The following is a 60,948-nucleotide window of genomic DNA, read 5'->3' on the forward strand; positions in this document are numbered from 1 at the left end:
CCCTGCCCCTTATTTCACTTGGCAACTCCTTTCACCAGGCATCCAACCAGCCAGGCAACTTCAAGCAAGCCAAGCTGGCACTCCCCTTGCCTGGGATTCCCTGGTGGGGCTTTCTATGCCAAGAGGCCTCCCTTTCAGCAGCAGATCTCCAAATTGCCAGGCAGACAGAGTTCGCCCATTCCCCCCCAAAACAAATCAAACCCCAGCTCCTCCTTTTGGCATACTCACCTTTTGCCAGCCAAGCAGCCAGCCTTGGCAACTCCTGGGTCTCCTTCTCCTCCTCCTTCCTCCTCCTCCTCCTTCCTATGCTCCTCCTTCTGGCTGTTTCATGTAAACAACATCCCAGGCTATATTTACAATCACTTGACTGGAGGGGACCAGTGCCAGGATTCTTAAGGAAAAGAAGAGTGCGCAACATTTGTTTTTGGTAAAGAAAAAAGGGAAAAACACAGAGCAGAAACCTCTTCCTTAGGGACCCCAACCAGCACCCCCCCTTCCCCAAAACCCAAAATATTCTCAACATCCATGGATTGGGGGAGGGAGGGAGGGAAGGAAAAGGACTGGGTGGCCAGGGGTTTGCTTCCCTGGGTTTGCTCCCCTAAACATCCTCTCCCCATCTTTTCCTTTCCTGGCCACCCAGAGCCCTACTTCCCCTCTTGGTGGGAGCACCTAGTGGTTAGAGCACCCTCCAGCAGCTGCTGCTGTTGCTGCCAGGAGCCTTGTCAACAAAACGCAGCTGCCTTGGGAAATCCCCTTTGGCCCAAGAGATCATCAACAAAAACACACTGGAGGGAATCAATTCATCAGAGAAATCAAATCAAATAAAGGAAGGGAAAGGTTGGGGGGATGAGGAGGGGAAGAACCCAAATCTCTACCCCCCCCCAGCTCCTTCCCCCACCCTTCCTCCTTTTGAGAGCATATTTTTAGAATAATAATTAATAATAACAATAATAATAGATGAGAAAGGCACCAACCTCTTTCTGTCCAAAGGGGAGAGGAAAGCTGGGGAGTTGGGGCTAGAGCCCATCACCCTGCAATAAACACACACACACACACACACTCGATGCTCCCTCCTCCTCTATTTTCCTCCTTCCCTCCTTCTCTCTCTTTTTTCCTCCTTCCCTCCTTCTCTCTCTCTTTTCCTCCGCCCTCTCCTCCCTCCTTTCCCCACCTCCCTTCCCAGCCCTGTTTACTAACCCCCCCTTTTCTCTCCCATACACACACACACACAGAGAGAGAGAGAGAGAGAGAGAGATATTGGCATCTTTTGTTCTTAGGGCTCTTTTTGCAGGCAGATTATCTAATGACGCAGCAGAGACTCGCCACAACGTGACTGTCGCCATTTTTCTGTTTTGGTTTTAGAATATATATATATATATATCACATGGCGGGGGGGAGAGATATATTGTACAGTATCTCTCCCTCCCCGCCATGTGATACTAAATTGGAGGAGGGGAAAAAACAACCACCACCACATCCCTACAGACTCCAGCACAGAGGAGGATTGGGAGAGGCACACAGACACAACCTTCTGGATGGCATGATCAGAAAAAAAGGAGCCAGATGTTTGGCATCCCAGAGAAAAGAGAGGGCATCCTGCCTTCTCACTCTGCATCCACACTGCAGGAATAATCCGGTTTGACACTGCTTTCACTGCCAGGGCTCAATCTAAAATTCTGCGACCTGCAGTTTGTTGTGCCACCAGAGCAAAGCTGCGATTCAGCAAAGCCCTGGTGCCACCACAAACTGCAGCTCCCAGAGTTCCCTAGCACTGAGCCATAGCCATTAAAGCGGTGTCAAACTGGATTACTCCTGCAGTGTGGATGCAGGTCAGCTGGATCCAAACCTAGCGGCAGGTGCTTTTTGGATTATGATGCTCAAAGGAAAGGTCAATTTGTCATTGCTGAACAGTCTTGTCAAGAAAACCTCATCATGATCAGAAATGACTTGAAGCCACACAACAACCACAACCAAGTGTTATTCCAAGAAGGTGTAACTGTGTGTGAGGTTTGTTGGAGCACCTTTGAGACTGAGGAAATTTCTAGCATAAGTTTTGGATTTGATTCTAGCATCTGAGGACATTTGATCCACTAAAACAGTGCAATAGCATCCACTAAACAGGGACATCTTTGTCCTATCAACCAAAATGTACAAAGTACACGATGCAAGCTTTCGAAGTTCCACCAGCTTCTTTGACTGGTAAAAGTGTTAAAAATCATATAAGAGAAAAAGAATTATAATGGCAATGTGGTTTTCAAATTTTTCGCCCCCCTCCCCTTTGCATCTACATGTAAAAGTTGCACACTCAACATTGTGAATAAAATATTTTGTTTAGTGTGCAAATTTTGGTTTACGCATTCATGGATATTCATATTTTAACATTTTATAAGGCGTAGTTTGAGCATTGGACTATGACTATAGAGACCAAGGTTCGAAACCCAGGTAGGCCGTGGAAACCCATTGGGTGACCTTGGGCAAGCCACACTCTCTCAGCCTCAGAGGATGGCAACAGCAAACCCCTTCTGAACAAATCTTGTCCAGAAAACCCTGTGAGGATCGCCATAAGTTGGAAATGACTTGAAGGCCCACAGCCAACAAGGAAATAATAACATTAAAATTATAATTTAAATGTATTTAAATAAATTCAGTACCGAACTCAACATGTGTACATTTTACACATACTGTATCGCACACAGCCAGACTCACGTACACCAATGCTCACATATATGTACAAGCTCAGTCATGCTCTTTCATTCTTGCTTTCACTCACAAACATATTCATTTACTCTCTCATGCACAGTCACACAGAAACATTCATTCTCTTGTGTGTATGCGAGTGTAGAGAAGTGCATATGCAAGCGTGCAAAAAAAAAAGAGATGAAGAATGTGTGTGTGAATGAATGTATCTGAGGAAAAGAGAATCTGAACAGCACCCTCCTCACCTTTGTCTTCCCCTCCAGGACAGAAAAAATTTGGGAAGAAGAGGAGGGGAGATTAAGGCCTCCAAGTCTCATGCCCCCCTTGAGCAACTTTTGTGCCATAATAATCAATCAACAATTGCGCACTGCCCCGGGAGAGCCGCCCACGGACTGTAGAGCCACCGCTGCGGGACTCTTTTTTTTTGGCTGCTTGGCGTTTGCGGTAGCCGGGAGTGGGCCCTTTAAGACTTCTGGGGGGAAGCCAGGGAGAGAGAGCTCGCCAGGTGAGAGCGGCGAGCTCAAAAGCCGGACGCCCGGACCTTCCTGACACGCCCCCCTCTGCCTCCACGCCGGACTCCGCAGCCAAGCCGCGCTTCTGCCGGGCGGTCTCCTCCCGGGGTGTCGGAGGTGCGCATCTGCGCACCGCCCCGGGAGAGCCGCCCACGGACTGTAGAGCCACCGCTGCAGGACTCCGCAGCTGCGCAGCTGCACAGTTTTTACTGGGCTAGGGAGGTTGTGGGTTAGCTTGGGCAGAGGATGCCTGCAGTGGCTAACCTCTGCCCCTTACTTGCTGGTGTAGGGTGGGTGGGGGGGAGGTCATGGACGCGGGGGATGCATGGGCTGGGGAGGAAGGGGACAACATCACTTTGAGCGGAGCTCCTATTGAGGTTGTGTGGGGCAGGGGGAAGTATGGCGGTGGGAGGAGGGACTTGCGTTCCAGGGGAAGGCGAGATCGATGCCTCATATCCATCTCTCCTTCCGGTCCCCCTCCCAACCTAAGGGACCTGAGGGTCGCTCCAACCGTGCCACAAACCCTGTCGCTGCTCCTGTGCAATGCCAGATCAATTAACAACAAGACCCACATCCTCCACGACCTGTTGGAGGACCGAAGTTGTGATCTGGCTTGCATTACCGAGACCTGGCTGGGGCCTGAAGGGGATGCTGTGTGGGCTCAGGCCCTGCCTGCCGGGTTCTCGGTGAAGGACCAGCCCAGGTTAGGTGGGCGGGGGTGTGTGTGGCCTTGATACATAGGAACACCGTGTCCCTCACTAGGAACCACATCAGACAGACGTCCTATATCGAGTGTATTTACCTGACCCTAAAAGCTAGGGACAGTCTAGGGATTCTGTTGGTGTACTAACGGACTCCCTTAACGAGCTGACACAGCTGGTCGCTGAACTGATGCTGGAGACGCCCAGGCTACTTGTCCTGGGCGACTTCAACATCTCCCTCACGGCCAGCTACGTTCCACCCGGTGCGGCTCGCGAATTCATGGATACCATGGCTGCCATGGGCCTGTCCCAGCTAATTCAGGGTCCTACGCATTGTGCGGGTAATACTCTTGATTTGGTCTTCTGTTCTGATGTGGAAAATCCGTGGGTGGAAATATTTGATATTTCCCCCTTGCCATGGACGGATCATTTCCTGGTTGAGGTGAAAATCAAGGTCTCTACCCAGATCCCTCCCGGGGGTGGTGGACCTATTAGGATGGTCCACCCTCGAAGGCTAATGGAACCTGACCGGTTCCAGGCAGCCCTAGAGGGACACATGGTTGGAAGTGACGGCGATTTTGTTTACACCCTGACTGGTATCTGGAATACCGGTCTCTCGAGGGCTATACACAGTATCGCTCCCAAGCGCCCTCTCAGACCCGCTTCCAAACGTAAGCCCTGGTATACGGAAGATCTCCGGGCAAGGAAGCGGGAGCTGCGACGGCTAGAGTACCATTGGCGGAAACACCTTCGCTTAGACGACAAGACTCTCCTAGCCCAACGGTTAGAGGACTACGGAGAGGCGATACGAGTAGCAAAGAATTCGTTCTATGGTGCTCGTATCGCGTCCGCGGAGTCGCGTCCAGCAGAGTTGTTCAGGGTGGTTAGGGAGCTTACTCAGCTCCCTCCTACCCTGAACCAGATCCTTGAACCTTCTAAGGCCTGCTGTGACTTATTTAATGACTTCTTCGTGGATAAAACTTCTCGGATAAGCGAAGGTCTAAACGCCGACATTCAGGCAGAACCTAGCGTAGAGGCGTCCAGGGCCTCCGTGGACTTAGTTAAGCTGGATCGGTTTGAGTTGGTTAGTACCGAGGATGTGGACAAGATCCTCGGAAGTGTTCGGAAGACAACCTGCTCTCTCGATCCCTGTCCCTCGTGGCTAGCAGCCCAGGGGGGACCGGCTGTAACTTCATTGTTACGCCGGATAATTAATACATCTCTGAGGGAAGGGCAATTTCCATCTGTTCTTAAATTGGCCCTAGTAAAACCTTTACTAAAAAAGCCCTCCCTCGACCCCCTGGTGTATAATAATTATCGGCCAGTTTCACTGCTGCCATTTTTGGGGAAGGTGATCGAGAGGGCGGTTGCAATCCAGCTTCAGGGGGTCTTGGATGAAACGGATTATCTGGACCCATTTCAAACTGGCTTTCGGGCAGGTTATGGGGTTGAGTCGGCCATGGTCGCCTTGGTCGATGATCTCCGTCTGGGCATCGACAGGGGAAGCGTGTCCCTGTTGGTGCTCTTGGACATCTCAGCGGCTTTCGATACCATAGACCATGGTATCCTTCTGGGGCGCCTGGCAGAGGTGGGAATCGGGGGCACTGCGCTCCAGTGGTTCCGGTCCTACCTCTCCGGGAGGTCCCAGATGGTGCAGCTGGGAGACGTGTGCTCCGATGAGAGGGCCCTTAAAACTGGGGTCCCTCAAGGAGCCATTCTGTCTCCCATGCTATTTAACATCTACATGAAACCGCTGGGAGAGATCATCCGGAGACATGGGGCGCGGGGTTATCAGTACGCTGATGACACCCAGATTATCTTCTCTATGTCTCCGACTGATGCAGTGACTGAGGATGGCGTCTCTCCTCTCGTGACCTGTCTGGAATCAGTAATGGGCTGGATGAGGGAAAACCAACTCAAGCTGAATCCAGAGAAAACGGAGGTACTCGTGATAGGTTCCCCTGGTCCAGGAATGACGGTGGTTCCACCTGTCCTAAACTGGGTCACGCTCTCTGTGAAGGACTCCGTGCGCAGTCTGGGGGTGCTTCTTGACTCGTCCCTTCACCTGACTGCTCAGGTGAATGCGACGGTCAAGAGCACCTGTTATCAGCTTCGGCTTATTCGCCAGCTGCGCCCATACCTGGCCCAGAGGGACCTTGAAACTGTGGTACATGCCCTGGTAACCTCGAGACTGGATTTCTGCAATGGACTCTACATGGGACAGCCCTTATACCAAACCCGGAAGCTTCAAATGGTGCAGAACATGGCAGCTAGGCTGGTCACTGGTACGTCCAGGGCCAGCCATATAACACCGGTTTTAAAAAACCTCCATTGGCTGCCCATTCGCTTCCGGGCGCAATATAAGGTGCTGGTGATGACCTATAAAGTCCTAAATGGCTTGGGCCCAGGATACCTGAAGGACCGCCTCTCCCCGTACATTCCGCCTCGCACCCTCAGAACATCTGGGCAGCAACTACTTAGGGTTTCCGGGGCGAGATTATCCTCCACCTCTAGGAGGTCCTTTTCCATCGCCGCCCCGGCCCTTTGGAATACGCTGCCCATAGAGCTCCGCTCAGCTACCTCCCTGGCCCAATTCAAACGGGATTTGAAAACCTACCTGTTTCAAATAGCATTCCCCGATTAAGTCCCTATAGGCCCCCCGCCGCACAGGCCGCACAGGCAATGGATTGGCTAACCCGGGGGCTTTTGCTTTTGTTTTTGTTTTTTGTTTTGTTTTGATTTTGTTTATTGTGTGATTTATGTAATTTTTGGTATGGTTTTAAATTGAATATTGTGTATTTTAACTGCTGTAAACCGCCCTGATCTTACGGAAGGGCGGTATACAAATAAAATGTTTATTATTTATTATTATTATTATTATTTAACAATAATCCCAAAGTCCTTTCCACAGATAGTACTGACAAGCTCACATTTGTAGTTGTTTTTTGTGTGGCCTAAATGTAGAATTTTGCATTTGTCTCTATCAAATTTCATTTTATTAATTTTTGCTCATTGTTTTCATTTATCAAGGTTCTTCTGCATTTTGTTCATGTCTCCTCTTGCTATGCGGCCAAAATAAAAGGGTTTGACACCACTACCTTCCACAGTGCAGTGCTATGGAATTCTGGGATGTGTAGTTTGATGGGTAGCAGATCTTGCTGACAGGGACAAAACTACAATCCGAGAATTCTATAGGATTGTGTCACGGCAGTTAAAGTAGTGTCCAACTGCTATATTTCTGCATTGTGGCCACAGAGCAAGTCTTTGATAAAAATGTTGAAGAGCTCAGCCTCAGGACAGAGTGTTAGATACCTCAACTTGAGACTTCCTTCTGAAGCACAGTCACCGATGGTGGCCCTCTGAGCATGGTTTTCCAACCAATTATTAATGCATCTGAAAGTGTTTCCATCTATTCCATATTCACTTCCTCTCAGCAGGGAAATAGGATTGTTGTGATGTCTGTGCATATATTCACTTACAGACACCTGAACAGCCTCTAAACCATCTCCCGAGTCATAAGGTTACATATGTCTGCAGGATTATGTACATCACAACATCATCTCTCCCTTACCTGTTTTGAGCTCCACATGCATTTTTGTCTTTTAAAAAATACCAGCAATAAGAACAATGGTGAGATACAACAAAATTAAAGTGGAAATCTGGAGCCGGATTCCAGTAATAATCCAAAACCATAAAAGACAAACAATGTTACTGACCTTTTCCCCCCCACCCTGCATCTAATATTTCAGTTACTAAAACCAAAGGGCTGTGCAAAGGCATCTGTATCACTAATAACACTGGAGCCCACAACTGAAAGGTTTCTAAATTTTTACCAACCTCCCTGAGACTGTGGGAAATAATTTGGTCTCTAGATGCTTTGGACTTTAGTTCAAATTATTCTACCATGCTAGCTAAGGCTGTCTTCCTAGATCTCTGGAGGGTATCAAGTTGTACAATGCCAGGTCACTTTTTTGCCCTCTGCACAACACCCTGACCTCTCAGCCCTACCTTGTATGATTTTTTGGGCTGTGGAGACATCCTAATTGGTTCTCCTTGGTCTCTGGAGTGGTAGGGAAATGCAAAACAGCCTTTCAAATGTCCTTTCTTTTATTTTGATGAAGCACCTTTTCCCTTTCCTTGCAATTAAAGATAATATTCTCTTTCAGTGCCCATTTGTCCTATGCAGTTATAGTGCTATATTCCACTTTAACTGCCATGAGTGCATTCCATCAAGTTTAGAGTGTTCTGGGGTCTCACCAAACTACAAACCTCAGGATTCTCAAGTACATAAAAATGGCAATTAAACTGAAATAAAAGTGCTATAACTTTGTAGTGTGAAACGACCCTCAACCCCCCCCCCTCTGATGAAGACCCAACAAACCAATAGAGAGAGAAAGCTCTTGGGAGTCAAACAATTGTTAAGGAAAAAGCAACATGGGATATACAGTGAATGAAATAAAACATGTATGTGAGAGTCAGGGTGACTCAGCAGAAGCAATTAGGAGCCACACAGGTGTAAAAGGTAATGGAATTAACAAGTCCTAAATGCCAAGGACAGAAATGTAAAGTGGATAATTGAACACACCTGAGAATTGTTAAGTGGTCAAGGCTGAGATGATGAAATCATTAATTGTGGGTAGTAGTAGTTGGTAGTATTGGAGTAGTGTTGGATAGTTTTGGAGCTGTATATAGTAGAATAAAGTAGATCTTTTATATAAGACTCCTGAGTTGTCTGGTGTCTTGTGTCAAGAGACAAGAGCCAGCTGGATCCTGAAGAAGTGGGAAGACTTCTGTGGAAGCAAGAGTGAGAAGGCTTGGAGAGTTTGTCAGGGTCTTCAGCCTATTCTCTGTAACTCTGCTGCTTTAGAGCAAAGCTTTAACCACTGGCCAAAACTGGTCAGCGCCGGTGCGTAACAAGGTGGTGAGTTCGAGCCAGAGGTGAAGAGCAACAACTCCCATCATCCCTGACAACAATATCTTTTTAATCTCTTTCTCTATGTGCATTTGCTAAACAGGTGTTATGCACTTGCAACAGAAACACTGTCGTGTCACATCAACACTAGGCTTCCAAAACCAAGGATGCACAGCAAAATCTAAACAGCTTCCTAACTCAGACTTTTAATTATTTCCCAGCCCTAATTTCTGTACATATCATCTGCATTTAAGCTTGCCAGCTCCTATGTCAGCCTCTATAGCTATGCCTTTCACAGCAGTTTGATCTTACAGGGATTCACAAATGAAGCTTGCCACAGATAGATATATGAATGTTATCACCTGCTAATTGTTGCCAATCAAAGGTCATCTGTAAAACTGGTAAACATACTTGTATATCAAATTATTTGCAGGTGGAGAGCCAGCGTGGTGTATTTGTTTGAGAGTTGGACTAAACTCTGTTGACAAGGGTTTGATTTTCAGCTCATCCATGAAATCCAGTGAGTGACTTTGGGCAAGTCGCATGATCTCAGCTCAGGAGAAGGCAATGACAAACCTCCTATGAACAAATCTTGCCAAGTAAACCTCATGATAGATTTGCCTTAGGGTTGCCATGAGTCAGAACAACTTGAAGGCACACAACACACAGTATCTACAATTTAGGTCACAATTTTTACCACACCAAGCCCTACTGAACTCTTGAGAATTTGATCTGGCTGCTTAGGTACTGATTCTGAACGGGAGTCATTCTTTGGTAGATAACAGAATAGCTCACTAAAGCTATGATGGAAGTAAATACTGTTAGCTCCCCATATCCATGGATTTTTTTACCCATGGATTCAAGGCTTCAAAATATTTAAAATATATATCAATTCCAGAAAGCAAAGCTTGATTTTATCATTTTATATAAGGGACACCATTTTACTAGCCACTGCATTTAATGGGACTTGAGCATCAATGGATTTTGGTATCCATGGGGGATCCTGGAACCAAACCCCAAAGCGGATACTGAGGGTCTACTTATATATGGTTCTTAGTTTGCACAAAACAAATATAACATCCTTTACATTTTTAATAACACAGATTATTTTTTAAAAATTAATATTTTACTTCTTAGATATATATGACCAGCATTTGAAATATGTGGATAAAACTGAAATATCCAAGAGGTAGGAAATGTCATAATTAAAAAGTCTACTATGAGAAAATAGGTTACAGTCTTATCCACATTTAGCTGGAAGTAATTTCCTCGGCACTTAATATAAACTTTACTTCAAAGCAGACATATATATGATTCCCTGCAAACAGTGGAGTGTATGTTGGTCCAGAATCCAAGGTGCATTCAAAACTGGGGAAAGGAAAATAATTAAAAAATTAATACTGGGACTTGACTAGATAAACCGATACTGTTCTTTACAGAATTACTTTTGTTTATACTTATAAACAATGACTTTCCTGGCAGTCAAAGAACAGGGAAGGAAATACAGTGTGATCACATCTTAAACTGAATACCCCTGGATATGTTTATTGAATCACCAGTTTAATTCTTCATCCCCTAGTGGGGAGATACTTTTTCCCCCAAAGTACAGATGAGATTTCACACATATATATTTACACATATGTATTAAGACTTAGTGTGTTATTTGTCAATTAAGGCTGTCATCCTATATTCTCTAACTTGGAAAAAAATTATTTTTCCTCTTTCTGATAGGCTTGTTGACCTGATGTTTCTAATAGGCTGAGACCTTTATTTTACATTCTGAGCAGTGACTTCTAGTTTTTGTCTCTATAGTGATGGGTCTGGCAGTACAGTGTTTAGTGATATGTATACTTGCTCATGATGACCCAGTGTGGTGTAGTGGTTTGAGCACAACTACAGCTCTGGAGAACAGGGTTCGGATCCCCACGCTACCATGGAAACCCGGTGATCTTGAATCACCCTCTCTGAGCCTTAGAAGAAGGCAGTGCCAAACCTCCTCTGAACAAATTGTTACAAGAAAAAACAGTGATACGTTGGCCTTAGGGCCCCCATAAGTCAGAAACAACTCAGGCACACAACAACAACACATACTTGCTCATACAAATCTAGCATAAGCAGGTGCTAGATTCATAGGTTTGGGATGATTTCAGGAATAGTAGTGAAACAGGAGTGTCATATCAGTGAAACAGATGTAAAGATGACAAAATATCTCCTCAGATTGGTGACTTGAATTTCATGCTTCCATTTAATAAAACACAGCTGTCAAATTTTTGCTTTATGCAGGAGATACAGTAGCAACTGAGGATAGAAGAAACATAACTTGCACTCTCTTTAAGAAGGATGCAGTTTATCTGAAATTTTGAAAGATACATACTGTATAACCCTATCATTATGCCTTATTTTCAGCCAGGGATGGGGTTAATTGGGCTTTTTTTTTTTTTTTTTTTAAAAGCACTTGGTGCTAAAATAACTTGGCTGGCTGTTGATAACTATCTACCTTCACCTAGTAAACATGCCTGTGGCTTGGAAAATCATTTTCTGCTCAGCCTTGGGGAGCAAAATGTCTTGGACCAGGCCTGCTGAAATAGAACACTGAATTTCAATTAAACAAATGCTGGCATTGCTTTAAAAATATGGCTGCAGAAATATAAAAATGTCTATTGAGTTAATTAACCTTATAAGGGGTTTTTAGCTCTCTGGGCAACATCCTACTTTTGCGGGAGTCAGATGGCATCTAAAAATGGCTAATTGCCACTAGTAGCCATTTCTTTAAAATTGTACTATGTTCCACTTATGTCCCCCCATCTATAATTGACAGCATTGTTAAAAGGATGTTTCTCAACTCTATCTGAGGGAGCAATGTGGAGGAGGGCATTAAGGCATTGCCTCCCCAATGAAATTTCCCTTTTATAACATTGCGGAGGCAAGACAATGATAATCATATTGTTGTTCTGTGCCTTCAAGTAATCTCTGACGTATGGTGACCCTAGGACAGGGTTTTCTTGGCAGAAGTCGTTCAAAGGGGGGTTTGCCCTTGCCTTCCTCTGAGGCTGAGAGAGTGCAACTTGCCCAAGGTGGGTTTCCATGGCCATGCACTGATTCAAATCCTGGTCTCCCAGTGTCCTAGTCCAACACCCAAACCACCACACCTTCCTGATTGCTAACCGCATATACCTAAAACTCTTCTATTTCACACTCCCTTAGTAACTTTGTCGCCATTTTTCTGCAGATGTCTAACCTGTGTTTCTTTGGGTGCCTACAAATACTCAACTGTACTTTGAAGTTACTGCAGTGCTGGGAATTTGGGGACTGAAGGAAACTGTCTTGGGGGTGTGTGGATTCTTTTTTGGGAGGGGTGCAATGCCACCATTTTGTCCCCTAGTCCCATCTACACCTTTGGACCATGAAGCTGGAGAAGGACCCCTGAAAACAAACACTACTCCCGGAGCCGCATGTTTATTTCTTATTCCTTCACATCAGGCACCACTAGGGGCCCCCACCTCCTATAGTACTGCATTTCCAACCCTTAAAAGAAGTCCAAAAAGGAGGGGGAAATCCATATCTGAGCAAGAAATCTACAGGTTTCACTTTTTAAAAAATGTTTTTAAAAAACCCATCCAACATGGTTTGGTCCATTTTGAGGCAGTGATCCAAAAGGGAATAATTCCATCACTTTCCTTCCATGAATAGTTCCCTGCAAATACTTGACAGCCACATGAAAACAGCACTGAAACTCCAGATTTCAAAAATGGCACATGTGCCCAGTGATGTGCCACCTACATGCCTGGAGCTCCAGGCGGCTGGAGGGAGGGAGGGGGAACACAGTCTCCCTTCCAAGGGCTTCTGGGATGTGTAGTCTGGCTGAGGCCCACAGTTTACCTTTTTTTCCTCCCAAAAGCATTTTGCATCACATATTTTGTGCATTTGGGATGGCCCAATCAAGGCATCACTATGGACTTTGGATGTTATTGTACTTTCCTTGTTTCCTTTGGTTGTCCTAAGAGGTGTCACTGTTTTGAGGATTATGGATGTTATTGCACTTTCCTTGTTTCCTTGTTTATCCTCATTTTGAGGATTTTAGATGTCATTGTACTTTCCTTATTTCCATGTTTAGCCACTGTATTGTGGATTTTGGATGTTATTGTACTTTCCTTGTTTCTTTTGGTTAGCCTCATAAAAGGTATCACTGGATCTGAGATGCCATTGTATTGTCTTTGTTTCCTTTGGTTCTCCTAAGAAAGGTTTCACTCTTATCGCGCTTTCCTTGTTTCCTTTGGTTATCCTAAATAGATATCACTCTTTTGAGGATTTGGGATGTTTTTGGACTTTCCTTGTTTCCTTTGATTGTCCTCAATCAAAGGGATACAATCAAAGGGATACAAAGGGATCAAAAGAGGGGCTGCATCCTGGAGAAAGCATCTGGTTTGACACTCAGACTGGTGTCAAACCAGATGCTTTCTCCACTGAAAAAGCAATCCTTGAATGCCACCCTGCAAAAAAGGTAGGGCCAAATTGTCCCTCTGAGACTACAAATCCCAGCATCCTTCGCTGCTGGGGAGGGAGGGAGGGAGGGAGGAGGAGGGAGTGTCCTATTTGTCTCCAGCTGAGATTCCTGGTTTCACTCCGGAGCGAGACTCGAAAGCAGCAGGAGTTGCTCATTGCAGCCATCGCAGTCCTTGCAAAGCCAGTTTTGCTTTGTTTTTTGGGGAACTTGCATGTAAAAAACAAACCCAAACACCCAGCGGCACAGTTTTCCAAAACGCCATTTTATACCCACATGTGTATATATATATTTTTCTTCTTCTTCTCTGCTTTCTTTTTTTAAGGGACTTCCCCTTCTCTTGTTGATCTCCCTTCCTTTCCCTTTTCTCCGGAATCCAAGCCTCCTCCTTGGTGGGAAGAAGAGTTGGTTGGAGCCAAGAGCCATTGCCTGGGAAGGAAAAGTTGTCCTACAGTTTTTCTTCTTTGTTTTGGGGATCACAACCAGCCTTTCTTTTTGATTTTGTTTTTCCTTCCTCACAATACTTTCGGAAGAGCCTGGGGATCTCTTTGATTATTACTAAGGTCCATGATCGCATGGTAAGTGAAATGCTCTCTTCTGCATAGTCAGTACAAATGGATCTGGAGGGGATCGGAGCCAAAGGGACGAGCTTCCAGGGCAAAACTTTGGCCACGAGTTTGAAAAAGATCGTTTCATTGCTTTATCTCCCGCGATCCTCCTCTTGCATTAAACTTAGTGCGTTTGTGTGTGGGATCAGAAAGTCAGAAACTTCCCCCAAAGGCTGAGTAACTTTCCTCTTCTCTGTGGAGGAATGGAGTTTGGCCAGATCTGGGCGATCGGAAAGAACCAAACCCAGGAGAAATAACCTAGTTTGGCACCGCATTAACTCTTTTCTGGCTCAAGGCTATGGCATTCTGCGAGTTGGAGTTTGCTGGGCTCCACAACAAAGTCCAACTCCCAGAATGCCATAGCCTTGAGCCAGGGCAGTTAAAGTGGTGCCAAACTGGGTTATTTCTCCAGTGTGGATGCAGCCCAAGCGAGCTTTCCCTCACTGAAAGAAAGAAGTTGGCAACAGGAGCTTTCCTAGACTTAATTCTACTTCCTCAGGTGCATTTGGTGGAGTGGATGCCAGAGACAGACAGACCAATGGCATTATACATGTCTGCCTTTTTGACGTGCATCGTGGCTTTGATCGTGCTTCTTCTTCTTCTTCTCTTCCCCTAGAGAGATCGCCATGGCTTCCAAGCTCCTCCGGGCTGTCGTCTTGGGACCCCCCGGCTCCGGCAAAGGGACGGTGTGCGAGAGGATCGCCAAGAGTTTTGGCCTCCAGCATCTCTCTAGTGGACAGTTCTTGAGGGAGAACATCAGGGACAAGAGTGGTGAGTCCGAGGAGAAGGGAGAGGAAGGGGGAAGGCACTGGAGGTGGAGTACGTGCTCCTTTGCATGTGCAGAGAGAAAATGTTTGGTGTGAGAAAAGAGGGAAAAGCCCTGGCGTGAAATGGACTCTGAGCGCCCATCCCAGGAAAGGCACCGGTGACACATCAGGGAGGATGAACAGCACCCTCCCTGATTTGGTGTCCTGCACAATCTGAGCCTTTGCTTCTCCTTCTGGGAGCTAAGCAAGTTTAGCTAAGAGCTCCCTGTGGGCATTGTGGCATCTTGGAGGCTGACTGTGTGAAACAAGGGGGCAGTATGAGCTTTCCGCTTCACCCGGCACATGCAGTGGGCAGACGCTTTTGTAGACTCAAGTCCGCTTCCTCAGACACATGAAATTGATGGTTCAGGGAGAGATGCTTTTGCAGACAAGTCTGCTTCCCTAGGCTCATGAAATTGGTGGTCTAGGGACAGATGTTTTCCTAGACTCAAGTCTGCATCCTGAGATACACAAAGTGGACGGTCCAGATGTTTTCATACACTTGAGTCTTCATCCTTACATACACAAAGTGGGTGGTTCAGGGACGGACACTTCTGTAAACTCAAGTCTGCTTCCTCAGATACATGAAGCAGATGGTCCCCCGGGCAGATACTTCCATAGACTTGAATCTACTTCCTCAGATATGTAAAATGTTCAACAGTGGAACACACTCCCTCAGAGAGTGGTGGAATCTCCCTCCTTGGAGATCTTTAAACAGAGGCTGGATGGCCATCTGTCGGTTATGCTTTGATTGCGAGTTCCTGCATGGCAGGGGGTTGGACTAGATGGCCCTTGTGGTCTCTTCCAACTCTACGATTCTAAGTCTATGGTCCAGGGACAGACACTTTTATAGGCTTGAATCTACTTCCTCAGATAAATGAAGTGGATGTCATGGTTAGACACTTTTGTAGATGTAGATGTACTTCCTCAGATATGTGACGTGGATGGTCCAGGGACAGACTATAGGAACATCCACTTCATGTATCTGGGGAAGCAGACTCCCAAGTCTACAAAAGCTCATGGTACCAGAATTTTTCACACTTCAAGCTCCCTTTGTGCTCTGGTTTTCCACATTCATGTGGTTATGTCTTTAAATTCTAATTTTGTGAGCTGGCATTGACTCAGGTGAGAGCATGGTAGACCATGGCGACTTGAACACCGCACTCTCAGATGGAGTCCTGCAAGTTTTGCAATGGTTCTGCCAGGCAAAAACCTATACTCTCTTGTGTGCTTACTGGAAATGGTGATAGTTTTAAATGTAGTGGGGCTTACTCCCAAGTAGTAGGGGGGAAAATAAGTCCCACTGAACTCAACAACCATATGACTGCACTACAAATGAAACACTACGGTGAAAAAATAAATTCGCCTCCATGCCCAAATTGGGCTTAGTAAGTGAGGGAGCTGGAAGCTGGAGCGGAATTGATCACATGGGTACTTACATATTAAAGTTCTCTTGTTGGTGTTTGTTAGCTGTCAATTAAGGCTGAAATGCATTTGTTGTTTGGTTTCTGTTGCCCTCTAGTCAACCCTGACTCATGGCAGCCTTGTGAATGAGACATCCCCAATCCTAACCATGCATTTACTTTCAGATAAATTCATTTACCTGGAAGTAAATTGCACTGAATTAAATGGGATTTACACTAAGTAGACAGGTTCAGGATTAAGTAGCATTTCTTCAAGGCTTCTAGTTCTGCATGTGCTTTCTATCCACCACCCCTTGTATTGAAACAATGTGGAATTAATCAGCCCTATAGTGTTCGTCATAAGGCAAACCAAATGCAAAGCGTCATGGGCTCAGTTCATTCACCTGATAGGGAGCTGTTATTATAGGGACTGCTGTGCAAAATTAAAGGGGTGCTACTGTTTCTTTTCTGTGTTCCTTTTCCATTTAAGCCATGACTTGTCTCCACGATAGCACTCTAGTGGCTGATGATGTGCGTTTCCAAAAATGTACTTTTTACAATAAGCACTTTGGCTCCCAGGCATTTTCTCTCTTTATGTATTTGCAACCCTCTTACCCTGGGGTGTAACTGTCACTTTTGGTTGTTTGCTTTGGCTTCATTGAACATATGAATGCTTCCTTATCCTAGACTTCATTATTGTCATTTGATCAGCTGTGGCTGGGTTTAAAATGTGGTGAAGGCAGTAGTTAATAACACAGGCTGCTAAGTGGTCAGGTAAAGTGAAGTGTTACGTTGCAAAGCTCCCTGAACGTGGAGTTTTGTCTTTAGTGTTAGGATAATAAATAATAATAATAAAATCTTTATTTCTATACTGCTTTTCCTGGGAGATCAAAGCGGTTTACAAGTTCAAAAAAGATATTACATCTCAACATATTACGATACAAAATACAATCAATAGTGTGCATCACAGATTAAAATATAGTAGTATGTTTTGTATGCAAATTATTAAATGGTAGTGGTTCAGAGCGTGATCCTCTGCTGTCTGGTATGAAAAGATCAAATGTTGGCAGTAGTAGTTGACCTGAACTTTGTGTGTTCCATCAATATTTCTGCTTCAAGAGGAAAGTCCTAAGCTGGTACAAAACAGACCCCAGCAATCACCCGCTATAACACACTATAGTCCTCCCTCTGAATTCGCAAGGGATTTGTTCTGGACCCACCATGAATTTTGAAATTCACATATATTCAAGCCCCGTAGCTTTGAATGGCTGTGTGGTCCTGTGTGCATCCATGTGCACATGTCATGGGCGCGTGCACCATTAACTTTAATGGAGGTCACCCCTCCGTGAATAATCAAAACTACAGATCTCAGTGACTGTATAACCTCCAGAATGGATAAAGGAATATACTGTAAATGTATGTATTATTTATAAAGCATGATGTATGAAGCCAGCATACTGTAGTGGTTTGAGTGTTGGACTGTAACTTTGAAGACTAGGGTTCAAATTCTGGCTTGGCCATGTAAACCTACTGGGTGACCTTGGGCAAGTCACACTCTGTCAGCCTCAGAGGATGGCAATGGCAAACTCCCTCTGAAGAAACTTGCCAAGAAAACCCCATGATAGGTTTGCTTCAGGGCTGCCATAGGTTGGAAACAACTTGAAGGCACACAACAACAAAAGTATACATATATTTACAATATATTCCTTGATCCATTCTGAGATTCATCCATATAGACATACCTCAGTTAACAAAGCCTGTTGAAAGTGCAGTGCCTTATAAAGGCTGTTTATGCCTGCCCAATCTCATTTCCCCCTCTTCCTCTGGCTAGGAAGTCTTTTTCAGCAGCATTGAGAGGATAGTGAAGGAAGGCTGGGGAAACACAACCTCATAGTTTTGGGTTCCAGTATATCTCCAGTAAACAATGCAATAAAAAGATTGAGCTAGAAAGAGAGCAAAATTCTACTCTAACTGATCCTATTGTATGCAAAAGGATCTTGTAGCCTCTTTGAGGATGAGATTGAGAGGTTGATAGCATAAGCTTTTGTAGACTTAAGTCTACTTCATCAGATACTTCATTTGATCCTATTGTAGCTGTGTGAGCCTACCACAATAGGCAAGGTAAACAGCAGCTGCATCCAGAATCACTTACTGAGCATGCATGAGCGGCAAAACAAAAAGAAGAGTGCAGATAAGCTTCTCTTGGCAGCTTACCCCAGCAACTTACAAAAGCGTAGAACTATATGTGTGGCCACCAAAACTGGAAATTACAAGAAAAACAGAGACTGGTGAAAGAAAAATTCATCTCCAGATACATTTTGGAAGAAGCCTTTAAGTGTTGTGTAGAAGGTTCAAAATGTGTCTCTTTATACAAGGCTTAAATGACCTAGTTGGTTCATTTCACATGTGCATATAGCTAGTTTTGAATAAAACATCTGCTGAAACATGTTGGATTTCTCTTCCTTTTTGTGCTGCAAATGCCTGTCACTATGTTATGTTATTCCATGTTATTTCTGTTTCTGACACCATATTTTCTGTTGAAGAGGAAAACATGTATTTCAGTAACTCAGGTGTTCCTGTTCTTCTTTAACAAGTAATTTGATACCAGGGTAAAATTTAAATGAAAACAGTTGTGACAGCTTCCTGTGTTACAAAAAAGAGACTGGTTCAACATGTTTTAACAAACTTTTTATCCAAAACTAACAATATGCACATGGAAAATGAAACAACCAGGTCAGGTAAGCATTGCATAAGTAAATAAAAACATTTTGGAATCTCTAGAGACAACTCAAGAGCTTCTTCCAAAATACATCCAGGGATGATTTATTTCTTTACCAGCCTTCACTTTTCTTATGATTTCCATTTTTATTATGAAACTTTAATTAACATGCTATAGGGAGCTGGTGAGAGAAGCTTATCTGCTTGCCCTCTTTCCCTCTGTTTTGTTGTTCATGCATTCAGGAGCATCATTAGGGATGTGTGGGGTTTGGACTCTACAAGGTGACAACCTAAGTGGGGGTGACACTACTGCTCCCCATTTTGGCAGAAATGGGCTGTGGAGTTCTCCTGCATTTCTTTTAAAAGCTGAAGAGATGGGGTGAGTGGGATGAGGTTCAATGGGAGGAGAAAGGAGAGGCCTCAGGTTTTAATTTTTTAAAATTTCTTTAAAACATCAAATCTCACCAAATTTTTACATTAACCACATGAAACTATCCATTTAGGCTGCACTTATGATATTGTAATATAAAGATGCAATTTTAATTTTTCTATTGTTCTGTGTCACAACTATTACCATTACATTCAGTGATATATGGGAATTATGAGTAAAATGAGTACAATGACATTACTAAGGATTCATGGGGAGGGGGGGGTGACACCATGCATTATCACACTGGGTGATGCCAACTCTAGTAATGCCCCTGCATGGATGCTTAGTAAGGAATTCTTTAGGCAGCTTCTGTTTATCTCACCCATTGTAGTTAGGCACACAGCTATAGTGGGATCAAGCTAGAGCAGAATCCCATTCTTACCCAGCTACAGCTTTTTGCAGTGTTTACTGCAGACACTGCTGTAATGCAAAACCAATATTCTGTGTTTTTCCAGTACTCCTTCACCATCTACAGTACCTAATGCTGCTGCTGATAAAAAATACACCAAAATACTTCCTGCTAGACAAAGGGCTAGGAGGAAAAGAGGGGCTGGCTGGGTGTAAAAGACTTTGTAGGAGGGAGCTTCTTTGTCAGAGGATTTGTTAAACAGATGTATGCCTGTAATGCCCATAAACTGTGCCTAAAACCCAGCTGTTTGCTTCTATTGTGGACTATGCCTTGCATGTATGGTTACTTGATTATGTTGTGCATAGTACTGCTGCATGTAAACATGTACAAGACATAAGATGGTTTTAAATGCATATCAGTTGATGTTTAGAATTTAATGGGTATTGTGGATAATGCTTTTAATGTACATTTTATGATGAACTTACAAAATACTGTTTGGTATCATAACTGTAAATGTCCTTATCTTGGTTTGGTCTCTTTTTGTTTCACAGATTATAATATGGAGTGGAATAGTGGAACCTGTATATTATATAATTGGACCATGTGAGGAGATGATATCGAGGGGTGGGTGGGCAGAGAGAGAGATGGAGAAAAGGTAAAGCCATGCAACCAGTGAGTGCTCAGTTAAACAGCTGTTTGGAAACTCTGGGCTGAAATATATCAATCTTATTGTGCATATCTACTTAGAGGAAAGGGAGAGTACACTGCTATTTGATAGTTTGGGCAAACTTTTTTCTCTACATTGCTGGCCTGTAAAGTTGAACAAAACAAGATTTCTGAAGAGGAGAGAATCAAGCTGGTATTTAATGTTCCCATTAAAATCAGCAGGTTGCCTAATTGCTTAATTTCAGTTGGATCATGCCACAGTTCTAGGCCTGTGTCAAGGAAACATGCTGTTACATATTCTGATACACAGTCTTAGGAAGAAAGGCACATTGATTTCAGTAAAGTTTATTTCTGAGTAAGTGGACTTAGGACTGCAGCCTTACAATGCTAACTCCTCCTGAGCAGCAATTTGGTAGGCTTATTGCATCAGATGTAACCATGAGGTGTCTTGTTAATGTGCTGATATCCTAGGTGTATTGAAATGAGACTGTGGCTGCAGAATTAAAGCAATTTGATACCATTGTAACTGCTATTGCTCAGTGCTATGGAATTCTGGGATTTGTAGTTTTGTGAGATATTTAGTTTTCTCTGTTAGAGTGTTCTGTGGTGTCACAACAGACTATAGATCCCAGAATTCTATAGGATGGTGCCATGACAGTTAAAGTGGTGTTAAACTGCATTAATTCTGCAGTGTGGCAGCAGCCTGTATGGGATAGTTCAGCAAGCAAAGGAGATAACTCAACACCATTGTACTGCAGTCATACATTTTAAAGATACTGAATATGCATGACTTGCTTGTATTACTGAAAGGGAAATAATTAAACTATTTTTCTTTATATTCAAAGTTTCTTGCAGAAAATGAACAGTAATAGCCTGTTGAAGATATTTTCTCATTTTTCAGGATAAAAGAGAGACAAAGCTCTCAGCCTCAGTAACTGAACTAATTTAATTAGGAAGATAACTTTAAAAAGGCTGTCTGCCATCATTCACTATATATCTTGACTCCCATTTTAGAGTACATTGCATGTTTACTTTAGAAACCAATCACCTTCATGCCTTATAATAGAAACAAGATGAAATGTTGGAGGAAAAAACTAAATCAGAGCTGAGGAACTTGTGGCTTTCTAGCTGTCAAGGAATTACTTTGCTCCTCAGTCTTCACCATTGTGGAGCTGGTGAGAACTGGAGTTCAACAATATCTGAAAGGCCATAGGGTTTCTAGCCCTGTCCTAGATTACTGAGGGTAGAAATATAATATGTGTTAATATGCAGAATTGCTGGAAAATGTTTCAAACTCTAAATAGTACAGAAAGTATTGTAAAGGAAACTGTTGTTGTCCTTGTTGTGTGCCTTCAAGCCATTTCCAACTTATGGCAACCCAAAGGCAAAACTTTAATGGGGTTTTCTTGGCAAGTTTCTCAAGAGGGAGTGTGCCATTGCCATCCTTTGAGGCTGAGAGAGTGTGATTTGCCCAAGGTCACCCAGTGGGCAAGGCTGGGATTTGAACCCTGGTCTCCAGTGTTATAGTAGTGGTTTGCGGAACCTTTTTGAGGTCGTTGAATGTATATGGTGTGCTTTTGGCAAGGTCACCTCAACCAGTAAATAAAGGGATTAGATACTAGCAACTGTCTCTTGTTGGTCCTCTCTTCCAGCTTCTACCTACACCTAGTGGGGTTCCAACACAGGGTGACACCTGGTGTGGGTGGTGGAACCTCTGGGGGTGAGACTTCTGGTTCTGAACTTCCAATGGGGTTCTGCGGTGGGGTTCCTGAAAAAGCCCTTCCGTGGGACCTAACTGCCTGTAAAAGCCCCTCTGTACAGCTCAAACAGAGCCCATGGGGGGGAGACCTTACCTGGTGTCACCTCCCCTTCTTGGGTGTCACCTGCCTTCTGGGGTGTCACTCAGTGTGGTCCATACTCCCCTACTGTCTACACCTGGTTGACCCTCATTCTCCTGTAGCAGGGTGATGCTTCCGTGATGATAGTAGACACAAACATTGTGCAAAGGGGCCCTAAGAACAAAAATGATTTAGACTAGTGTTGTCCCATAAGCCTTGGAAGCACATGTGCATGTCTGGTGCTATCTTTGAGGCATTTGTCACTATCTGTAGGCAGCTGTTGAAAAACACAAGTCTGGATGAAGCCGGCTCCACTTCAAGAGAATACTACACAGCACACTCACCTTTCAATTGGATCCTAGTAATGATGCTTTCATGTACAACAGAGAACTGATAGTTGGCTTGTTTGTCTCTGTATTTCAGGGGGTGGCAATTGCGTAGCCTTCCAGTTATTGTACTGCAACGCTTAGAATTACAGTTGGCTATGCTGCTAGGAATTGCACATCATCAACATCTGGATGACTGTACAATTCTCATTGCAGCTTTATTTTCTTATTCAACAAATGTTCTTACATAGATAGTCAAAGAGCACAACAGAATCCAACATCCACAAAACAGTGATACTTTTGTTGGCCAACCAAAAATGCACAAAATGCATCATGTAAGCTTTTGAAGCTTCACTGGCTGCTTTGTTAGGCAAATATGTTAAAAATCATATAGAAGAAGAAAAGTGATAGTGTTAGTCACAAGGAGTTAATGGAGTGGGACTTTGAAGTTTTTACCTCCAACAAAGGCAAAGCTTTCCATTTAGAGTATAATTGGCAAGTTTTACCCATACAGCAGCTAAATTTCCCCCCAGATGTAACAGTATAGGGACTTCTTGAGGAATTCATTGTTCTCTGCCTAAGAAAGGAGCATACAGGGGTAGCTGTGTTGGCCATGTAGCAAAGTACAATAATGTCCAAAGTCCACAAAATAGTGATACCTTCAGTGCTCTCTGCTTAACAAAGGAACTTGTGGCTTCACAAAGGACTGAGGCAATTTGGATCTCAAGAAAAACATATTTTTGTTTTACTATTGGAACTTAATCCCCCCCGGAAATTCTTCTTCTTCTTCTTTATTATTATTCTTTATTTATATAGCGCTGTAGATTTACACAGCGCTGTACATAAAACAATAAATATATAAGAGTAAACCTGCCTATGGTGTACAATCTAAGAGATAATAGGATAATACACATAAAATACATAGCAATACAGGAAATGGTACGATAAACAGGCAACAAAAGAACATCAAATAGCAAGAGACAGTTATGCAATGCCTGGGAACGCTTCTCTGAACAGGATGGTCTTCAACTCCGTTCTGAAGCTGGTTAAAGAAGTGATGGCTCTTGCTCGCGGGGGAAGAAGGTTCCAGGAGTGAGGGGCAGCGAGTGAAAAGGGGCGAATCCTAGATGGGGCAGAGAAAATCCTGGGCTGGGACAGCCGACCCTGACTACCAGAGCGGAGGGCCCGAGTGGGAAGGTGAAGAGAAATAAGGTCTGATAAGTAAGGAGGGGCCAGCCCATGGAGGGCCTTAAACGCTGACAGCAGGAGCTTATACTGAATACGGAAAGGGAGGGGGAGCCAGTGAAGGGATGCCAACACAGGAGAGATATGGTCACAGCGGTGGGCAGATGTGATAATGTGTGCAGCTGAATGCTGGACAGAGATTAAAGGACGGAGGTGAGAAAGAGGAAGCCCAGCCAGGAGAACATTACAGTAATCAAGTCGTGAGACCACTAGGGCATGGACCAGGATCTTGGCAGTAGAGACGGAGAGATATGGTCGGATTTTGGCAATATTGTACAAAAAGAATCTACAAGCCTTGGCTGTGGTCTGGATCTGAGGGATACACGACAGAGAAGAGTCAAAGATAAAACCAAGACTGTGGGCTTGCTGCACTGGTTGAATAGAAATGTTGTCCACAGAGACAGAAAAGGAGTGTTGGAGGGTGGACTTAGGGGGAAAGACAAGAAGCTCCCACATGGTCAGAAGGAGGAGAGGCCCGCCTGCATGAATGTCCCTCTATACCACCTACAATGAGAATAGTCACATCCTTGACGAAATGCAGGCTTGGGACTAACATCGTCATATTTTTTTCTCCTGTATGATTTTTAACATCTTTGCCTGATGAAGAAGAGACTGGATCTTCGAAAGCTTGCAACATGTATTTTGTGCATTTTAGTTGGCCAATAAAGGTATCATTGTTTTGTGGATTTAAAAAGGGGGCAGTTAACTTTGTGCAGGACAGGGATAGCTTGGATTGCAAGTGAAATTACTTTTTTGTTGCTAATGGAGTTGAAATGTTATTACCTGTCTTCTATTGCCTTTTGTTCCAATTCCCCAAGTGTCAAGAAGAAGAGTGGCCTCTGTCTCTACTGAAAACCTTCCAGACCACCAGAATGGATGACAGAAGTAACATCTGAGACACAGTGTAGGCCTATGACTCTATCATTGTCACTTTTCTTTCTCTGTATGATTTTTAAAAACATTTTTGCCTGATGAGGATGCCAGTGAAGCTTTGAAAGCTTTCATGATGTATTTTGTGCATGCGATTGTCCAATAAAAGTATCACTGTTTTATGGATTTTGGACTTTGTTGCATTTTGCTGCATGGCCAACATGGCTACCTCTGAATATGTTTCATAGTAAAAAATAAATAAAGCAAACTTGCATACCAGCAACATAACATATAAAAAGCAGATTGTTTAAGAATCAAAGTATGGTACACAGTGTGGGCATAGAAGTTGTGTTTTGTGAATCAGATCTGGACATAATAAGCAGACATGAATGATTATTCTAGTTATACATATAGACCCTTTGCTGTTCTCTTCGTGTGAGCAAGCAAATGAACCCACAAGTCTTCCATTAACTCTAGTTTCCCATTTCTTGCAAACAGAAAAGCTGTTTTAAGACATTTGGAAAAAGCCCTTTCAACCTCCAAGTATTTTTTGTATACTTAAGTTTGTGCATGTGTGACAAGTCAGTGTTTGTGTGTGTGCCTAAAAAAGTGTTCATTTAATTGCAGGTTTGGAAACCATGGGCTTATGTGTAAAATGTCTATTGGAATTGTTGTCATCTGTAGCATGTACACTGGTGTAATTAATTGCTGTCAAGAACTTGCAACCCTATGAATAAGAGACCTCCAAGTCACCCTGTTATCACTCAAGTTATTGCTCAGGTTGCAGAATTTTAAAAAACTCAGTGCCATCCTAGTTGTGTTTGATGAGATTTTAATGGAAATATGGTGCTTATATTGATGGTCTATGAAAGATTGCCTTTTCGTGGTTGCTTAACATTAAATAGGAATAGGGTACCACTGGATGTACCTGTGTCTGTCAGAATTAAAATCTATCATGGCAAGTGTGTGTATTTAGCAAAAACAAAGCATAGGTTTGTAATTGGTTTCTTACAGTTGTCTAAAATTTGTGTTTCTCTTTGCATGGCTACAGTACTGCTGTTATTTAGTTAATGAATGGGTTCTAGATGTTTGCCTAAACATGCATGAATTGCCATTCACTATTTAAGCTGAAAGGGAATCCCTACATAATTGTTTACATGGGAAATTTGTTGTGATATAGAAGAACTCCTGTCAGAGATGTATAACACAAGGCTCCTTTTCTAGCCATTATTCTTTTGGAGTTGAATGAAATAGCTATTTCCACAAGGCATTCGTGTAACTACATTGAATCTTTCACAAAACTGGGACAGGAAATAAATAAAACGTTAAAGTTGCAGGAGGAAGGGGGTTTATGGCATTAGGATAATCCTTCTTGGCTAAAGGAATGACCTAGAAAAAGAGTTTGGTTTGTTTTCTTAAATGACAAGACTTGATTACATTATTGTTTCTGATGTTACGACGTTTTTAAGCACTAGTCTCTATGGTGTCCAAGTATTGAATGCAAGGTCTTGCGTTCAATACTTGGACACCAATACTCCCATGTAAACAATTTGATTTGAAACAAAGCTATACAATATTGAGGGGGAAAGCATGGTGTTGTGAAAGCATTGGAGTAATACTTTGGAGATCCATATTCAAGTCTCCACTGAACCATTAAACATACTGGGTGATCTTGGCTCAGTCACTTTCTCTCAGTTTGACCTACCTTACAGGGCTGTTGTGAAACTGAAATGGGTGGGCTTATTTGAAGAAAGGCAGGATATAAATGTAACAAATACATTTTAAAAATGTGACACAATTCACTCACAAGTTTGGGAAATATCCCTCTTCCCATTCTCACCAGACGTGCAGCAAAGGAAATTTCCGCTTCCAGATTGTACTGGGGTTCCTGAAGCCATGTCTTTTTCTGATAGCAGTTCCTGCTCTCTGGTGTAATGTCATCAGCTTTTAATAGGAAAAAAGAGTGCCATGCAACTAGTTGAAAGTTTATTTGTTTTGTATATTCAAGTTGGCTCTTAGTTATGGTGACCCTGCCATAAACCTCTGATTTATGGTGACCGTGTCAACATTAATTCAGATGAAGTTTGAAAATGCCTTTTTGAGCCCGAGAGAGTGAGACTTGAGAAAGGGAACACATCCAGTCGGTTTCCATGACTAAGCAAGAATTTGAACCTTGATCTGCCAGATTCTTAGTCCAGCAGTCAAACATCACTATATTTTCTGGCTCACCCTATACCATGCTGTGGCCCTTCTTCATTCAAAATCAACCGAGAGCTAGATGAAATGAGTTGGCATTCTAGTACATCAATAATTGAAAACACAGAATTTATATGGCAGAAAGAATTGGTTTTATTTCCATCCCTAACAGTGTTCATTTTGAAGTGTCTTGTCTCCCTTTGTCCACTGATGCTACTCCTAATTGTCTTTTTCCACTGTGCTTTCCCAGTCTGTCCCATTAGTCTTGTAGGCTCTACAACCAAGACTGCTGCTGCTATCATCAAACATTGTATCCCCTTAAGATAACTACATCAAATGGAATTGTTCTATTATTTTGAGGTGAGGTGTGTAGGATTCATAGGATTTTTTAAATAGGATTTTCTATAAGCTAAAATTCTCTGGTTCTGAGATCAAATTGTTTTGTCTCAAATTACAGGAGAGTTGAACTGAGAACTTAATTTCATCCTGCATCTGTGCCATGTCATTAGCATTTGTTTTGGGGATTACCAATGTAATTTGTAGCTTTATATAATCCTTCATGATGAGCCAGACAAATAAGGTAATAGAATCATAGAGTTGGAAGAGACCACAAGAGTCATCCAGTCTAACCCCCTGCCATGCAGGAACACAGAATTAAAGTACCCATGACAGATGGCCATCCAGACACTTTTTAAAACCCCTCAAAGAAGGAGACTCCATCATACTTCACCGGAGTGTGCTGCACTGTTCAACAGTTCTTACTGTCAGGAGGTTCTTCCTAGTGCTGAGATAATCTCTTTTCCTGTAGTTTGCATCAGTTGCTTCATGTTCTGGCCTCTGGAGCATCAGAAAACAAGCTTGCTCCTTCCTCAATATGACACCCCTTCAAATATTTAAACAGTGCTGTCATATCACCTCTTAACTGTCTCTTCACCAGGCTGAACATACCCAGCTCTCTAAGTTGCTCTTCAATAGAGCATGATTTCCAGACCCTTCACTGTTTTGGTTGCCTTCCTTTGGACACGCTCCAGCTTGTCAACATCCTTTTTGAATTGTGATGCCCAGAACTGGACACAGTATTCCAGGTGAGGCCTGATCAAAGCAGAATAGAGGGCACTATTAACTCTCCTTATCTAGACACTATACTTCTATTATGCAGCCTAGAATCGCATTGGCTTTTTTAGCTGCTGCATCACACTGTTGACTCATTTTCAACTTGTGGTCTACGAGGACTTCTAGATCCTTTTCACATGTATTCTTGTTAAGCCAGGTGTCCCCCATCCTATATCTATACATTTCATTTTTCCTCTTCCTGTTTAAGTTCATTTTGCTAGTTTTAGCCCAGCTTTCTAATCTATTAAGGTCATTTTGAATTTTGATCCTCTCCTCTGGAGTATTAGCTACTCCTCCTAATCTGGTGTCATCTTCAAATTTGACAAGCAAGCCCCCTATTCTTTCATCCAAGTCATTGATAGAGATGTTGAATAGCACTGGGACCAGAACAGAACCCTGGGTTACTTCTCTCCAAGATGAATGATAAGGGTATAATGCTAATGTACATAATAATATAGACATGTAGAATAACCAATGGACAAGCAATTTTATTGTGTAGATCTCTATCTATTGTGTAGATCTCTATGACAGCTAATGTGGTATAGTGGTTGTAGCATGGGACTATGACATTAGAGGACAGGGTTTGAATCCCTGCTTGGCCATGGAAACCAACTGGGTGATCTTGGGGAAGTCACCCTCTCTCAGCCTTAGAGGAAGACAAAGATCAAACCCATCTGAACAAATCTTGCCAAGAAAACCCTGTGATAGGGTTGCCTTAGGCATGCCATAAGTTGGGAGCAACTTGATCTCTGTACAAAATCTATATATTAATAAAATTTCTATCTCTTTCTTGGTAATTCTTGCTGTTTTGCCTGTGTTAGTAAACTCACGCATTATATTTCCCCCCCAGATTGTATTGTAATCTGTCATGATTTAATACTTTCTTACTATGAATTGCAACCGTTAATTTAAAAGAAATATTATCTGAACATGAAATCAGTTTTGAACCAGATGATATTACCAAACTTGAAAAACTGTTTTCTAAACCTATTGCACCTTAGGAACTATTATAATTCACCCGATTCTCTGGAAAACAAATATTAACATATTTTAATATCCATAATCTTAGCTCTAATTTGTTTGCCTTATATCAGTACAGTTTTTATGCTATTGAAAAACCATATATTTACCTTTGAAATAGCTTTGGAAATCTAGTTATGGAAACCCCTTTCAGATAGTGAAAAGCAAGTTGCTGTGATAAATGAAAGTGTTCATGTGACTTAAGAACTACACAGAAGATATTTGTTATGGATTTGGGTATTAGAGAAGCTTGTTTTTATAACTGAACTGTAACCATCTTGATGCATACTATGCTGTGGTTAGTATTGGAATAACTACAACAAATACGCATGATTCCTCAGTGTCCAGAGTTTCTGGTCAAATAAGTAGCTTGCTGTATTCAAGGAGTATGAAGAGGGTTTTTTTGTTTGTTTTTTAGCATTTTAGGCTTTGGCCACAACAGGGGAGAGTTCTACATATTGCCAAAAGACAAATAAATGGGTCTTTCAGACATTATTTGCTTGTAATGGTGACAGTATTAGAGTGATTTTGTAGCACCTTAGAGACTGACTGAAAGAAAGAAGTTGGCAGCATGAGCTTTCATAGACTTCAGTCTACTTCTTCAGATGCTTTTGGAGGAGTGATGACAGTTATTCCAGGTAGGGTTGCCAGACTGATGCTACAGATTGCTTCTGTACCTTTAAATGATTGTGTAAATGTGGGAATTTCAGCAGCTGTTGCTTGTAACACAACCAGGTGACAATCAATGTCTGCAAATTTCCCACTTTTACACAACTATTAAAGGTACAGGAGTCATTTCCAGTTTGCATTCTGGCAACCCTATCTCCAACATATGTTTACTACAGTATCTCCCTAGAGAATCCTCACAGCACCCTGGACAAAGGGGAAGTAAGTTTGTAAAAAGAGGAAGAGAGAAAAAGAGAAAGAAAAGACAGTTGGGAAGCTCCAGGTCCTGATAGTTTTTCTGTTCAGTGGCATAAAATACATTGACATTATTCAACCCTAAACCTTCTTCTGTATGAAGATGCTGCAGAAGCTGGTACACTTTCTGTGTCAGTCTGCAGACTTCATATTGTAGTCCTTCCTAAAACCTGATGAAGACCACATCAGATGCTAATACTGTCAGTCATTATTCTTTGTTGTTATAAGCACAAAGGTTCTACCATAATTATAATCTTAAATCAACAAACTTCAATAGGTGGTAAATCAACCTAATTCTCTTTAGTCACATCAGATTCATTTGTTGTTTGCCGGAGAGAAGATGGGGAGAAACATTTGAGTGTCAGTTAATTTGGCAATCTTGAACCATGAGAAATCCAGTATAGCTCCTGCAGTGTCACAGAATTCTGAAAAAGCTGAGCTACAATGAGGGTTTCTTTTCTAGTACACATTAAACATATTAATTTTCCTATGATTTCTTAAATTGGATTAGCATTTTCTTCTCTTATATTGGCCAGGAGTAACCTCTGCCCTTCCAGATATTGATAGGTTGCTATTTCCAACTAGAGTTGACTCATGAAAACAGTACGTTTTGTTATAACATTCATCAGTTGATTCAGTGCTCCTACTCTAGTTGGGCCCCATAGCTAGATCTAGGCCTTGGGCTGAAATTCCCATGAGTCCTAGCCAACATAGCTAATAGTAGGGGCTTATGAGAGTTGCAATATAATAACTTACAGCAGTCAAATGATCACCATCTCTGCTGTACATTATGCATCATATCTGTTGGGATTCTCTAATACCTACTTACAGTGCACCCACATTATATGCGGGTGCACTTTACGTGGTCTTGAGCATAGGCGCTCAAGCCACGGGGCGTGCATAGGGCGCAGGGGGCGTCGTGTCCCATTCATATGAATGGGTGTGCGCACCTATGGCGCCCTGTGTGCCGCTGCGCCGCTGCACATAAGCCCCATTGTTTCCAGTGGGGCTCGAGCATAGGTGGAATTCGCCTTACGCAGCGGGGTCCGGAAATGATCCCCCGCATAAGGCAAGGGCTGACTGTACTTGTGGTGTTGGCCTTCTTTCTCCTAATAGGCCTGGTACAGATGGGCTTCAATGCACATCTTGATGATATGCTAGGGTTGCCTTGGGGCATAGCTTACAGATGCCCCGCAACCCTAGCACATATTCCGTACATCAAAATGGCGGCGCCCTGTACAGATAGGCGCTTTCATTTTGATGTGACGGACGCTTAGCGTCCACACATCATGGTGCGGTACTGATGTTGTGAGTGTGCCATTGATGCACTGCGGCATCATTATTGTGCCACAAAAAGAACCCGCTTTTTGCGTGTTCTTTTTGCTCCATGAGGAATCAGCGTGTTTTGTTCTCTGTGACTTCCTCACAGAGCAAAACAAGGCACTGGCAGACTGCCCTTTTGGGGTGGTCTGTACTGGGCCATATTTGTCTTTTGAGTGGAAGTGCTTGCGCACATCATTAGAAAGAAACAGCCTTTGTGGACAGAGGTCTGTTACAAACAGGCATAAAGTACGGACTGGGTCCGTATTAGGATTGGAAAGGGGCGTCACTTTCAGACGCCCCTAACCATAAAATGGACCGAGTCCGTACAAAATGGCAGCGCCCGTTCCACACGGGGGCCGGCATCTTTACGTAGTGGATGCGCTGCATCCTCACGTTGCGCAGCGCATATGACGCTGTGAGTGCGCCGTTGGCGCCTCGCAGCGTCATATCCGCGCTGCAAAGAGAAGCGCCATTTTGCAGTTTGGACGCTGGGGCTCCTCTGCACTGCACATGAAGGCAGCGCGACAGACCGCCCCTTCTGGGCGGTCTGTAACGCGCCTAAGAGACTGAGTATAAGACAGTGTTGTAGCTTGAGATAACATATTATTTATTAGCAGACTGAAGCTTCCATTCCAGCACTGATAGCACTAAACCTTTGGATTCCTTTCTGGATATAATATTAACTGGCCACAGGCTGTTGGAATGTCCTTGAGTAGCAGTGTATGTTCTATTTGTTTTTCTGGTTGGTAATTTTATCCCCCGGGCTATAACTTATTGGGAGATAGAAATCATGAAAGCTATTTATCAGATGGTCAAAATGTCTTTGAAGTGTGCCATCTTGCAAATATCCTTGGACGTTGAAAAATGGCTCCTGATTTGGGTGACTTCTTGAGAATGAGCAAAACAAACATTTTGCCCTGTATTATTTGTTTCTTTCATGGAATCTTGCCCATCATGTAGGATTCCTAGAGTGTAATTCACCTTGAAGGCAAATCTCCCCACACCTCTTGTTTTAAGAGAGAAATTGTATGGCAACATTAGTCGTGGGGTGGTCAGGGGAAAGGAGATTGCAACCTCAACAATAGATGTGGAGTCTATATGTAGACTCTATGGCATGTGTTGCCTACTCTTGGTTTACAGATTATGTGGGTCTATTTTGGAAACTTCAGTTCCTTGTTTTGTAAAGTGGGGGCTTACTCTTGTGCCAGTTCTGCACTCAAAAATTAAGCTGCTAATTACCAAAAAAAGGCTGCAGTTTTCCAGATCTAAACATGTGCCCTCAATCTCCCTTCTTATTGGCAAGAGTGGCAAGCTCTCTTTTCTCTTGATGGATTGCTTGGGCATTGTAGAAACATTTTATTTGGTACAGCTGTTCAGATAGATGACACTTGGATTGCTTCACATACATAAGAAAAGATTACCTCACCCTTTGATGTTGCAGTCAGGAAGCCATGCCACATACTTAGATCAGGTTCCTCCAAATTAATAGGATGATGGCCTTAGTAGACTTAAATGTTCTATACATGTGTGACTTAAATTTAGACTTCTGTAACTGAGATTTAAAGGGCTTTTGTATGAAGCACCTTTGTGCATAGGGTGCAATCCCATGTGCATTTATTTGAGATTTAATTCTATTGAATGTTTGAGGAAACATAAAATAATAGGTTTGAAAGAGACCACCACAATCCAGTGCAACCCCCTGCCATGCAGGAATACACAATCAAAGCAGTTCCGACAGATGGCCATCCAGCCTGTTTAAAAATCTCCAAAGGAGGAGACTTGGAGAGTCGAAAGCAGTGTGTTCCACTGTCGAACAGATCTTACTGTCAGAATGTTCTTTCTAATGTTTAGTGGAATCTCTTTTCCTATAGCTGAATCTGTTGCTCTGGGTCCAAGTCTCTGCAGCAGCAGAAAACAAGCATGCTCTATGCTCAATATGAGGATATTTAAACATGGTTTTCATGTCACCCCTTAACCTTCTTTTTTCCAGGGTAAACATACCCAGCTCGCTCCTCATAGGGCATGGTTACCATTTACCACAGATATAAATTCCATTTATAGAATCAAGCTGAGAAATTTGGTGGTAAGAGGTGGGGAAAATATTTATAATAGAAGCAATCTATGAATGCATACTCAAGAAAATTCTCCTATACTTTTTTTTAAATAAATTTATTTAGAATAAACATTACATACACATAAAGGTGAAAGAAAAAGTAATAAAAAGAGAAAAAAACCCAACATACAAACACGCATACAAACAAGTTTACAATACCTTATATTACCTTCTAATAACAACAAAAGAAAATTCTCCTAGACTTTTGAGATGAGAAATAGCATTACCAGAATACCCTGTGCAAAGGATACTTTTTTCATTCTTATTATTCATCTATTATTATGATTATTATCATCATCACCATTATCATCATCATCATTATATAAAAACATGTGTAATGAGTTGACATCATAGTGCAAATATTCAAACTCCAGAGTTACTTTTGATGCTCTGAAATTTTTGCGAAGCTGTCCTAGCAATCCTGTGAAGCAGTGGTGGTAAGGACATCAAGTTTGTTTCATTTAGGCTCCAGATTAAAAAAAATATTTTCATTATAATCCTATCAAATTCTAAAAGGAACACAGTGTGTCAAGAACCCTAGCTTCCAGTTTAGCTGACATTCTTCTCTCTTTTTAAAAATCAGCCTTGAATGATACTGTAAGTCTTGCTTTTCACAACAACATATCATTCATGCCGTATATCAGAATTTCAGATTTATTGAAGATAAATATGGATTGCCCTTGCATGGGGTTTAGATTTGATGAAAGACTCTTGTGCAGTGCCAGCATGTCCACAGAGGGCAAGGATCATGCAGCCAGAAATGATGGCTATTATTATCAGCCACCTTAGTTATAAAGATGCACATGGAGATATGAAGCTTTGACTCAAGGACACATTTCTGGATTTTTCATTTTATGGAATGTAAATATGAAGTAATTAACTCCCATGGTCAGCCTAAGATGCTTTTTTGCTCGTGGAACCTCCTCCTTTTCTAAGACAAAAATCTGGATGGACAGTTGAATTTTTTCTAATGAACTTAAAGAAAGATAGGATAGTATCACTATCATACCCGAAGGCAGTAAACTGGCTTAGGGGAATGGTAATCCATATGGCTAACAGTTGTCTCCTCTAGCACCTTGCTGCTGCCTCCTAGCATATGCCGCCTGAGACAACTGCCTCATTCTACCTAAAGCTAGGGCTGATTCTGATAGCATTTCAATTTAGAATCAAACTTGGCCTAATAGTCATAGCTTTTCTGTCCAGTGCTACATTGATATTGCCAATTCCAACACCTGATCAAAGATCTAGAGAATGAGGCTGTACCCTATCTTTCACTTTGGTTTCTAAGGATGAGTGGCAGAATAATGGATAGTAGCACCAGGAGGTAGACCGGACAGCTGTGCCTCCAATCTCCCCATCATTAATAATTCCATGGGCTGGCTGCTCATCTGTTTCGGCTGGCTGCTCATCTGTTTCTGACTTCTCTAGAGTCTGTTGCCATGAGGCACATATAGGTGATGAAGGGATATTTAACTTCAGCAATTTTTTTGCTGGCATGAACATTGTGAAGCCTTTTTTGCAACCCCAGAATTGCCTTTACTCTAAGATCGTTCCTAAGTTTGTGTTTTCTCAGATGCAGAAAAAACATGGCAAAAGGGGTACAGTAATTTTTATTATGCATGCAGGTTAGCACTTTGCTGCTGTGGCTAAGCAGGCAGGCAGATCAAACCACCCTGAGTGCACCTAATCTCTGATTTTGAAAGTAAAGAACAGTGAGGCTTATTAACTCATTGGATGGAAGATCATTAGGGCTCACATAGGTGTTGCTGGGGAGAAATCCTCCCCAAAACTCTACCTGTCAGGGTTGACAGTACTGGCCTAGAAAGACTCAGTGGTTTTGCATAGTACAAGGCAGCCTCCTGTGTAAAGCACTAGTTCTTAGTCTTTGTCCAGATTATTTGAGCATCAACAACCAGAAAGCCCAAGTAACATAGATCACAGTCACAGGTTCTATGACCTGAAATGCAAAACATCTGAAGAATCAAAGGTTGACTGTTATAAAGACACTGAAGTTTCAGAAACAAGCCTGAGTTTGTATATTGTATATACATGTTTCTCCAGACCAAGTTAGATTAGCAGCTCTATTAGGGCATGTTTTTTGCTATCAGCAGTGCATTCCAACTAAGCTTTTTTTCTTCTTACTCCATGTGGAAATATGTTATTACAGGTCATCCTGCAGTTATTTGTTGCATAATTGTGTTTTTCCGGTTAATGTTAAAAAACTTAGTTCAGGTCAGCCTTGCATTGAAGATTGTGTACAGGAGAGATGGATGTCAGTGTGCCAGGTACATAGTCATCTCTTTAGTAAAACCAACCAACCAACCCAGGTTCTTTAGTGGCAATGAGTGTGGACATAAATTCCCTGATTTGATTTTAGTGAAACAGTCTATTTATTTCAACCAGTGAATCATCCTTTTTCAGTTCAATAAATAGAACTCACTTGCCTCCCAGTCTTTCTTGATGTGTCACTCTCAGCATAAATATGACGACCTGGGATCTGTGGAATGAAACCTCTTTATATTCTCTGGCAAAAGAAGAAAAAAATATTTGAGGATATTCCATGGGGGGATATGTTACTTTTAATAGTGTTGCTACTAATAAAGTATTCTTAAACTTTGGCATATTTTTCATCACGACTAATGTTAATGATTTCTGGCTGTCTTTGCACTTGTTTTTTCCCCTGTCTATTAAATGCATTATGTGGATGCTACACCCTGACTCCAACCCCAAGCCAGCCCATACTGCCGGTCTGCACAGCCCCTGAGTCAGAAGAAAGGTCCATGTAGATGGCACCAATCAACAAATATTCAGAGAAGCTGAAGAGGCCTTACTCTCTATCTCTCTATCTGCTTGCTTGCTTTATTTATTTTTATCCCACTTTTCTCCTGATGTAGGAACTCAAGGCAGCTAACAACAGATTTAAAACAGGGTGGGAAAAATGTTGTCATGCAGATGTTGCTGAACTGCAGCTTCTAGCAACCCTAGCCAGCACAGCCAATGGTGAAAGATACTGTGAGCTATAGTTCAGTAATCACTGAAGTGGCCACAATTGGCCCTTTCCACTTTAAACTATTTCAGTGACTTGCATACAACACTGGTATTTCAGCTGAATTTCTGACTACCATTTATGTTCATTAAACCTAGTAAAATTATTTTTAGAAAGGGGTTTTTAATCATTCAGCTTAATAGGATTAGTGGATAGAATAACATTGAGCCAAACATTAGTTGAAGAAAGGTAGTATGAAAATACTAACTAAATTGCTGTTGCCAGTAATCTAGCTGCATTTGTACCTGGGTGTTTTCTGAATTAGAAATAAAGCTAAGAATTAGTGTACATAATCTAGGAAAATCTTGTTTTTGTTTAGGGCATGTTTGGGAGTTGAAGGTGAGCTTATTCACCAAGAGTATTTGTTAAAGTGTTTCCTTTGGGTTTTCCATTTAGGATTTATTCATTTCCCTTGATGAAAGCAGTGTGAAATGGTGATTTCGATGAAATAAACAAGCATTACAGAACAGTTTTCCCCCCAGAAGAGATTGTAAATGTATGTAACTCCTGGGAGGGAGTTTAAAGACAGGCTCAACGCCATTGGGCCTGAAGAAGAAGAGCCCTCCCTCCTTGCCAACTGTCATCTTCTGCCTTGGGAAGGAGTGAAAATGCAGGTCCAACACCATCAGGCAGAGAAGAACTGCTGGACCTGATTCCCTTCCCTACCACAATTCCTTTCTGTGTCGTGTCTTTTTAGATTATAATGGAAGGGGGGAGTCCGGACCCCAAGAACCCCCTTTGGCTACGTCCCTGGGGTTAGGCTATTAGATTGTTCTTTTCTGTTACAGTTCTATATGTTGCTGTGGCAACATTACCAGTCAAAACAATTTCTTCACATGTTTATTTAATAAATCTCTCTACTGGCCATACAAAGATTTTCTGATGGTATCCATGTTGGAATATAGGGTTGGAACGATATCCCTGTGGCATGCATTCATGTCAAAGGACTGTGATCTGTTGACCTAACTATCTCAGGGGTGTATTTTTGGGAGGCGGGCAAAAAGGAAGGTATTGCCCTCCAAATATGAATTACAATTAAAGGAAATGTGTCATGTGGCTCTGTTAGGCAAATCATTGATTTCTTTGGGGAAACAACAAGGTAGAAGAGCGGGGAGATGATAACTTTATGGAGCTGGGGAGTAGGGTTTGTGAAAGAAAGAAAGAAAGAAAGAAAGAAAGGCCCGTTACAGACTGCCAACAAGCGGCGGTCTGCTGCTGCCGCCGGTTGCAGCGTCCGGGAACCGCAGCAGCCAAACGGCGCGGTTCCCGGACGCTGCAGAGAAGGAGCACGAAAATCGCACTCCTTCCTGGGCCCCAGAAGAGACTCCGCGAGGCGCTAGTCGCGCACTCGCGGCGTCACTTCCAGGGCGCGACGTGCGGATGCAGAGCGTCTGCTACATCAAGATGGTGGCGGCCAGGTGGAACGGCCTCTGCCATTTGTTACGGACTCAGTCCGTGGTAGGGTTAGGGGCGTCTGGAAGAGACACCCCTTTCTAACCCTAGCACAGACTGAGTCCGTCCTAGGGTGCCCGTCTGTAACGGGCCAAAGAAAGAAAGAAAAGGGGCTTTCAAATTGAAAAATATACAATCAAGTGATTAGAGGGAGGGAAGTATCTCAAAAAGCAAGTTAAAATGATTTTTTTACAGCATATACATAACAAAGTATGAAGAAATATTCTTTCCAAATAATCATTTCTATTTGATCTGGCATACTACACAAATAACTCAAAAAAGATAATACTTCATAATCTTGTCCCCCTTTTGTATTCAATCTCAGGGGCGGTCTATAGTCACCCCTTTTCCCTGCGGGTTGGGGGCAGGGCAGCCTCACCAGCAGTCCTGCAGCCCCAATCCAGAGTTTTTCTAGATCACGGAGAAGCAGTAAAATGCCCCTTCTCTGTGGCGTGGAAAAGGGGTGTCCTTGGGGCTTCATGCCCCTGGACACCCCAGGAGTCAGAGCCATGGGAGAAAGGGGCCACCTGGCCCCTTTCTCCCTGGCATCGTTCCCACAGCTGTTTGATTGCTGTGGGAATGATATGGCGCCCAAAAGGAGCTTCATTTTGGAGCTCCTTCCCACGCCGCGCCCAAGTGGTCTGGGGCGACACAGAGACGTCACGCACGCACCACACCGTTTTGACGTGGTGCATGTGTGATGTCATCATGGCAGCCCCCATGTAGATGGGAGGCCGCCATTATGATGTCGCCGCCACGTACTAGGGTTGTATGGGGCATGCAGATTCTCCACCCCCAGGTAACTCTAGTACATGGCCAGGCCAGTGCAAAGCGCCAGTCTGGATTGGGCCAAATATTCTCCATTCTAATAGGTATTTTACTCTCTTCAGTAACTTCTCTTGTCTTGATTATATTCTGGACTGATGCCTATTGTGTAATATACAGTATCATACAATATTATTTGTCCCCTTTCAGAATGTCAGGCCTTTCAATGTGAAAAATTGGTGTGCCCTCCATAGGTCTACAAGGAAACAAAGTATCTGGATCTTTCTTGGGGTGCAAACCCTCTGACTTTCTTCAGCAACTTCTCTTATTGATTATATTTGAGACTGGTGTCTGTTGCAGTTATTACACAAGATTATTTGGGGTGAGCTGCAGTGAACTCCTTTGCAGCTTGTAGTGCAGGGGTTCTCAGTCTTTGATTTTCCAGCAGTTTTGCACTTCACCTCCCAGAGGCCTATACCAGCATGGTCAGTGATGACATGTTCTGGGAGCTGAAGTCTGGTGGACAAAAGCTTGAGAATCGCTGCCTTAGTGTGCTACTTACACAGTACTAGCTCTTGAATGATTAAGTAATTTTCTCCTCTCAAACTTGTACCCAATTCTATTCTTGGCTCTTCCCTGTCTCCCTCCCCTTCCCACTTTTCCCGCTGCTTTTCAGTCACTTCTTCCCTTACTGGACCTTGTGGAACACTTACAAGGGTTTGATAAGATTGGAACTTGAAGCAAAAAGACAAAACCGTGAGAATTAATGTACTACAACTCCTTTTAATTTTTTTTAAACCCAAAAGTAATTCTTCTGAATACACTTGTCCCTCCATATTCGATGAGGTTAGGGGCACAGGACCCCCATGAAATGTGGAAAAACCACAAATAACAAAAACACTATATTTTTTACTTGAGAAACACCTCTCTAATAATCTCTAGGTCCTCCAGTGCAACTCTGTGGTCAACGTCTGCCAAACATTAACCATAGAGTTGCACTGAAGAGGCTACAAATGCCTAGTGGAGCATTCTCTCTAGGAATTTCTAGGTCCTCCAGTGTGACATTTGGTTAAAGTTGATCATAGAGTTGTGCTGGAGGACCTAGATATTCCTAGAGAGAAGATATTAATAAAATCCATGAATAATCAGATCCTCAAAAGTCAAAGCCGCAAATGTGCAGGGACAAGTGTAAATCTTATCTTTAATCAAGAGACCCTTCTAGGTGAGATGGATAATACTGCTACATCTACTTCTACTAAGTCCATTTTTCCAGGTCTGTTCCTTCCGTTGCACAATTTAGCCACTCTAGTTTTTAGAGCCAGTATTCATTCATTCAAACTGAATGAGTAAAAAATTGCTTTATGTCATTAGTCTCATAATACAAAACTTAAGCAAATGAATGTTAAGATAAAACAGTTGAGTATAATAATGGAGTTGCTGTTTTATACTAGAGATGCCACAGATTGAATTTGGGATCACTGGGTCTTATGTTCAAAACCTGTACTTTACAGCTGATTTTTCGACATCACGCTTCTTGATCAGGAGTAGTGAGGCAGAAAGGATCTGGTTGCACAGAAGAATGTTCTATATATGCTGGGAGGCACTCTGACAATTTCTGATTAATAATTCTCCAGTCTTGATTCAGTGACTGATCTTTGTCATTATCCACTTACTGCTGTACTTATGGTGGAGTGGTATTTTGTTGTTGTATGCCTTCAAGTCATTTCCCACTTGTGCTGGCCCTAAGGGTTTTTTTTTTTGTGGTGATGGTGGTGGGGAGATTTGTTCAGAGGAGGTTTGCCATTGCCGGCCCCTGGCAGAGAGTATGTGACTTGCCCAAGGTCACCCAATGGGTTTCATGCCTGAGCTGGGAATTGAACCCTGATCTCCAGAGGTGTAGTCCAGAACTCACAGCACTATGCCACACTACTCTAACTGAAATAATACTGTAATAAATAAGGCATTTGAAGAGTGAGGGACGTATACATGTTGATGGAGTGGAAGGAAAAGAGAGATACAGATGAGTGACAAACTGTATTAAAGAGGTTATAAGATGAGATCCCATGCTTTGGGGCAGCTTTCCCCAGTCTGACAATTCTCAGATGTTTTGGACTTCCATCATTCCCTGGCAACAACAATAGTATGATCCCTGTAGTCCATCAGGGGGAATAGTTCCAGGTTGGAGGCAGCAACTTTAAAAGGGAAAAAAATAACCCAGCAACAAAACGTGCTCTCCTAAAGTAAAAAGCGACAACATTTATGCCATTCACAGTAAATCTGATGGTCCAGACCTACATTAATGTTTTGATCAATGAGTTAATCGGCAGTAATCAGCTATTTAAAATTTCTCAATTATTAGTGTTTGTGATAGTGAATTTATTTAAATTTCTATTGTTTAACATTATCAGCTTCATTTTCAAATTTAACATGCTAAACTCTTGAAGAGTTTACTTTAGTTGGGAATATTGTTAGAATTTATTTGGGTGGTTTTTTGCCAAAAAAAAGAAAAAAGAAACTAAAAAGCTTTCTTTAAGTCATATACTAATAAAAATCTATTTTCCTAAATTTTGCCTTTCACCTAGTTAAGATGAGGACTTTTCCACTACATTCTTGAGTTAATCTGTAAGAAAACTGGCTAGCAGAAGGAAATTTTTAGGCTTCTTGCTCAAGAATGTGACCGTACAGAAGAATGGATGTTTGATGTTTGAAAACTGTGTTTAGGGATTTGAACACCCACAGCATACTAAATATCCTAAAGGCGCCAGATCCTACCTGATCATGGAAACAAGTGGGGTCAGCTCTGGTTGGTATGTGGCTAGAAGACTGCCAATGAATACTGGGTGCTGTGAGCTATATTTCAGAGGAAGGAACTGGCAAAACCTTTGAGTATTCCTCACCTAAAAAAATTAAGAACTGGCAAAATCACCTCTGAGTATTCCTTGCCTTATGAAGTTCACTGGGTCACCATAGGTTGACAGACAATTTGAAAGCACATCCACACAACCTTTAAAAAAATATCTAGTATTTATTTTGGATGATATGCAAAAGTAGCTGTGTTGGCCATATAGCAAAATATAACAAATCCAAAATCCATAAAAGAACAAAATGCACAAAACACATCTTGCATGCTTTTTTCAGCCCCACTGGCTTCTTTATCAGGTGAAAAATCATACAGGAGAAGAAAATAAAAGTGATGGTGTTGGTATCACAGGCCTACAATTTGTTTCAGACATTGTTTTTGTTATTGCTCAGTTGGTTTGGAAGGATTGCAATGAAGGCAGAGACCACTCCCTTCTTGGCCATGTGTGGACCAAGAAAAGGGACTGCAAATTTTAAACCATTAGCATCAATAAAGAGAGCCAGTGTGGGGTTTTGGTTTGAGCGTTGAACTGTGATTCTGGAGATCAGAGTTTGATTCCTAGCTCAGCCATGTAAAACCATTGGATGACCTTGAGTGAGTCATAGAATCATAGAGTTGAAAGAGGCCACAAGACCCATCCTGTCCAATCCTCTGTCATGTAGGAACAGAATAAAAGCACCCCTGAAAGATGGCCATCCATCCTCTGTTGAAAAATCCTCAAAGAAAGAGATTGCACCACACACCAAGGTGGTGTGTTTCACTGTCAAACTGCTCTTATTGTCAGTAAGTTCCTCCTAATGTTGAAGTGGAATCTCTTTTTTTGTAGCTTGCATCCATTATTACATGAACTACTACTCTCTGGAGCAGCAGAAAACAAGCTTGCCCCATCCTCATTATGACACCCCTTCAAATGCTTAAACAAGGCTATCATATCAGCCTCATATACTCTCAGTCCCCCAAACTCCTGTGATTGGTTTGCTTTAGGGTAGCCATAAACAGGAAACAACTTAGATGCTCAACAACAGCAGTAAAGTAACTTCTCTTAGGATCCAGGGTGTCTCTCTAGTGAAGCCACAGGTCCCTTCCTTAGGCAGAGAACATTGAATTTCTCAAGAAGTTTCTGTACTGCTACACTTGGAAAAATGTTTAAACAGTCAATTATAGCCCCAAAGAAAAAGTTTTACCTTTGTTGGCCAACACAACCAACCACAGCATCTAAAGAGGTTTGGTGCAGGACCAGCAGATGCAGCCCTACCCCTCTACCTGTTTAAGTTCTTATGCATTCAGGTCATGTGAACAATGCTCTTGTTCATGGAATGTGATACTGCCTGATTGATTAGACTAGTGCAGGCACAGCTTGCAAGACTAGTTCTGCCACTAGGTAGACTGAAGCATCTGCTTCAAGAGGCTGATCTTCACCATCATGAAAGGACAGACAATAGTTATGTTTTTTTCCTTTTCCTTTTTAAGTGACAGGAAGTCAAGAGGTGCTTGTAATATTTTGTGCCTCATGTGCTAAAATACATTGAGTGCTATGCCCTTTGTGTGTTTTTGTGTAAATGTGTGCTGTTTACTGTTCTGTCTCAGCCAGCGTAATGCCCTGGACAAGCCACTGAAGCTGAGGTTTTCTGTTATGTCCTTCAGATGATTTTATACTGTTTTAAATTATGTGTGTTTTTACATGATAGATAATTTAACCTTTGGGTTTTTAAAATACTTTTGTATTGTCAGCATTTAGTTGTTTGGACCTTCTTGTAAACTGGTTTAGGACCCCTGTTGGGTGAAAGGGGGACATAATACAATAAACTAAAATAAATAGGGTTGTTTGCTGTGGAAGGGACAGAAGACCATTACCTTTTCCAGGAAGCTGCCTGACAAGCCACCCCGCAACAGGCCATACAGTGAAGGAAAATTTTGCCTGTTTAATTTGAGTCTTGGTGTAATGGTTAAAGAAAGAAGGAAAGGTCCTGTCAGAAGGTCAATTGAAAGAACTGTTCTTTATAGGTTTTACGGCATAGGACAGAGTTTAGGAACTTTCAGTGCATCAGATTTTTTAAACTTACAATTCCCATCAGCCCTATGCAGTGTGGACACTGGTATGGCATTGTGAAAATGATGGCCCAGAACATCTGATGGACCCAGGGCTGCCACTCAGGATATATGAGAGAAAGAAGAAAAGAGATCAAGGGCTGAAATCCTGTAGGGAATGATACCAATGTACCAATCCCAGCATAGGCAATGGTGGCAGGAGGGACATGTTCCAGGCAATGTGGCCGTGAAGAAAATCAGGAATTAAGAAACAGGATGCTCAGAGCCTGCTGTAACCCTGGAAAAATGCAATTGCTAGCCTACAGTACCAACATATTATGGCCCAACATCTCAGATTGGTTCTTCTAGCTTTTTGTCATGCTAGTCTGTTGTGCCAGAGGGGTGTGTGTGTGTGTGTGTGTGTGTCTATGGTTGGGAAGATGTTTCTGTGCTAACCCTCACTTGAAAGACTAAGGAAAGGTAAACAAATGCCTGAATGAATGGTGGTTTGATGTCTCATTTTACCCGCTACCCAGATCCAGCCTCATTTCAGCAGCTGCTTGGTCACTGCTATGGAAGAATACTATAATATTAAGTATATTTTTAGGTTTAGCACCCTACTCCATACAGGTTTAGACTGTGATGTCCTCATGTAAGCTATTAAAGACTTTGTAATATGCATGCTAATCTATACATACATCAAAGATCAAGGCACTGATTGTAAGTACTGCTTGAGGAATGTCCAGATAGGAAAAGTTTACTTAAAACAAAAACTTTTGAAACTGCTGATATGCATTTTTTTGTTCATTTCTTCAAAACGGAAGGGACAATATAAGGTTGTGTTCTTTGGGAGTATATAATAATAATAATAATAATAATAATAATAATAATAAGGTTGTGTTCTTTGGGAGTAAATGATAATAATAATAATAGATTTATTTCTAGCCCGCCCAATCACGAAGAATCCGGGCGGGTTACAACAATAAAATACAACAAATTACAATAGAGTTAAAAAATCAAACCCTAGACCTACCCCCCCATTCCCAGTACTAAAACAGAATTAAACAGTAATAATATTAAAACATTAAAAACATTAAAAACATTCAACAAACAAAAAATAGGCAGAAACATTGGCGGGGGAAAATAGACAGATGAGGGGACAAATATCTCTATATCTGGGGAGGGTAACTAAGTTGGAAAGGCCTGCCGGAAGAGATCCGTCTTGAGTGCTTTCTTAAAAGCTGCCAGAGTGGAAATGTGACAGATCTCCTCCGGCAGGTCGTTCCATAGTTTAGGAGCAGTAATAGAAAAGGCCCTCTGGGAGACAGATGTTAGCCTAGATTTTTTTGGCTGTAGTAGATTTCTTCCAGAGGACCTTAGTGTGCGGGACGGACAATAGGGAAGAAGGCGTTCCCTCAAGTACTCTGGGCCCAAGCCACGTAGGGATTTAAGTCACATATGTTGAAGTCACTGTTTCTAACAGTAAGCTTCTGAATTCACCTTCAAATGTAGTTCTTAATTTTGTTCAGAGTAAAAATAACATTTAAAAAATGCATGTTGTTACATGCTTAGACTATTGAATGGCCAGAAAAAATACATAGTTTATTTTATCAGCTTATTTTCATGTGGGATCTTAACTGTCATTCACTGTTTCCTTTACCAGTTTCCTTCCCCACCCCATTCTTGTTATGTCATTATGAACCGTCTAACTCAAATATTTGTTATCTTCCCAACTGCGTGGAAAACATCCAAGTCACCTCCTAGAGATGAAGGCTACAATTCTAAACACACTTACTAGGGAGGAAGTTCCACTGAAAAGTATTGGACCTACTTCTAAGAAACGTGTTGAGCTGCACTAGAAATATAGCTAGCTATGTTAAATAAGTAAGGAAAAAAAGCAAGGTATACCTGAAGTTGTTGATAAGACTGTAAAAGAAGGTGTCAAGCATTAAACAAGATGTCAAATGGTAGAAATGTATATAGATATATTACTGTGAACATGGGTTATAACTGAGTGTTGAGCCTTACATTGCTTTTCGGTTTCTTGTGCTGTAAGGCTGCTGCAAAATTAATGCAGTTTGACACGGCTTTAACTGCAGTGGTTCCATCTTACAGAATCCTGGAGTTTGTTGTTTGTTGTGGCACCAGACTGAGAAGATTAAATATCTCACAAAACAACACATTCCGGATTCTGTAGCATTAAACCATGGCAGTTAAAGTGGTGTCGAACTACATTAATTCTGAAGTGTAGAAGCAGCCTTAGTTCCACCTTTCCTTTTACTGGTTTAACTCTTTAACTCTTTATGTCCATTGCCTCTGATTTCACTGACTGCCATTTTTTAATTGATGCCTCTTTTGCCATTTTCCTTTACAAGTGTGACTCTGCTTCCTAACCTGTCAACATGACTCTGAATTGTACTTTATTTTCTTATTCTCTTTGCAAGACCACTTGCAAGTGATTCCCTTTATGGCTGCAGAATTGGCTGACCTTAGCCTTGGCAGATGCAAGATGGTTAAGATGGTTCATGCCATTTTGATGACTTGGCACCTTAATGATTCAGCTGACTTGGCAGCCAGTGTTGGGAGCTAAAATGTTTCTAATGAGAGGAGAGTTATGATGGGTGTATTAACGAGTGACATCAGGCGGCACTGAAGCCTGAACATCAAATTAGTCATCTGTGGATTTCTCCTCTGTATTTGATTTCAGAACAGAAACATGTGGGATGATTACTCTAAGACAGTTAATAATCTGAATTATGAAATCCAGCTTGTAAAGTATCTTAACTAAATGATGATTTTTTTTTCTTTCTTTCTTTCCCTGCACCTTACACTCCACATCTAAAGATGTTGGCATTCTGGCAAAGCAGTACCTTGAAAAAGGCCTTTTGGTACCTGATCACGTGTTCACACGTGTCATGATGACAGAACTGGACAAAATGCAGAGCCAGCCTTGGTTACTTGATGGTAAGAGATCCCCTGCTCCCCCCCCCCCCCCCCGCCGGTGGTTCAAGTTTTAGCAGATATTGTTTTGTCCTCTTCATCTGTGACAGACCCTTTTGAATTTTGATTTCTCTAGGGTGCTGTTTAGGTTAAAATAATGTAACATGAAAACAACAAAGACTTCCTTAAGCATTTCCAAGATGTCAAATGGGAAATGAGCCTTAAGCCACCTTGGATTTCTTAGGGCTTGCAGAAATTGCCTAAATTATTCTGGAATGTTAATTGGGGACATTCCACTCATTACTTGCTGCTGCATCTGCTTTTATTCACCCTCTTGTGCTCATCTATAAAAGAATTGGCCAGTTACTGACATGGTTTGACCAGTACTTCTTTCAGCAGGCAATTCACTTTTGCTTTTTCCTATAGACACTTTACCTTTCTTCATTCTGGTTTGACACTTTGTTGTCAACTTCAGTGGGAAAAATAATATAATATTGAATCTAAAAATTTTAAAATCTGCATACTTAAAACTTGTGCTATATATCTATTACAGAGCAGAGCAGAATTTTCACTATGCATATCCTCTTTCTCTCTCTAAATCTCTCTCTCTTAGTGTTATATTCCATCAGGTCAACTGAAACTTATGGTGTCCCTTTCATAGGGTTTTCTTTCCAAGATTTCTTCAGAAAAGGTTTGCCATTGCCTTCTCCATAGGCTGAGAGAGGGTGACTTCCCCAAAGGCTGCCATGGCTGAGCAGGGATTTGAACTCTCCCACTACTCTAAGCACTACACAGAGCAGTTAATAGTTGTACACATATATAATTCAGTAAACAGATGCATTCAGTGATAGCATGCTGCCCGTCAATGAGGTATTTCCAGGAGAGGTTTTGAAGAAGGCAAAGATGATGATAATGATAATAGCAAAATGAATAATAAAACAACAGTATGCACAAGACTGGTGAAGGTGGGAGAAAGCACCAAAGAAAGCATAATAAATATGTGGGTTCAAAAGCCTGGGAACACTGACTCTGAAGGGATATTAGAGTAGTCACCAAGGGAAAATCTAATCAAAACCTGGGGCACCACCACTAAGAATGTTTGTTGGTCCAGTCTTGGCACTTTAAGATTGTCAGGAAATTGGAACAGGGCCTTTCAGGATTGTGATGGTGGGAATCAAGTGGCCCACCAGAAACTGTTGGACTGCAGCATTCTTCATTGGCTATGCTGGCTCAGGCTGCTGGAAGTTACAGCCCAACAATATCTGGAAAGCCATCTCGTGTGTGAACAGAGAGTCTTGTGTTGGCAAAAAAGCTCAGTTAATTCAGCCCCAGACTGCAAGGACTTTGAAGGTAAGCATTGATTGTATATGGAAAGAAGCAGAGGTTTAAGAAAGCAACACAAAATTTTATTGTCTTTATCTTTTCCAATGGGAAGAGGCACACAGACAAGTTGCTTATCTTCCCCACCCCTCCTTGGGGATGTGACTAAGCTGAGAGACTCTTTGTGGATCTGCCTTCTGTTACATGAAACAGTGTGCTCCCTGTGTGTTTCTGAAGTGTGACAAGTACCAACTGGTAGGTAGGAGGGAAAGAACAGAGCCAAAATGAATTGCTTATAGCAATCTCGTCTGTGTGCAGTGAACAATGGAAGCCATGTCTCACTTTTGCCAATTTACATCTTTATTTATTTTTTTAAAAAAGAGACCTCATTAAAAATGGTTCATGTCTGGTTTTTGCACATATAGATAATTTGAACCCACAGCAGACCACTGTGGGAGCTATTGGCTGCATGTGTAAATCTTGACTCCATATTGAAACAGATCTAAAGAAAGATCAAGGCAGAATAAGCTCTTCTTTAAGGATTTCAGGAGTCTGGTTGGTCATTCCTTCCAAATGAATGTTTAGGCTCATAAATTGAATATTATGCTGAACAGAATTAATGTGCTAAAAGCCCACATTTTCCAGAGTATTCTTTGATGAAGGTACTAAATAAACTGTAGAGAATGGAAATAATAGGGAGACTAGATCAGAAAGCCTCTTTTGTTCTGGGAAGTGACATTTGACTAAAAGAACCTAGTTAGGAAATTCTGTCTTAGAAGGCAGCTGCTACTTAATTTCAAGAGTACATTAGCTGTAGGACATTTTAGCACACTTACCATATTGGTACACAGGGTTTCCCTGTGGAAGATTGTGGAACAGGCCCTTTCCCTACTTTTGAATTGCAGGACCTTGTATCATAGGTTATAGCCCTTTCCCTTCATATTAATGACTCCCACATTGTGCCAGATATTTGACTGTTCATTGTGATAAAATCACAGTTTCATCATTGAATGAATGACTTAATTGTTGAATTATTTAACATGGATAACTAAGAGGTTTATTTTCTGAAATCTGACCCAACAAATAATCTTCTCCTTTCTCTGGTTCAGAGCATTCCCCTCCGCTCTTTATCAGTATGGGAAACTGATAGAAATCTAAGGCTGTTAACTGGGTCTAAATACTCTTAAGTCAATAGATCCTATCTGATCTTGGAAGCTATGCAGGCTGAGCCCTAGCTAGCATTTGGCTGGGAGACCACCGATGAATGACAGGTGCTGAAGGCTATATTTCAGAGGAAGGAACTGACAAAACCACTTCAGAGTATTCTTTGCCTGAGAAAACTGTATGAAATTCATGGGGTCACTATAAGTTGACAGGCGACCTAAAGGCACATAATCTACACAAACACAAAGTTGAAATGCTATTTGAGCAGCCATGCCAAAAGAAGGCAAACCAAATGTGCGAGGTCTGAGTATGAATATCCTATTTGTTTAGTACTGTACTTCCTTCAGAGCCATTGCACCTGGGACCTTTTTCTTCCTGCCTTGCCAGCATAGTTAGGCTAGGGTAGGGCACCAACAAGAGTTCAATCTGTATGTTTAATTGATCTCAAGTTTTATTTCTCTGAACTGTTTAAATTTCTGATTTTTTCTATTTTATTTTTTTTGGAAATAACTGCTCTGTACTGCACCATAGTAGAAGAAAAGACCAAATGGCAGTGTAGATCTAAATCCAGCATCACCATGCTTGACAGATAGTGTGACAGGGCTTTCTGTCCCTCCCTTTCCTCATGCACCATTTCAGAACCTGCTGCAGAGGACTTCCTAGTCCTTCTCAGCAGTTTTTGAGGGTGCATGGAAAGCTGAAAGGAGGAGGAAGGATTGCCCTCATGCAAGTTCTGTTGATGGACGCCTCTCTTTCGGTGAAATATCCTTACTGAAACCTGGCCATACTGTTCTTAGAATTCAGTTAGATAATTTGATATCCTAGATACTGACAGTCCATGACTAGACTCTCTTGAATCTTTGTCTCACTGTTGCCATACCAACACAAGAGCAAAAAAAATGAGGCTAGTGGAATTTCTGAGAATGGATAACTAGATGCACTTAATGGGCTCAAGAATGGGGGAGGGTGTATAAGTTACATTGATGTAACTTAGAGAAAGCATGGGTGTTGAGTCTGGCTAAGACAGACTTTGGAAACATTAATGTTAAAAGATACTGTGTTGATGTTCTTTCCCCTCTACTCAAGTGTTACTGTTGTGGAAGTATTACCAAAAATACAACCAGTTTGTTGCATGATAACACAGTTGTGAATGTAGGAAAATAACATTTAAAAATAGTTTCCTGTGGGTTTTCTGGGCTATGTGGCCATGTTCTGGAAGGATTTATTCCTGACCTTTTGCCTGTATCTGTGGCTAGCATCTTCAGAGGGTGGTAACATGGAAGTATGTGGGGTGTATATATTTAGGGTTGCCATAACCCGCCTGAGGGAGGGACAAACCCATTTTTTGGCCAGTTGGCACGGTCCTGCCCTGGTTTTGCTCCTTGCCCAGGTTTATCCCGGGTTGAGCTGGTTGTCGCCGCCTCCGCTGCAACAACTGCGGCCGCTCTGCGGCCGCCATTGCTGTTGCGGCTGCTGCTGCAGCCTTTCCACCGCCTGCCGTGCTTTGCCCTGGCCGTGCGTGTCTTGCAGGAGCTCCTGCCCTTCCGATTGGCTGGCCAATGGCTGGACAGCCCTCCCCTGCTGCAGGAGCCTGTGATTGTTAGCAGGGGGTGGGGCTGTTTCAGCTTTACTCTCCCCATTGGCCAGCCAGCCTCAAGAGGAGGAGCATCTCCTCTTTGGTTCCTCGCGTGGGCTGAGGGCAGGAAAGAGCTTTGCTGGCAAGCTATTTCTCTTCCTTTCCTTTTTCTTCCCATTTTTCTTCTCTTCTTCCTCTTTTTCTTCCTCTTTCTCCTCCTCCTCCTCTTTGTTTTCTTCCCCTCCTTCTCTTCTTTCTCCTCCCCCTATGCTTCTTCTTTTTCTTCCCCTTTTTTCTTTTCTTCCCCTCTTCCTCCTCCTCCTCTTCTTTTTATATTTTCCCCTATTCTTCTTCTTTCTCCTCCTTTTCTTCTTTCTCCTTCCCTTTCCTTTTTCTCCTCCTCCCCCCTTCCTCCTCGGCGGCTGCTGCTGCTGCTGCTGTTGTTGTTGTTGTTGTTGTTGTGTGCCCAACTCCTTTATGACTAATGGCAACCCAGCCTCTAGCCCCCCCCTTCTCTAGCCCCTCTTTCTCCAACCCTCCTTTCTCTAACCCCCTTATTTAACCCCCTTCTATCTAACCCTCTATCTATTTACCCCCCTTCTCAGGGATCTAGGGCTTCTCAGGGCTTTGCCTCCATGTTAAAAAAAAAAGACTGACCCATAAATCCCCCTTACAGTAAGTTGAGATATACCTGGGGGAAAAGAGGAGTTGAGGGTTGGGGGGGGGTCACAGGGGGCAAGGAGAAGGAGGAAGAGGGTAATTGCTAAGAAGGCTTGGAACATGTAGTTTGCCGGCTCAAGGGGCTGCCTGTCTATCTCAGCTCAAATGCTAAGGATGCCTGGACTTGTCCTGTTGTGTGTGTTTTGGAATTGGGGGGGGGGGGGTTGGCCAGATTCCATATGTCTAGGAATAATGCCAAAATGTCCTCCATTTTGAGCATGCCTAAGAAACATGCGTTTATATCAATACTTTTTTAAAGCATTAAATTTTTTCACGTGTCCTCCATTTTAAAAATATATCCTACATTAAGGGCTAAATTTTGTCCTACATTGTCCTACATTTCCCCCCATTTGTCCCAGTTTGGAGGTTGAAAGTTATGGCAACCCTATATATATTTGTGTGATCCTTGGTTGGGAGGAAGTGATTAACATGTTAAATCTGTGTGTTGGTCTGTTGTTGAATGGCAAGGCCTCAGGATGGGAGGATATGAGGGAGGATATGTGTGAAACATCAGGAATAAAGTCTTCCAGAACATGGCTACATAGCCCAGAAAACCCACAGAAAACTATGGACGCTGGATGTGAAAGCCTTCAACTTCACATTACATTGAAAAAAATTAAAATGTCCCCCAAAGCCTTAAATTACCCCCCCCAAATAAGTAACAAAATCAGAGCAATACAAATAGCAGTTGTTGCTAACATTTTCTTCCTTATTGAAATTATAATGTCAAAAATAGGAGCTGTAGTAGTCATTTTTTAAAAAGTCACAAAGTTACAGGTAGCAAGTTTCTTTTTCACACATTTTATACAATCTCCAGAGCTCATTTTACAGTGCTTATGGTATTTTCCTTATCCTTTCCCCCAGAAGTTAAATTGCACATTCAGGGCAGAGTAATATGAAGAGGTGGCTGGCCTGGGACTGAAACAGCCATTGGTTTGAATGAATGTATAATTCAGTTTGTGGAAGGGGAAATAAATTTTTGCCAAGGGTCTGGCGTGTTCCTGTTCTCCTACATAAAGAAACCAGTGTTGGCCTGTGGTCCCAGGAACTGTTGTTAGTGGCTTGTGGTACTACTGTGAAAAATCTATATGAATGACATGAACTAAAGCTTTACTTCTCTCCTACTGTAATTCTTGCTGTTTGGAAGAAAATGTATAGATCTAGGCAAGGCTGCTGGTAGAAGAAGACAGTGTTGTGCATTTATACAAGGAATGTCAGTACTTTCTATAGTTTTACTTCTGCTCCACCACCTTGGTTCTTTCGATTAATTTTCTGGCTTGTAATTTTTGCAAAAACCAGAGGTAAAGAAAGGACAATTTGCTGGCTACATGCAGCTCTGAGCCCCATTTTTGGTGCTTTGTGGATCCACCCTATTTTTTTTTTAAATTGTTGCCAAATGTGCCCCTAAACTGCCTCAAAACAAGTTATTTTTGTTCCTTTTTGCCCCACAGTCCTTCCTAACATGGACAAAAATGGACCCAAATAGGAACAGGAAATGAATGGATCATTGGTGGGACACTAGCTTCAAAAGTGAAAATGATCATCCCTTGCCATTGCCTTGATGCAGACATAGTATAGGATACATCCCTTTTGAGTGAACTGGACATTTCACATACTTACAGAGATAAACGTGGGTTAGCCTCAGAGTACATATTTTGAAAAATATATGATTTATCTTGGATACTTCAGAAATGAAATGTGTGAAGTGTCCCTGAATTTATTAGGAAAAAGTTGAGAACAACTTGTCTAGTTGTTGAGCCAAACTTTGAGATAGAAAAGGCAGAAACCCTCTCCCACCCACACTCAAGAGTTCTTGACCTGAGAAAAATTATGGTGACCAGTCAGAATCTGAGTAGTTTAAAGATTCAGTAACATAATGAGTCAGACTGTTGGTCCATCTAGGACATTATTGTCAACATTGACTCACCACAACTCTCTTGGCTTTCAGGCAGAAGTTATTTCCAGCCTTCTTTGAAAATGCTGGGGGCTGAACCTGTACCTCCTGTATGGAAAGCAGTTGCTGTGGAAATAAGAGGAGAATTCTGTTGTTCTTAGGCATTCCTTGCAGGCTTTCCCTAGTTATCTAGTAGACCACTGTGGGAAAAATGATGGTAGATGGTCTTTGGCATTATCCAGCAGGGCTCATCTTACATAAGATATCTTGCATGTTTCTGAAATCTGTGACATTTGCCTCATGCTTGGAGAGGGAGTGTCTTAATGGGTGACTTTCACTTTATATTTCCTAATTTTAAAAAAAGGAGAGATTGGTACTAAAATTTCAAACTCACTACAAACTCTTGTAAACATTTTTATTATTATTTTTGCCTATAGGTTTTCCTAGGACCCTGGGACAAGCTGAAGCACTTGACAGGATATGTGAACTGGATCTAGTGATAAGTTTAAACATCCCATTTGAGACCCTAAAAGACCGTCTAAGTGCTCGTTGGATTCATCCGGCTAGCGGGAGAGTGTATAATATGGAATTCAATCCACCTCATATACATGTAAGATTATGAGTTCTGATAGGTCAGTGTAACTTGGAAAGAGGAAGATCAGATAGATCATCCATGTATGAAGATGATTTCTGCTTTCTTCTTGTAATGATTCATGAAATACTTTGTATTGTCTGGATCAAGTCTTACTCCAGATACGTGGCAAAAAAGATGCACATTCTGGAGAAACAGGAAAATGTGCACAAAAATGTGTTTTAATACTTTCAAATGGTTCTCAATATTAGAAATGCTCCCAAGTAATGTTGGTGTTGTCTTCATTGCTGTAAGTTTTCCTGGCACTTTTAATCACACATAAATATATTATATATTGTGAAAGGGGCATTGCAGGAAGACTAGATGATTTCAAAACATTCGTGCAAAGTGCTTGTTGCTTTATAACATACATAATAATGACAATAAATAAATAAATAGGCTAGGATAATTGTTGCAGAGAGGGGAAAGAGAATCCAAATCCAAAGTTTGAAAGATCCAGCAAGTGAGCACAGAGGTCTCGGCAGGGCGAGCTGTCAATACCTTTCTGACCTGGATATGAAATGTTTTCATTCTGGCACACAGGCCCATTAAAGGGAAATTTTTCCAGCTGTAGGACACAAGAGACTTTCTGAAGATGGTTCCTTCATCATGGAGACATTAGAAATAGGACATTTTTAAAGTGATTAGGGCAGAGACAGGAGATTTTTTTTTTAAAAAATGACAAGCATTTTAAATTCAGCCCTACTCCTTGCTCAGTAATTACATGCTTAGACATACTACTGTTGTTGCTGTTGTTCTTGCTTTCACATCACTCTTGTTCTGCAGGGGATTGATGATGTTACTGGTGAGCCATTAATCCAACGGGAAGATGATAAACCTGAAGCTGTTGCTGTCAGGCTAAGAAAATACAAAGATGCTGCAAAGCCTGTTATAGAATTGTACAAGTGAGTAGAAGTCTGAACTTGATATTCAAGTGTATATTAAAGTGATACAAAAATTATGTGGCATGTCAGTAGAGTTTTCAGATTATTTAAAAAACACTATTTTGCCATTTTTGGGGGGTATTAGTCTATTGTTCTTGTTTGAATAAAGTGGCCCCTTGATATCTGGTGGGGTTTGGTTCCAGGACTCCCCTGTGGATACCAAAATCTGTGGATACTCAGGTCCCATTAAAGATAATATATAGTAAAATAGTGTCCCTTATATAAAATGGCAAAATTAAGGTTAGCTTATATTTCCAAGCTGTGGCTGGTGGAATCTATGGATACTCTTCTTCCTCCTCCTCCTCCTGTTTCCCCCTCCTCCTCCTCCTCGCCATGCTCCAAGAAAGGGAGCTTTCCCCTCACCCTGGCTGGCCCAGAGTCTCACTCCTCCTCCTCCTCCTCCTCCTCCTCCTTGAGGCTGGCCAATGGCAGAGTGGGGCTGGAAACAGCTCTGCCCCAGCTGCTCTGCCATTGGCCAGCCATCCTCAAGGGGACGAGTGTTCTCTTAGGTGTGATGGCTGCCGGCCGGGGCCCAAACCCGGGATTTAGAGTGAACTGGACCGTGGCCATGCCAATACCCCAAAAACCGTTACAATCGCGGGCGCAGCCGGGTTATGGCATCCCTACACTGACTGCTTCCCAGTAAGTGGAGATTGGAGAACTTCCTTGGTTCTTACATAGCCCCTAAATGAGGGTCTACCCAGGGATCATGAATACATCATGAGTGCTTAACTTCATGAGTGTATAACTTTAGGTTATGTATTGGTAACTGCATTACAGAATTTTGGCCCATGTTAGTATTAAATAGCTACTAGTCTGTACTTTTGAGAAGTTATATAGGAGGAAATGTTAATGCTTCTACTAAGTTTGGTTGGTTTGTTTACAAAAAATAAGTCTGGTAGATCATCTTCTAGAACCAGTGTCAGGATCCTGAGCCAATAAAACAATCTATCTTTTTAAAAAAGAGAGAACACTATCTTATATTATATATATCACTGTCCATTGTGGATTGGTTCACGTACTGTTTTACAGCTCTTGATCACAGATTAAAATACTTCTGTTAGAAAAGGTTGTGTACACATCAAAATGTAAGGTGAATCAACACTGTTTTATACTCGCTCATCTATTCTTTTGTGTAAGTGGAGAATTTTGTAGTACTGTAGTAATTCTTAAAATTCTTCATTCACTTATATAGATTTCTGTTCCTATTTCAGAAACAGAGGAATCCTACACTCATTTTCTGGAACAGAAACCAACAAAATCTGGCCTTATGTTTACACTCTTGTGTCCAGCAAAATTCCTCCCCTCCAGGCTGAAGAGGCAAACTAAGCATCTCCAAAAGAGGAACAATAACTGATACATTGCGTTCTGGTTTGATTTTGTTAATGGTATAATCTTCCTGTGCTCTGCCCTTTTGAAAAGTAGCTGTTCTCCCTGGTGTTACTGGAGAATAACTATGGAAACAAATCTTTGAAAGATTCTAGTTTTCAGCATATTAAACATTTGTTCATGGACTTCATGGGATTATAATTGATTATGCAGAGGCAGGTCTGTACAATCTGTTGTTTGTTCCATCCCTCCATATAGAACTAGCACACCTGTATAGGAAGGATGCAATTCATGAATGTTTGGAAATGATTTATTTGATCTCATCCTCTACACCAATTTAAAATTGAACATGCAGTATAGTACATGTATTTGCAATGCAACAAGTACTGTGGAAATTCTATGATCTATGATCTACAAGTTTATTATTTAATAAATGGAGAATTAATATCAGAGTACTCAGAGAAAACCAATATTGAAGAACATCTCTTATAAAAATGCTGCTCTATAAAAATGGAACTATTCTTTTTAACTTGGTGGTGTGGGTTGAAGAATAGTTGCACTATTTTGTTTATAGTTTTATAGCTTTAAAATCATACAATGTTACAAACTATCAGTAAAGGACAGTGCACTCTACACATTTTTGCACATGCAGAATTGTCCTTAGTGTCTCCTGGGCCAATTACTGTATTTTGAAACCTCATGTGAACTCCAGATAATCTCTGATCATAGTAAACAGCAAATTCCCATTATTATAGAATGTAAGAATATTGTTGCCACAACTGTGGAAACTGCTGTTGAGTTATACACATGATTTACATAGTAGGTTTGTCTATATAAACCAGAGGTGGACAACTGCGGAGGGAACATGTCCAATTCCCCACTCCTCCACTACCTGGTGGGCCACACTATTCTGTTTCAGCAAGCTGGAAGTGATGTGATGTGATTTCCAGTTTTCATTTTGGCCAATTTTCAACCAATTTTAATCTTTTTTTTTCAGGGTTAGTGGGAATCTAGGAAGCTAGAGTGGGTGAAAAGTCACCCCCAAATCTGCCTGAATCAAATTTTGAGGGGAGGTGTGGAGCTGTACTTATGGGTCCCAAGGGCCACCTACAGCTCAAAAGCTGCAGTAAACCACCGCAGAATATTTCACATGTGCAAATAAGGGAGAAAAAAGCCAGACTTACTCTCAGCATAATTACACAACTGAACTGATGATTTTCAGACACATCATGCTTATCCTGTGAAGAGCCAGGAATGCTCCTGTAACCAAACCATTCCCAGGACTTCCCCATAAATGATTTGTTGCTGGAGCATTCCTGGATCTTCATGGGATAAGTCCTGGATGAGTGCAATGTCATCTGAAAATCTTCTGCATGATCACGTGATTATGCAGGAGTATGCCTTTTACTCCCAACTTTTCCCCCCATTAGATAATCTCCATTATTACATGCATTGTGCCAAAGACTTAGTTCAATTGGTTGGTGTTTGGTGCTTGATGTCTGTTTATTGGTTCTGTATTGCTTTTATAATTGAGATCCTTTCTTTTGTGATTGGATTTTTTTTAATTACAGAGGTTTCCTTTTTGTCTAGTTGGCAAGATTTACCTAGGGTTGGTTTTTTTTGTCTGCATTGGTAAAGAAAGAGCAGTATCATGCAAAAATACTCTTAAATAACAGAGGAACAGAATAATAGAACACACAAAACAATGAGAATTACTTGCAGAACAGCCAACTTGTACTTATAAAACTATATTAAAAGCTTTTGTGTACATTACAGAAGCCCAAATAATTTTGTATCATATGATAATCCAATGTAACAAATTACTATTCAGGATCCTTCAAAAAGTCCTCCAAATAAGAAGTTGATATAAAGACTGTGAAAGGAATCCTATGTAACCCAGAAAACACACGGCGACAGCAAATTCGGAGTTATTCAAACATTTCATAGTTCTTCAATCCAACAACATACAATTTCCTCTCCTTCATCAATGTTGTTTCTTTGTTCAGCTGCATACAAATCAAACAGGTATTTTCCTGTCCTTCACATATGTTTATTTTCTTAGTTCTAGCCTGTAATTGATAGTGAAGAAATGCTCTCCCTTTCCTTGCACCTTGCTTTGTATCTTCTACTAGCAGTAGACTGAAACGTATGACAAGCAAGCACTTTATCTCTGTCAATTTAAAGAACAAATTGAAACCCTGCCTACTACGCATGTGTTCTTTCTTAATTGGTCAGTTACTGAAGTGTACTTCTGGAGATTGTGCAGTGCTAAATGTGCAGCTAATCCGAGCATTGGCCAAATTTCTGAATTTTAGAGTATAAACTGAACTGAAACATTCCATTTTCAGGAGCAGGGATTTGAATTCTTTTCTTCAAGGAACCAGTTTCTTCACTGAGCTGACTGCTGAGTAACTGCTGTGTCTCTGTTAGAAGGATACCTGGATTTTACATAAGGTCCAGAGCTTGGAAATAAAACATTACAATAATGTTTAATAATTACCCACAACAAATTATATATATATATTTAAAATAAGTTAGCAAGCCATAATGAAGACTCATTTCAAAAATGACATAACAAATCAGAATGAGGTTACTCTATTGGTGTGAATAATAACATTTTTTCTAGTTAAATTTATTTTTAAAGAACATTTTAGAGATGTGTTGGCAGGATTTTTTCAGAGTTTATGCCATTCGCTTATGCCATCCCTACCCCCACCCTGGGTAACAAAATTACAGAAATGTATGGACCAGTGCAATGGGATACATTTGAAACAATTTAATAACTAATGAGAACAAACAACTTTTTAATATTTGATAGGATTCTAGTTGATTTTTTCATGGCACTTGCAAGTGTATGTGGTGCTAGCCAATCCTTCTGGGTGCTGGTGTCATACAGTGCAGATGGACACTGTGTAGAATATACATCTCAATCCCTGTATCAGTGCACCGGATGAGAAGATCTGTAATGTCAGTCCTCCTAGTTTACCTTTACAGATCCTGTTTACCATGTAACCCATGGTAAACATTCAAGGGACCATGAGGCTTTCAAGTAAACAGGTTGAAAACAACTATTGGTTTATTACTGTTATACAGTAAATTCAACCCACCAAAACAAAGGGTGCCCATGTATGAGGAAAGCTAGGCTACTCCCATCATCTCTGTGTGAGGGTTCATTCCACAACAAATTAGGAGCACTCATGTCCTACTGAATTTGATGTGAGAGCCCTATTGATTTCAATGGGATATCAGTATAAACAACATGGCCTGGATCCAATCCATTAATTCTTTTCACTTTCTGTATTTTATTTTCATTTTCTTTAATCATAGTGTTCAGTAAATAAAATAGTAAAGGTTTGCATTCAATTAGGAATTCAAAACTAGTTTATTTTTAAAATGATGGACCAAAAATATTTGGGAGTTATCCTAACCCTTTAAAAGGACTTGAAGCCTGTTCTTAAAAAAGAAGAAGCCTATGCTTTGCAGTAGCTGGAGTGAGGGTCAGATCTACTTGTCAGCCTGGTAGATTTCTGTTAAGGTCCAAATCCTGGGCGTCATGGGAGCCTGGAGGGAATTTACATCCAGTGGATCCAAAGCTGGCCCTTAAATGCTCAGATTTAGAGACAGTGGGGAAAGTGGTGGGTCTCTACTACTTGGTAAGGGTGGCCCCAGGAATGGACTGGCATCCTTGGAGCATCTGAAGCCTCCTCAGATGTCCATCTGAGGGAGACTGGCATTGTATTGTGGTTCGTAATATTTGACAGGTGCTGTAAACCTATCTACAGTGGTGCCTCGGGTTACGAAATTGATTCGTTCCGCTGTCAATTTCGTAACCCGAAAGGCTTTCGCAAGCCGAATCCCCATAGGCGCTAATGGGGAAAAGCCGCTTTTTGGTGCGAAATCGCGCCGAAAAGCACCAAAAGTTTTTTCGTAACCCGAAAAAACTTTCTTAACCCGAAACAGTTTTTTTAAATTAATTTTTTTCGTATCCTGAAAATTTCGTAACCTGGGTAATTCGTATCCCGAGGTACCACTGTACTTTGATTTTAGTCTTCTCATGTTGTCTTATTTTATACTTTATTCAAGGAGGATGAAGAGGAATGTATTTTGGCAGGAGCCAGAGGAAGGAAACACTCCTTTCTGTCAAGTCTCTGCCACTCTGGAAAGGCTTGAGGGATGCTTTCCAAGGTGGAAGGGGTGGAGGAAAGGAGTGCTTCATTCCCCCCCCCCCCCGGTGGGGGGGAGGGTTATTCACGGTTTTTCCATCTTCACAGTGGTCTTCATCCCTTAACCCCCACGAATGTGGAGGGAGGACTGTACTTTTTAACATTTATGGTGCAAGATCATTGGCTATATTTTTTATTGTGCTGTTTAGCAGCTATCAAAATGACTTAACAGAGACCAAATATAGTTGATTACACCAGTTTCTTCTTTGTCCTCTATACATTACATTTCTGTGTTGCAGTTACAAACATGCTTTGGTATCTGTGGCTTTTAATTTTAAACTGTATGTATCTTATTATCATGAGAAGTCACGCAGTATTCATCTTTTGCAAATAATTCAGCCAAAGGGGAACTTCTCTTCCCCACCATATGTCAACCATAGCAAAATTATTTCCAAGATTTGTTTCATTAAGTAAATCATACTTTTTGTTAAAGTAAAAACATGCTGTCTGAATTTAGCCTGGTTTTTTCAGGTTATGTTGCTGTAGCAACACATAAAGCACAGAGTACATGATAGGCCGGGAAACAGGCTGGAAATCACTGTTTTATGGGCTTATTCTTCCACCACAACTTGGAGAGGAAGAATTTCATATAGAAAGATCCAGCCTAAGTACTGGGCTTATAGGTAGCTTTGTTTTGACTTTTTTGCACTTTTATGAAAATGGGTTGTGTCACCTCCAGCTAATGCAACAATGGCCTGGTTTTTATCCAGACATCTCAAAGTCTATGATGGGCCTTCCAAAGATGCTAATCATAGAGTTGGAAGAGACCACAGGGGCCATCGAGTCCA

General features: G+C 41.8%; 1 protein-coding gene and 1 long non-coding RNA gene across 4 annotated transcripts in view; one reads left to right on the forward strand and one right to left on the reverse strand.

The window, feature by feature from the left end:
- The window catches only part of LOC149316387 (uncharacterized), a 19,632-nt gene extending 18,506 nt beyond the window's left edge, over positions 1-1,126 (reverse strand). For all 3 annotated transcript variants that reach the window (XR_016280482.1, XR_016280481.1, XR_016280483.1), the window contains exons 1-2: positions 975-1,126; positions 229-391 (exon numbers count right to left, since the gene is read on the reverse strand). This is a non-coding gene — a long non-coding RNA (uncharacterized LOC149316387). The remainder of the gene's footprint in view (positions 1-228; positions 392-974) is intronic.
- Positions 1,127-13,461: 12,335 nt separating this feature from the next.
- On the forward strand, positions 13,462-58,339 carry LOC149316388 (adenylate kinase 4, mitochondrial-like). Its single transcript, XM_089518688.1, has 6 exons — positions 13,462-13,901; positions 14,548-14,702; positions 46,264-46,383; positions 53,471-53,643; positions 54,451-54,569; positions 55,823-58,339. Exons 2-6 carry the CDS (start codon positions 14,558-14,560, stop codon positions 55,935-55,937), a joined length of 672 nt encoding a protein of 223 aa, XP_089374814.1. The 5' UTR covers positions 13,462-13,901; positions 14,548-14,557; the 3' UTR covers positions 55,938-58,339.
- The last annotated feature ends 2,609 nt before the right edge of the window (positions 58,340-60,948 follow it).

The sequence above is a fragment of the Sceloporus occidentalis genome, unplaced genomic scaffold (genome assembly GCF_023333645.1).
Source record: "Sceloporus occidentalis isolate IW3139 unplaced genomic scaffold, rSceOcc1.0.p SCAF_3, whole genome shotgun sequence".
Taxonomy (NCBI): domain Eukaryota; kingdom Metazoa; phylum Chordata; class Lepidosauria; order Squamata; family Phrynosomatidae; genus Sceloporus; species Sceloporus occidentalis.

What these genes read in the sequence shown, in the direction of transcription:
- LOC149316388 (XM_089518688.1), top strand. Translation starts at nt 14,558, where the DNA reads ATGGCTTCCAAGCTCCTCCGGGCTGTCGTCTTGGGACCCCCCGGCTCC. An exon ending in CCAGCCTTGGTTACTTGATG is followed by an intron (nt 46,384 to 53,470) that starts GTAAGAGATCCC and finishes TTTTGCCTATAG; the next exon opens with GTTTTCCTAGGACCCTGGGA. An exon ending in TCAATCCACCTCATATACAT is followed by an intron (nt 53,644 to 54,450) that starts GTAAGATTATGA and finishes CTTGTTCTGCAG; the next exon opens with GGGATTGATGATGTTACTGG.